General features: G+C 33.2%; 3 protein-coding genes across 5 annotated transcripts; 1 reads left to right on the top strand and 2 right to left on the bottom strand.

Moving 5' to 3' along the window:
• The first annotated feature begins 16,090 nt into the window (after positions 1 to 16,090).
• LOC120067957 (transglutaminase family protein) lies at positions 16,091 to 26,521 on the top strand. Its single transcript, XM_039019608.2, has 8 exons — positions 16,091 to 16,409; positions 17,152 to 17,436; positions 17,566 to 17,625; positions 17,738 to 17,947; positions 18,846 to 18,964; positions 19,167 to 19,264; positions 25,852 to 25,976; positions 26,111 to 26,521. The coding sequence occupies exons 1-8, from the start codon at positions 16,182 to 16,184 to the stop codon at positions 26,261 to 26,263; spliced, it is 1,278 nt and encodes a 425-aa protein (XP_038875536.1). The 5' UTR covers positions 16,091 to 16,181; the 3' UTR covers positions 26,264 to 26,521.
• A 202-nt stretch (positions 26,522 to 26,723) lies between these two features.
• On the bottom strand, positions 26,724 to 31,871 carry LOC120067956 (phosphatidylinositol 4-phosphate 5-kinase 4-like). 2 transcript variants are annotated; one of them, XM_039019607.2, is made up of 9 exons: positions 31,335 to 31,656; positions 30,635 to 31,242; positions 29,944 to 30,111; positions 29,412 to 29,577; positions 29,006 to 29,119; positions 28,741 to 28,934; positions 27,892 to 28,034; positions 27,737 to 27,794; positions 26,724 to 27,350 (listed from the first exon to the last, which is right to left on the bottom strand). In XM_039019607.2, the coding sequence occupies exons 1-9, from the start codon at positions 31,509 to 31,511 to the stop codon at positions 27,062 to 27,064; spliced, it is 1,917 nt and encodes a 638-aa protein (XP_038875535.1). In that variant the 5' UTR covers positions 31,512 to 31,656; the 3' UTR covers positions 26,724 to 27,061. The 2 variants fall into 2 exon arrangements, with proteins under 2 accessions (XP_038875535.1, XP_038875534.1); XM_039019606.2 differs by having other exon boundaries at positions 30,635 to 31,871.
• A 16,534-nt stretch (positions 31,872 to 48,405) lies between these two features.
• Positions 48,406 to 51,826, bottom strand: LOC120068393 (NAD(P)H:quinone oxidoreductase-like). Of its 2 annotated transcripts, none has more exons than XM_039020143.2 (3): positions 51,072 to 51,826; positions 50,780 to 50,971; positions 48,406 to 48,918 (listed from the first exon to the last, which is right to left on the bottom strand). In XM_039020143.2, exons 1-3 carry the CDS (start codon positions 51,178 to 51,180, stop codon positions 48,608 to 48,610), a joined length of 612 nt encoding a protein of 203 aa, XP_038876071.2. In that variant the 5' UTR covers positions 51,181 to 51,826; the 3' UTR covers positions 48,406 to 48,607. The 2 variants fall into 2 exon arrangements, with proteins under 2 accessions (XP_038876071.2, XP_090164188.1); XM_090308062.1 differs by having other exon boundaries at positions 50,780 to 50,974; positions 51,072 to 51,452.
• Positions 51,827 to 61,683: the final 9,857 nt, after the last annotated feature.

The following is a 61,683-nucleotide window of genomic DNA, read 5'->3' as shown; positions in this document are numbered from 1 at the left end:
ATTATTAGTTTAGGCTAATTTATTCTAAACTTCTGCAATAAATAGCTATTATCAATAAAAGTTGCTTACTTGGTTATGTTTTGTAGTGAAATAGTTCCATGCATAAAGTTTTGATCTTTATATAGAGATCATTTCATAACAAAGATTTGGAAGACCTTAATTAATCATTAATGAAGCAAATTAGTTGTTTGATTTGGATTGATCCTACTGTACTTTCAAGCTACTCCATTGTGGGAGAAGAGTTCAGTTGTACTGCTCACTTTTTCTCTTTTCAAACATTGGCAACTCGTTAAGCAACCATCCAGAAAGCATAAATAATTATATATAAATAAATCAAATGGCAAAAGAAAACTATTTTTCAGCTGAAAAAACCTGTCTTTCTTCTTCAATTTTCAGTGTTTTATTAACCTTCACCATGCAGACACTCACCAGCAACAACATTTTCCAGCAGCTGCTTCATGTTTATGGTGGGATTTGTGTGCATTTGGATGAGAAACACCTCATGCTTGAGAAAAGTGGGGAAACCCACTAAATCCCCAATTTTCAAAAAATTTAATTTCCATTTTTAATTAATTCTAAATTAATTAAAACAAAATTTAATTAATTCATAATTAATCAAATTATGAATTTCAAAATCCAATTTCTCATATTGAATTGAAATTGGAAATTAATTTGATTTTAATTATTTAATTAATTTAATATCAAATATTAAATTAATTATACACTTATTTTAGACATGAATCCTATTCATGTAATTGATATTTAAATATTATAACTCTCCAATTTTGTTTAATTTCAACAAATTAAATATTAATTATATCAAATATAATTATACAAATCCTAATTTGAATTTGAACTTATTAAATTCAAACCCTAATTTCAATTTGAACATTTTCAAATTGAAATTTAAATTGAATAATTCAAATTGATATCATTCCAAATTCACTCAATTAATTAATTCAAGGTTTTCATGTTTTACGAGCTAGTAGAGGGACCTTATGGACCTACAGATCACGAGCTCCAATGATCTAAATTAATTGGTTAAAGCTCTTTTGACCAAATTAATCAGTATTCGTTAACCATCAGGTCACACCATTACAGCCCAATGGTTGCACTCTTCTCATTGTAGATGTATTTGTATCCACATGATATAACCATAACTAGTAAGTCGACCCTTCACAGGTTGTTCGTAATAACGACTGGGTCAATATGTTGTTTTACCCCCGATATTACGTCTTGTTCCTTAAATTCCTACTGATCCTCTAATGAACAATTGGTTTATGATCCAATCACTAAACTGGATCCCTCTCGGGCCATGAGAGGGTGAGGCCCCTTGTCCAAGACCTGAATTCAGTACTTAAGAGAACAACCTTTCTCCTATCCCTAAATCTACTAGGCGTGAATTCCTTATTGCACCCTATGTCCCCAGATATCTACCCGGTCTTACCCCTGAAAGGGAGGCTTATTAAGCTGGCGCTGTTGAGCTAACCATCACCTATGCAAATCTAAGGATAATCCTGAATAAACAGGAGTTCATAGTTAACTCAGAATTAAGATCGAAGTGGAATAGTCAGTCTTAAACAGTAAACAACGTTATAAAGTAAGAGTGACTTACTTCTTGGTCCGATCTTATGCAAACTCATTGCATAGGACGCCCACACTCCTCATGTCAATACATGAACAAATCAAGATCACTTCGTTTGTAGCTCATTTACAACAACTTGTAACCGCTACAAAGTAGGCCTCATCTAATGGTGTTACTAGAATAAGGCACCCAATCTTATTTGTATACTATAGACCATTTTGGCTATTTACTCGAACTTGATCCATCTTTATGAAGTTCAAGTATTCATGTAATAGCCATAGATCTTAATTTATTAGATTTTGACTGTATGAATGCAATTTAAAGATTCAATAACAACTTTATTGAAGAAATGTTGAATAACATCTTTATTGATAATAGAACGTGTTTAACTTTATAAACTGCGAGTTTTAAGACACACAACCCAACAGAAATATATCTGTAGTGCGAAGAGTGCAATTGTCGGTCTTTAGTGGAGTGACCGACAGTTAATAGATGTTGAATAATTTAATTAAAGAAGTTTAATTAATTGTTTAAATACCATTGGAGCTTCAATCTAAAGGTCCATATGGCCCCTTTTGTAGCTCAACAGAGATTATTGAGAATTAATTTTGGATTAATTTGAATTGTTCAAATTAACTGACTGAATTAATTATATATGATATAATTAATTAAATTAATTATATGTGATATATTAATATAATGTATTCGATACATTATAATGTAAAGTTTATTTTGAGAGAAATTAAATATTTTAACATGATTCAAATACTAATTATATAGATGTGATTCATATAATTAAACTTAGTATAAATGTGATTTATACTAAATACCATGAATGACCGAGAGAAATAAAAATTATAGGTTATATTGTATTTGATATATAAAACTATAGGTTATGTGTTATATTTGATATAATATATAGTTGTATATATATACAATAAGTTAGTTATTATATATATGTATTTATATATTTATATTTAATTTAATTTTGAATTAAATTAATTGAGAGAGTTAATAACTCTCTCCCTATTTTTCTCCCTAACAATCATGTGGCAAAGTGAATGGGAGTGGTTTTGATTTTTTCATCTTCTTCACAACAGAGAGTATTTCTCTACGATTTTCTCTTAAATAACTCCCAAGTACACAGAGAAGAAAAAAAAGTTTTTCTTCTTCATCTCTCAAATTCCTCCTCCCTCTTCCAAAAGAAGCAAAGCTCACACCTCCTGCCAATTATCTACCTAAAAGAAAGGCTCTGCTTGGCGGTGGCCATTTGGGTTTTTAGAGATTGAAGTGTTCGTGACAGATCGGGGAGGGATTTCACGAAGAAGTTGTTCTTCAAAGGTAAGTGGTATTTCTTCCCTAATTTCCTCTTTTTCAAAAGCATATTGTAAAATTTATGGCTTTGCATAATTGTATGTTCTGTAAATATTTATTTTGTGAAAATCGAAATTGGGACAATCCCGCTTCTGCATTCGAACTTCACGGTTCCTTCAATTGGTATCAAAGCGGCATTCTTGGTCCCAATTTTTCTTTTATTTTTCCAGAATGAATTTACAATTTATGGTGGTGGGTTTCATTCTGTATTTTTTTTCATGTTGATGATGAATGGTTGAATGTGGTTTGTAATTCATGGATAATTTCAAGATTGGTCTGTTAGATCTACAACTTTAATTTTACAAATTTGATTTGTAAGAACCCTTTGTTTTTGGCATTAATTGCAATTGTATAAATGTTATTTTATTTCATTACTTTAGTATTTATGTATGTCAAGTAATGAAATGGAAATTGCATGAAATATGATAGTACTATAGATAATTTTATAAATGTTGTAATTTTATTAAGTATGTCATCTAATGCAAAGTATGGTTCTAATTTGTTTCATTTACTTTATAATTGTTATAATTAAACGAAATTAGAAATTAAAATCAATAATTCAGAATTGCATGCAAACTTAGGTTCAAATCATTTTTAAAATAGTTTTAAAATATGATTCACATACACTTAAGATCACAAAATTTCTAATGAGATTAGAAATTAGTTTAATATTTTTAATCAATTTAATAAGATTAAATTAGTTTTAATAAAAGATTAAAATTGTAGCAAACGTATCTATAAGAGACCTTTGTCTAAGACTACTTCTGTCTAGGCTGGGGTATTTAAGTTGATGGAAATGGAACACCCTTACCTGGGAATTGATCTGAAAGGTGAATTAGATAGATTTGCTACAAGCATGCAATTGTTTATTAAAGTTTGTTAAAATGTTTAATGAACATAAATCAAATTTGTTTAACTATCCAAAGTAACTGCTACTGTTAGGTAAACTTAAACATTCACTTAATAAAAATAATTAGCCATATTTTTTCTAAGTTAAATAAACCCTAGGTTTTTAAAATACTTAGTGGAGGAAAAAGATGTATACAATATGTCAATTTTTCACACATATTTCTCCCTTAATGTTCACATTGTGAGACTCATACTTGGTCTTGAGGCGTCCTGGGAGCGTCTCCTTTCAGATGACGTTTGCATGGGTCAATATCAAGGTGAATGGAGAGAGTATAGTAAGTGGTAGAGGGATGTGTATCAACATGTCCTACAGTCTCCTTCATTAGTTTGCAATGTTAGATCTTCTTGCACGACCTCGAGGCACCTTAGGAGCGTCCCCCTTTGGATGGTTTGTGCATTAGGTCAATATCAAGGTAAACTTTAGAAATGGATAACATCGCTTTAGTTTTCACCCCAATCGGTTTTTCCCTTCGGTTGACTCATTGGGGCGGAACTCTAGGGTTTAAAATGAAGGGTCACAATTACGAGAAATTGTTAAGCTAATTAATGATTTCTTAACCAAATCAGTGATGACTAATTGTTATAGGAATAAAAGTTATTCTGGTGTAATAATTGGTTGAGAGTGTCTCAGTTCAGTGAAGGATAACTTACTACCCTTTGGTGGATTTTGTCCTAAAACACTGAAACATCATTGCAAAAATTAGATGTTAAATGTGGTTCATTTAGTTTTTGCTAAAATTTGATTGGATGTTTTAGAGTTATGCTAAAATCTAATGTAGATCAATTTGTTTCTTTTCAGCAAAAACGTCAAATTGTATATATATTTTTTTTTTGTTATTTGCCTTTACTTGTTTAACCAGTTTTAATTATACAATTAGAAAGATTCGATTAAAACTTTTTTTTCATGGTTAATGACCTCAACATTGTCTTGACTAAGGATTGTCCTCAAGTCCTAACTCTTGATGCAACAAGAAATGTTCATGATGCATATGAAATGTGGACGAAGGCTACTGATAAAGTCCGAGTTTACATTTTGGCAAGCATACCTGATGCCTTAGCCAAATAATTTGAGAGCATGGTCACTGCACATCGGATCATGCAATCAATACAAGAATAGTATAAGCGAAAGTTCTCACAATTCAAACAAAGTGGGGTTGATGACGACGAAACTAGTTGTTAAGATTGGTGTCCTAAAGCTCTCATGTATTCTCGTAGTTTGTAAACATTGTATAAACAAATTGTTACTAATAAAATAATTGTTATTTTATGAGCATTTACTCAATCCAATAAACTAATATCCTAAGTTATTTTATGTAATTTAAACATGTATGTAGAGACATAGGAGTGGATCATATTTAAATGATAACCTAAACGGTCTGTAGTAGATGGATAAGGTTAGGTACCATATCCTAGTGACACTAACGATACGACCCGCTTTGTAGATTGTACAAATGTTGTAAAGTGCTACAAATGATCTGATCTTGATCATACATGTGGAGACATGTGAGCGGGGGTATCCTATACAAAGAGTTTGTATAAGCCCAGACCACGAAATGACTAGTCTCATTATATAACGTCGTTAATAGTAGAGATTTACATTTCACCAAGATGACCATAGGTGACTTGACCTGAATCTTGAGTGACTGTGAAAAGTCTATGAGGCGGTCCTTTGATTTGCATGGGTGAGAGTGACCAGATCGCCGACTCAATATGCCTACCATTTTGGGGATTCGTCTGATTGGGGAGTTGGGAACACAACTATACATGACGGAATTCACTCCTTCCTTGATGTCGGGGTAAGTAGATAAATTGCTCCTTTAAGGGTTGATTCTAGGTCTTGAACAATGTGGCCACACTCTCTCTTGACCCGAGAGGGATTTGGTCATAGTTGGACTATGACTTATTGTTCATTAGAGGGATCAGTGGTACTTAAGGAGTTAGATGTAACTATAGGGGTAAAACAGTAATTTTGGCCCAGTTGTACTTACGAGCAATTTGTGAAGGGTCATCGTACTATTGACTAGTTATATCCGGTAGACACAGAAATATATTTGTAGTTTATTTTATTAAACAATTTGTTATTATTAAAATAATTTTTATTTTATGAACATATACTTAATCCAATAAACAAAGATCCTAGGTTATTTTATGTAATTTAAATATGTATGTAGAGACAAATAGGTGAATCATGTTTAAATGATAACCTAAATGGCCTGTAGTAGATGGATAAAACTAGATATCTTATCCTAGTAACACTATGAATACGACCCGCTTTGTAGATGTTATAAGTGTTGTAAAGTGCTACAAATGACCTGATCTTGATCATTCATATGGAGACATGTGAAGAGTTTGTATAAGACTAGACCACAAAATAATTAGTTTTATTATATAACGCCATTAATAGTAGAGACTTACCTTTCACCAGGATGTCCATAGGTGACATGACCTGAATCATGAGTGAGTTATGAACTCCTACCTATGAAGGCGGTCCTTTGATTTACATGGGTGAAAGTGGCCAGATCGTCGACTCAATGTGCCTGCCATTTTGTAGATTCATCTGATTGGGGAGCTGAAAATAAAGCTACACAAGATGAAATTCACTCTTTCCCTCATGCGCAGGGTAAGTAGTAAATTGCTCCCTTAAAGGCTGATTTCGGGGCTTAAATAATGTGGGCAGACCCTCTCTTGGTCCGAGAGAGATTTGGTCATAGTTGGACTATGACTTATTGTTCATTAGAGGGATTATGACTTATTGTTCAATCATCTACATTTTTACAGCGAATTCATGGTGATATATATGGATTTATTAACCCACCAAGTGAACCATTTAGATCTTTTATAGTATTATTAGACATATCCAGTAGATGGTCACACATGTGCTTATCATAAAGTCGAAATATTTCATTTGCAAGATTACTTTCTCAAATAATTAAGTTAAAAGTACAATTTCCTGACTATACAATTAAGACCATTCATTTTGATAATGCTGGTGAATTTACATCCTAATTTTTTTATTATTGTATGTCAATTAGGATAAGTGTTGAATATCCTGTAGCTCATGTCATACACAAAATGGTTTAGTAGAATCATTCATAAAACGTTTGCGGTTAATTGCTAGACCATTGTTTGTGAGAGCTAAGCTTCTTACATCTATATGGGAACATGCTATTTTGCATGCAGTATCACTTGTATGCATTAGGCTAGAATCTTATCGTAAGAATTCGCCATTATAATTAGCTTATGGCCATCAGCCAAATATTTCCAATTTGAGAATTTCAAGATGTGCAGTATATGTTCCAATTGCTCCACCACAACATACTAAGATGGGTCCCCAAAGGAGATTAGGAATATATATTAGATATGATTCCCCCATCAATTATTAAATATCTTAAACCCCTGACAGGTGATGTATTTATAACACAATTTTCTTATTGTCATTTTAATGAGACAAATTTTCCAACATTAGGGGAAAAATTAGGAAGTTGAAAAAAGAAGTTACATGGAATGCATTGTTATTGTCTCATTTATATCCCGTACATATCAGTGTGAACTTGAAGTTCAAAAGATAATTCATTTGCAAAATATAGCAAATCAGTTATCAAATGCATTTATAGATGCAAAGAAAGTAACTAAATCACATATACCAACTACAAATGTTCCATCGAAAATTAATATCCCAACACAGCAAGTTGTCACTAATGAGTCTGGAACACACTAGAAGCGGATAGACCAGTGGGTTCCAAAGATAAAAATTCTCGAAAAAGAAAAATAGTTAATAGTAAAAAAAGACTTGGTTAAGGATGTAAATATCTATGAAGAAATCTTTAATATGACTAATGAGGAAGGTGAAATACCTAAAGATAATAATGAGATTTCAATAAACTATGTCATGATAGGAAAAAGATGGAATCAAACTCATGTAAACATTTTTGCGTATAATGTTGTTCTTGATATTATACCTGAAAATGAAGATTTGTAATCAAAATCTGTTGAAGAATGTCGACATAAAAAAGATTGGCTTTAATGAAAAAAATCAATCGAGGCAGAATTAAACTCACTTTCAAAACCAGTAGTCCGACGGTGTCAAATCTGTGAGATACAAATAGGTATTTGTGAGAAGAAGAAACAAAAATAATGTGGTCACAAGATATAAAGCAAAACTAGTTGTACAAGATTTCTCACAAATACTTGGTATTGATTATGAGGAGACGTATTCTCCGGTGGCAGATGCAATTACATTAAGATATTTATTGGTCTGATTGTGTATGAAAATCTGGATATGCATCTTATGGATGTAGTCACAACATATTTATTTGGATCTCTTGATAATGATATTTATATGAAAATCTCAGAAGGATTTAAGGTACCTAAAACATATATGTCAAATTCTCGGGAATTGTATTCAATAAAGTTATAGAGATTGGATTAAAACAATTAGGACGAATGTGATATAATCGCCTGAGGGGATATTTGTTGAAAGAATGATATCAAAATAATCGAATATATCCATGTGTTCTTATAAAGAAATCACAGTCAGGATTTACTATTATAACTATATATGTTGATGTTTTAAATATAATTGGAACTTCTGAAGAGCTTTCAAATGCAATAGAATATCTTAAGAAAGAATTTGAGATGAAAGATCTTGGAAAAACAAAATTTCATCTTTGCTTACAAATTGAACATTTAGCAGATGGAATATTTGTTCATCAATCAACTTATACAAGAAATTTTTTTGAAAATGTTCTATATGGACAAAGCACATCTATTGAACATTCCAATGGAAGTTCGTTCCCTAGATGTGAAGAAGGATATACTTCGACCTTGAGACGATAATGAAGAACTTTTTTGTCCTGAAGTACCATATCCTAGTACAATTGGTCCACTTATGTATCTTGCTAATAATATAAGATCAAATATTGTATTTTCAGTAAATTTATTAGCAAGATATAGTTCTTCTTCAACAAAAAGACATTGGAACGAAATTAAGAATATACTCAGTTATCTTCGATGAATGATTGTTATGAGTTTGTTTTACTTAAATAAATCAAATTTTTATCTAGTTGGTTATGCAGATTCTGGATGTGTATCTGATCCACACAAAGTAAGACCTCAAACAGATTATCTATTCATATGTGGAGGAACTGTTGTATCGTGGCTGTTAAGAAAGCATACCATAATGGCCACTTCCTCAAATCATGTTGAAATTCTTGCAATTTACGAGGCTAGTCGAGAATGTGTATGACTAAGATCAATGACTCAGTACATTTGTGAAACATGTGGTTTGTCTTCTAATAAAAATTTTCCAACAATATTACATGAAGACAACACAACATGCATATCTCAAATTAAAGGAGGACATATTAAATGAAATAAAACAAAGCATAATTTACCAAAGCTTTTCTTTACTCGTGATTAGAGTTAGCAAAAATCCCTACGAGGTCGGGTCCCCACCCCAATCGGGGCGGGGAATCCCCTGTTTGACCGGAATGGGGGTCAAATTGGGAATAAAAAATGGATCCCCGATTGGGGACAAGGTGAGGAGTATCCTCGCCCCGTTCTCGTCCCCGACCTTGCCCTGAATATTTTTAATAATAATAACAATCCTCGATCCCGACTCCAACTCCCTAAAATGGGGAATGAGGTGGGGATGGGGATGGAAGTGCATCCCCGGCCCCATCCCGCCCCGTTGCCAACCCTACTTTTGATCTTGAAGAAAATGACAATATCATTGTACAATAAATTTGTTCGAAAGATAATCTTGCATACTTATTTACAAAGACATTACCTAACACAATATTTGAAAAACTGGTGCACAATATTGGAATGCGACAATTCAGAGATCTCAAGTGATGTTTTCATGAGGGGGAGTAAATATACTTTTTAAGAGTATAAATTAATGACATATGCACTTTTTTCCCTTTACTAGAATTTTTTTCCTATTGGATTTTTTCCTAGTAAGATTTTAACAAGTCGTATTTCATATATATAATTGGCATCTAAGAGAGAGTATTATAAATATCATGATAATAGATGTCCAATAGATGCTCATGCTTAGTGTCCATTGTCCATGTGTCATAACCCCATTTTCCAAAGTGTTGTCCATGTGTCTCAACATTATACATTATTAATGTTCATGTAATCCACTTCCTACTTGCCAAATTACCTTTAAATAGTGGCATTTGGTAGATTTTGGAATAACACATTAGACAAATTCCATGAAAATTGGAGAAAGTGGAGAATTTAGAGAAATTTCTTATTTTATATTTTGCTAATTTATTTTATTTATATATTATGTTTAATTTATTTTAATAATATATTTTATTGGTATCTGTGTTTCCATTGTACTTCTTAAATTCACAACACATGATAAATTAATTAATAATATATTAAAACATTAAAATTTGATTAGAAATTAACTAGTTAATCGTTTATTTCTCTACCCCTGTTTATTTTCCAAGAAAAATAGTCTCCAAGAAGGATAATGAAATCTCATAGTCAATGGAATATTTTATCCTTAGATAATTAATAATTATTCAAGTTTGAAAAAGTAAACATGCATGAAACCAACATGATTTTTTTTTTCTTTACACACTTTATTTATATGATTCCCAAAATCCAAATCTAAATATGTGAATTATTCACCCCTAATTTTCTTACTAAATTTATTATCGATTAATTTTTAATGTTGTGTTAAAAAATATGTACATCAACTAACATTAAGGATAAATCAATCTCTCCATTATAGAATAGAAAAAACGACGAGATATAACTAAAATATCAACAAACAAATCATTAATATTAAACTATTTCAATAAAAATATATTTAAACTTTTTAAAAATATTGAAATACTCTCTTGTTAAATTTAAATTTATTTTTAAAAATGTTGGCCTTTATAATTTCTTTTTTAAAAAAATATCTTTTGGTCCTTATGTTATGAGGGAGTTTAGTTTTCATTTGGTTCTTAATTTTTAAAATGTCACACTTTTATCCTTAATTTTGAGTTCGATTTCCACTTAGTCCCTATGTTTCAAAAGGTTACATTTTTATCCTTGTGTTTTGAGTTTTGAGTTTTGTTCTTATTGATTCTTAGATTTCAATGTTTTACACTTTTATCCCTAAGTTTTTATTGATTTCACTTTTAGTCTTTGATATTATCTTTTATTTAATTAATTAAAAATAATAAAAAATAATTACAATATGAAAATTTTTAACTTTGATGGAACCATAGTAAAAATTAAAATAATTATAATTAATTTAATTCTCTTACATTAATTAATTAATAAACATTAAGACCATGAACCAAAAAGTGAGTTTTTAGTTAAACATAAAGGACAAAAATGTAAATCTCATAGAGTAAGTTTTTAGTGAAAAATAAAGGATAAAAATGTAAATCTCAAAGTCTATGGACAACGTAAAAACAAAACTTAAAAAATAAAGGATAAAAATATAACATTTTGAAACGAAATAAATATATGAAATGGTTGTTTTTAAATATAGAAAAATAAACCAAAATATTTACTAGATATAGCAAAATTTTTGAACTATCAAGATAGACGCTGATAGACACTGATAGACTTATATCAATGTCTATCAATTTCACTGATAGAAGTCTACCAGTGTCTATCAGTGTCTATCATTGATAGTTCTAAAACTTTACTATATTTTGTAAATATTTTCAACATTTTTACCATTTAAATTAATTTCCCTATAAGAAAATTAAACTCAAAACTTAAGAGTTAAAAGTATAACATTTTTAATCTTGAAATCAAATGATAACTAGACTCAAAATTTAAAGATTAAAAAAAAAAATACATCTTTTCCATTTTCTTTTCTTGGAATATTAGCACTTTTTGATATCTTCATGGACATTTTTTTGTTAAATAGAAAATTTAGTCCTTATGATTCGAAGAAAGTTAAAATTTAGTTCTTATGATTTGATAAAATCTTAAGAATTAATCCCTACCGTAGCGAGTATTTTACGAATCCAACAAAGCTATTTCCTTAGATTTTCAATTAGAACAAATTGAATATAGACACAATTTAATTTGGATTAAAACTAAAATACATCCCAAAATAAATATATGTATAGAAAATAGTATACAAATCAAATCCAATGAAAATATATTTCTTAATATGAGGATTTCATCTAAACATAAGACTTAAATTTTAATTATAATTAACTAAATTCTATCTTTCTTCAAATTATATTGATCAAATTTACAATTTGACCACATTTTTTTTGTTACAATAAAAGATAAAAATTTGAACCATAGATCTCATAGTAATTAACACATCGAGCTAGGTTCACTTTGACTATTTCTATTTAACATTATAGTCCACACGACCTTTACTTTACATTTAGATATAAATAACTTGGGGGTTTTTGTACAGAAGGCACCTTTTTAGGGGCCAAATGAAATTTGGTCCAAGATTCAAATTTGCTCAAAAAATGGTCTTCTCCAACCACGTATAAAAGTACCATCTTGTCTCCAAACCGCGTGCGAGGGCCTAGCGCTCAAACGAATTCTCGTTACTTCCTCTCGCTCCTCATTCATTCCTTTCGCTTCTTCCTCTCATTCGTTATCAAGCACAGTTGCACTTTTTGTTTCCTTGATTTTTTTTCTTTCGTTTGAATTCTACCTCTAGCTTCTTCCTTATCAATTTTGTATTTTTTTCAAGTTTTTTTTTCTTCATTCGAATTCTCACTCTCGCTTCTTTCTTTCATTTTGATTTACGCTCCAACTTCCATCTTTAATTCTAGAAGAAGAAGACGACAACATAAATAAAAGAAATCGTAAATAATGAGGATGACTATGGAAATTCCATTGAAGTGAGTAGGTAGTGGGAGTGAAGGAGAGGAATGGATCAAAATCCATAAGAAACACGAAAAGGAAAAGAAAATAAAAGTTAGAAGGTGAAATGTAGGGAAAAAAAAAAGAAATGGAAGAAGAAACACAAAAAAAAAAAGGAAAAGAAAAAGAAAAAGAAAATAAATGCAAAAAAAACAAGTTGCAAAAGGAAGAAGAAGAATGATGCATTTGGAGTTAAACTAATAATTTCTTAATGTTATGTTGTTATTATTATTATTATATTAATATTACATTTAAATTTCAAATTTGATTATTTATTAGAAAAGATAATCAATATGTTTAAATTGAATATTTAAATTTAGATTATATATGTGAATAATTTGATTTATATTTATTTCTTTCTAAAAAAAATTAATTAATTTTTTTAGGTCAAAATTTGAGTAATTTATCTTTGAATTCAATTTTCATGTAACACTAACCATAATAACCAATATAATTACAATTTGCTCCTATTAGTGATTTAACTTAATTGACTTTTTATATAAAAAAAAAATAACTGAAAAAAATTTCCTGCGAGAATCCGATCTCCGTGGAGAATTTCATGGGATGGGAAATGAAATGGGAAGCTAGGATGGAGATGAGGATGGGGAATGACATCTCAGGCCTCACCCCGTCCCTTGGACATCTCTAATTCCAATACATTTTTTCTATCTTTTCTTGCTTGTTTCTCACTTTTTTTCTACTACTTATTGGGCATTTTCTTTTATTTTCTTGTGTATCCTCTCCCCTTAATTTCTTTCTTAATCTACATCCTTAATGTGTATTCTCCTCACTTTTTATAAGCAATTGGTGAGCCTTAAATCAGTTTAGAGTGAATTGAGAAAATGGAGGAGAGAAGTGGGGGAGAAGGAGAGAAATGGGGAAGAAGGAAGAATGGAAAAAAGGAAGAAACTAGAAGGGTGTTTCCATCGCATATATTATTTCATGGATAGATATTAAATATATGAGATTTAAATGTCTAAAGTTAACTATTTGTGTTAAATTCAATAATCTTAATTAAATGTAAGAGATCAATTAAATTTAATATTGATTAATTTATTGTTATGTTGATTAATTATTTAATTAATAAAATAAAAAATAAATAAGCACTTTTTAATTAAACATATTTAAATTAATTACTAAAAATAATTTAATTATTTAGAATATTGATATTTAATAATAATAATTTATATTAAATAGTTAAAATAACACAAAATATTAATGGTAAAGATATTAGTTGAAATCTTTTAAGTCTAAATAATATTTTTATATTTAATAATTAATAAAAAATTTACTGTTCATCTCCTAGACATAAAAATCACATACTTTTATAGCGTATTAAAAAACTCATGTCAAATGGGTTTAAAGTTCACTGAATAATAATATCTTAGGTTTTAAAAAGTGAAATTTGAAACAAAAAAGGTATTAAATGTCTGTCTAAAAAGAAAACATGTGAAACAAATAGGGCCTAAAGAATTTTTTTTATTAGACCTTTTAAAATAAATTTTTGTTAAAAAACAAAAATAAACATAGCTTAAAAGTCGAGCCGCACCAAATATGGTGTCTATATCAATTCATTTGAGCTCCTGTATATGGGTCCTCTACAATTACTGTCGCATTTTGGCGTCAAAAGGATGTAAGTAAAGAGTCAAATTTGGAGAAAATGTGAATCTTGAGCCAAATTTCGAACATACCCATAAAAATGGACTATCCGTATAGTCTTTCTCTGGGTGGGTAATAAAAATAAGATATTTTTACATAAAAGACCTTAAGAATAGGCACATATTACGTTAATATCTTGAACTTTTCATTTTTTTTAAATAACCTAGTGACTTTCTTATTTTCACTAATATCAGTGGCTATTTACAATTTAGTCCCCACTTAAGTCATATATATATATATATATATATATATATATATATTTATGTGTTTTTCTCTCCCCATGCATATTCTCTCTCCCTCATGCATACTCTCTCCCATGCATATTTTGTCTCCCCATGCATATATTCTCTCTCCCTCAATAATATATTTTATATATTCTCTCCCCATAATTCACACCAATTTCTTTCTCTTCCCTCTCTTTTCTCCTTCCGATGATGTGAGTTGTAGGTAGTAGATGACGACGTCGGATGAATTGATGGCTCGACACGAGGTGATACGAACGACTTGGGACAAATCGATGGCCTAGATAGCGTGGGGCCAATTGACGGTGATAGGTTGAGCAAATTCGGTTGACAACACGACAGCACAAGAAAATCTGGATCTGAAGAAGAAGAGATGAAATGGAGGGTTATGTATTATAAACCCCCATATGAAGATGAACTTTATTTTTTTTCCTTTTTTTTAATATATACTGTGATATATATGTATTTTTTTTTTAGCTTTTGCAGTAAATTTGATATATACGTGGTATATGTATTTGATATAAACGAGTGTTTTTTTAGACTTCTTGTATTATAATATATATATATATGTGGTGTAAATGAAATTTATGAAGATTTGTATACTGTAGTATATTTCATACATTGGTTTATACTATGATATATGTCAATCTTTAATTTATAAATTGTAGTATATTTCATATATTGTTTAGAATATTTTCAAATACCTAACAAAATATTCCAAGGTATATTTAAAATAATCATGAATTCGTCAAAATGTTCCAAGGTATATTTAAAGTAACAATTAATCTGTAAAGAAAAACTCAATAAATTGATATGTACAAATAAACAACGAAATATATTACATGTATAAGTGAACAAACAATGAAATATTTCACATAATAACAAAATTCAATATGAAAAACAAAATGGAAAATAAAATCATACTAAATGTATTTTTATCTCTCCAAATGAAAATGGAAAAAATATATCAAATGCATTTTATCTCTACAATCAAAAAAGGAAAAAAATCATAACAAATGTATTTTCTCTTTATATAATATATGTATTATATGGTGATTTATGTCAAATATTGAATTTATGTACTATATATGGTTAGAATATTTTCAAATTCCTAACCAAATGTTTTGAGGTATATTTTAAATAATCATGAATCCGAAAAAAAAAAAAAAAAAACGTGAAACCAATGAAAATAGAAAAAATCATTATATGTATTTTCTCTCTCCAATTAAATTAAATAAAAGAAAAAAATCTCAACAAATAAATGCATTTATCTTTATTTAAAAATATGAAAAAGATCGAAATAAAAAAAAATAAAAAAAAAAAAGTAAATTTATCCAAAAATAATATTAAAAGTTTTTGTTGAAAATATTTTTGAAATATAGGATGATGGTTTTTTATGTAAAAATTAAAAAATCCTTTGGTGGGCCGGGGGATATTTTAATATATATTAGTTCCTCCACGTGCCATGTTCCTAAACATATTTTATATCTCTCCATCTTCGGAACTCTTTTCTTCCATTTCTTTCTCTCCATTCTTTTTGTGGATTCAAAGTGGCAATGAGTTCCTTCACTGCTTCTGCTTCCTTATGCATCCCAAGGCTGATTTCTTCTTCTTCTTTCAAGTTCTCCAAATTCAATTCATCTTCACCCCACTCCACTCCTCCGTGTTTTCGAGTGGTTTGTTCTGCTGGGTTTCTTCCACAGCAACCCAATTCTCTCAAGGATTTCCAGTTCCTTCTCCACGATGCCATGGATTCTTCTGGAATTGACTCCACCCATGCTAAGGTATATTCATTCTTCTGTTTTCTCTTCTCATTTGTTACCCCTACTGCTTTTCATTCACTTTCATCCCTTATTTACTTTGTCCTTGAGTTTAAAATTTTCAATGTCTTCTACATTCTTTCTGAATCAGTTGTCTTTTTTTCAATATGGGATATGTGTATTTTAAAGAGAAATTATTAGTGGGGTGATTGAAGATAAGAACTACTTCGGGGACCAAATTTGAAACATGAATTCTAAGGTCAAAATCCTTATTCTAACCTCTACTCCTGTTTATATATTTATTGTTTGGCGTAGATCTGGGTGATTTACCCTTATATAGAGTACACTCACTGAATGAAGAAAAATCTTATTGATCCACAAATTTAACATGATAAGCACTCTGATTTTAAAATGGAATATATTAACAATAAATTATTTGATCTACTGAGCACATTTGATAAGACATTCTAATGTTAAACTTCGACAGCTTGATATTTGCGCTCTTAGTTTATGATTTGACAATGCCCTGGCTAATATGGTTCTCAAAAATCAAGGAAAGGTTCTATTTCTTTAAGGAAAAAAATGGTTGTCATTTGTCAAATAAATCTCTCCCTTTTTCTTTTTCTTCTCTTCGTTGGGATGAACAACATGTGGGGGTGGAGATTCAAATGTCTAAATTTTTGTTCAGAGTTATAATATCTTAACTAGTTGAACTATGCTCAAATTAGCCACATAAATCTTGTTTTGATACTTGATGACTATGCAGGAGGCTAGGAAGGGTTTCTTGAGTCAGATTCACTATTTATCTAAGATGGAGAGGGACACAAGTATTAGTATTAATAGGCGTGTTGATTTGGCGAAAGCTGCTCTTTATATTGCAGCAGAGGATGATTCCTTGGTATCTCATTCATCTGTCCCTCTTCCCGTCGATGCATTTATTAATAGAATAAGTGATCTTTCCATGGGCTATTGTACTCACTACAAATCTTCATTCAATTCATCACCTGAAATCTTTTTGGAAAGTATAGAGTGGTATATGTACGTCATGAAGGTAAGATTTTTTTATATCGGACAAAAGTGTACCTTTGCTTTATAATTTTAATAAGTCCATTTACTGTTGAATCCAGGATGGGTCTCAATGCTTTTCCCATTTCTGACCATGACACATTTGACATTTTAGGGTTTCAGAAGAGCCAGTTCTAAAGCTCAATCAGAACCACGAGCTTTATATCTTCACACGGTAAAAGATTCTGCCCTCTATTTTCTATTTTGAGTTTTTTGTCTTTTTTTGTTCTTATTTTATTTAAATGGAATTGAATTATTGTTAGCGATATTTTATTTCATGTTGACAGGTCTTGACCCATCGTACAGGCTCAGCTGCACTACTTTCACTCATATACTCAGAGATCCTGAAAATGCTTCGTTTATGGAGTCTTCTAGATTTTGATGTAGAGGTATATCATCCTCATGATGATTATAGCCTTCCAACGGGCTATCATAAACTGAAAAGCAAGGAGTCTGATCAGCCACACATAATGACAACTCAAACTCTCTTGGTGGAGGTAATTACTATTGGTCCTATTAAAGATAGCTATTTAAAAAGTTCTCCAGTTAGCCATAAGATCAATGAGACTATAACAAGAGAAGGTGAGTAAAACTTACAATAAGAGAGATTTTTTTTTTTTTTTTTTTTTTTTTTTTTTTTCTTTTCTTTTCTTTTCTTTTCTATTATTTTATATAAGAAAAGCTATGACTTATCAAAAGTTGAGGAGTTATTGAAGATGCAATTATTTCTTTCTAACCAAGTCGAACTGGAAAACAACTCTAACTATTTGAAGTCACTGTTTAAAAGTTGGTTAAGTCACTGTTTAAAAGTTGGTTTTCTTTATGGCTAAAAATATATATATATATATTTAACATTTGCTTTTTTATACCCTTCCTAAGAGCTGAAGTTTGAGGAATCACAGTTGATACTTGCTACTAATAACCGAACTCTTATATTTGTTAATGACTAAATCTTCAAACCAGAAATGATTTGCAAGACCAACAGTAAATGGTAACATTAGAAAAGGAGTCTTCCTGCCGTAATAGCAGTTGATTTCTCTCACCAAATTTCAGAAAGGAGAGCTTTAACAGCATTGAACCATGAGATCTCAGGAGGATGTGTGGTCTTTTGTTAGGTTAATGCTTCCCTTTGGATGTCTATTACTAAGGCTTCTGGAAATTATCCTTCAGACTTTATTCTTTTGGATTGAATTATTCTGTTTTTGTATAACTACTTTAGGGTTTGGTGACCCTTTTTGTCGGACCTTTCTCCATTCTTTCTTGAAAGCAAGCTTTTTTATTTTTTATTTTTTAAAAAAGGAAAAAAACAATACAAACAACGTAGTCCTAATTATTATTTTCTTAATCTAGATAGTTTCTGATTTACTCCTTTTGTATATGTGTACATGAATGCAGATTTTAAGCAATTTAAAGGAATCTTTTTGGCCATTTCAACAAAATCAGTCCAGAAGTTTATTCTTAAGGGCCGCTGATGTCGCTAACTGTAGTGATAGCTTGAATGCATTTGAGGAAAGGTAATTCGAGTATTTAAATCTGCAGCATGGCTTACTTTGAGAGAACTGAGAAGTAATTTATACTTCCGTCCAATAGCCTTGTATCACCAAATTCACCATCAAATTACTCTTTACGTCCGTCACCCCTCCCCTTCCAGTTAGTGCTCGTAGTCGTAGATATGTGCATTAATATCTCTGTTTTTATTGCATTTTCTTTATCCAGTGGCTTTCAGCTTGCGTCTGCAAAGGCTGCTCAACACAGACTAGAACGTGGAGTTTGGACCAGTGTGCGTTATGGAGATATGAGGCGTGCATTATCTGGTAAACTACAGTTTTCTCTTTGAGTTTGTTAGGCTATAGTCTATTTATTAATAAAACCTCCACCCAACGGCCTTTTGAATACTTATAAACTCTTCTTAACAACTACTTGGCTATCCGAAAGACCAGGATTTATATTGGTTTTCAGATACTTAGCAAGCTGATGTAGTATTTAAGGCTAGCTGCGGAGAAGCTCAGGAAACACAGCCTACTTCCTAGTCTTTTAAGGTTGCTAGGTGTAACGGTCATGCTTGTCCAGGGCCTGTTGCCCATGGCCGCATGCCCAATCCAACCCCTTTCTAGCTTACTTTCACATCCTGTATTGTATTAGTGTAGTTAGCTTGCTTTCTTTACATTTTCATTGTAAGTGACCACTCGCCCTTTTGCATATGCAAGGGCGCCAGTTGGCTTTTTGTTCAGAATGCACTATATGGGGATAAGACTAACCATCATTTCCTCATACCCGGAGTAGTACTCTATAAAGCCGTTGTTGTTGCTTATTGCTTTCTAGTCTACTACAATCTTTCTTTCTTTATTCACACTCACAAATCTTCTTACGAAAACCTTTTCTCCAAACCCGTTTTCTAAAACCGTTTTCCCTAAAACGGGGGTGGAGGTTGCAAGAGGCACTCGGTGTGCCATCGGCAGTCCGTAATCGAGTTGGCTGGCTTGTTCGTGAGCGGGAACAAGTGCCGCACAATCGCTAAGAGAAGCTTCCGAAAGAGCGATTGTGACAGTTGGTATCAGAGCCAGGTTGGCTTATAGAGAGAGATCAGTGATCATGTCGGCGACGAAGAACCTGAACAAGTCCCATGTGGACAGATTGGTAGAGATGGAAGAACAAATGCTCTACCTGAGAGAGGTCCCAGATAATGTTCGTTTCCTTGAGACTCGGCTACAAGAAGTTGCCGAGAAAGCCGATGGAATTGATGCGGTGGTAGGCCGCCTGGACGGATTACCCGTCAGAGAATTGACGATGAGGGTAGAGACCCTCGAGACCAAGACAGTACGGTCCGGCAGTTTTGAACGAGGCGATAGCTCCTCGGGCTCTGTTGCCCACATAGAGGAGCGTGTCGAAGAGCTGGACAGCTCCCAAAAAGCAATACTTCAGATGGTAACTGACTTATCTGAAGACTTTCGATCGGCCCTGGATGTCGTCAGAGCCGAGATAGCGGATGTGAGTGCTAGAGTGAATCTCACCATCCGAGCGGTAGGGAACCAAGCCCCACCTGGGGGAGCAATGGCAGTGAGCCGAATAAAAATCCCAGAACCGAAACCCTTCTGTGGGGTGCGAGAAGCGAAAGCCCTGGAAAACTTTATCTTCGACCTTGAGCAATACTTCAAGGCAACGAACACAGTGACTGAAGAGTCGAAAGTCACAATAGCAACGATGCATCTAGTTGAAGATGCGAAATTGTGGTGGAGATCACGATTTACAGACATACAGGAAGGACGCTGCACTATTGATACTTGGGATAGATTGAAACAAGAACTTCGTTCGCAGTTCTTCCCTGAAAATGTCGAGATCTTGGCTCGACGAAAACTTCGAGAGCTAAAGCAAACAGGTAACATCAGGGACTATGTAAAACAGTTTGCAGGACTTATGTTAGACTACGAGATATGTCTGAAAAAGACAAGGTCTTTTGCTTTGTGGAAGGGCTGAAACCGTGGGCAAAATCAAAACTATATGAACAGAGAGTACAGGATCTCCCCTCTGCCTACGCGGCAGCTGAACGGCTGTACGACCTTAGCACTGACTCGCAAGATGTGAGGAAACAATCAACTTCCTCCAATGGGGGAAACAGAAACAGCCGTTCCAGTCCTCCCCGACCTGGGGGAGGAGACAAGAACACAGGGGGGGACCGTAAATCATCCCAACCGAGATCAGGAAACAACTGGCGGGGGCCGCCACAACAGCATAACAATTACAATCGCCCCCTATCTTGTTTCATATGTAGAGGGCCACACAGGGCGGGCGAATGTCCAAATCGAACTGCGTTCAATGCTTTTCAAGCCACATTGGCCTCTACCTCCGAAGACAAGGTTGAACTGGAGGAGACGGTAAACGAGCCAGTGGCAGAAATTGAGAATCCCAGGATGGGGGCATTGAAATTCCTATCTGCACTTCAGAAGAATATGGGAAAGGCGACGGAGCCACTAGAGAAAGGTCTCATGTATGTGGACGCTTGGGTCAACCAAAGATCGGCCAAGACCACGATGGTTGACTCTGGGGCTACCCATAACTTCATGGCTGAAAGGGAAGCTCGCCGCCTGAACTTGAATTGGGAAAGAGATGCAGGGAAGATGAAAGCTGTGAATTCCGCAGCCCTACCAATTACGGGGATAGCGAAGAGAACTCCAGTGAAGTTAGGAGATTGGAAGGGCTTCGTTGACTTCGTAATTGTCAAGATGGATGATTTCGACGTGGTACTGGGAATGGAATTTCTGCTTGAACATAAAGTCATACCAATGCCCCTTGCCAAATGCTTAGTCATTACCGAATCTACACCGACCGTAGTCCAAGCCAGTATCAAGCAGCCAAATGGGGTGAGAATGATCTCAGCCCTCCAATTGAAGAGGGGCCTGGCCCACGACGAACCCACGTTCATGGCCATCCCGATAGAATCAGTTGAGTCCACTGAAGGGGAGATCCCCCAAGACGTTCTATTTGTCTTGGAAGAGTATCGGGACGTCATGCCGAAAAGCCTGCCCAAGTCCTTACCCCCACGAAGGGGGATTGACCATGAGATTGAGTTGTTGCCAGGGGCAAAGCCGCCTGCCAAGAATGCATATCGGATGGCCCCGCCAGAATTGGCTGAGCTTCGGAAACAGTTAGACGAGTTGTTAGAGGCAGGATTTATTAGACCGGCAAAGGCTCCTTATGGAGCCCCAGTACTGTTCCAGAAGAAGAAGGATGGGAGCCTCCGGTTGTGCATCGACTATCGGGCCTTGAATAAGCTCACAGTCCGCAACAAATATCCCCTTCCTATCATCACTGACTTATTTGATCAGCTTCACGGTGCTAAGTATTTCTCGAAGCTGGACCTACGGTCTGGATATTATCAGGTTCGAATTGCTGAAGGAGACGAACCCAAGACGACCTGTGTCACGAGATATGGAGCCTTTGAATTCCTCGTGATGCCCTTTGGCCTCACCAATGCTCCAGCAACGTTCTGTACCCTAATGAACCAAGTGTTTCACGAATACCTCGACAAATTCGTCGTAGTATATCTTGATGACATTGTGGTCTATAGTGCCTCGTTGGAGGACCACTAGTCTTTGAAAAGCTGAGGAGAAATCAGTTGTATGTAAAGAGAGAGAAGTGCTCCTTTGCCCAAGAGCGCATAAATTTCCTCGGCCACGTGATTGAGTGTGGTCGGATTGGTATGGAAGAGGGCAAGGTGGCCGCAATTAGAGACTGGAGGGTACCATCATCCGTGACCGAACTACGATCCTTCCTCGGACTAGCCAACTACTATAGGCGGTTCGTAGAAGGATTCTCGAGAAGAACAGGGCCATTAACCGAACTGTTGAAGAAGGATAGCCAATGGAGCTGGACTCCTGAATGTCAAGCCGCCTTTGAGGGCTTGAAGAAAGTGATGATTGAGGGGCCGGTCCTCGGAATTGCCGACGTGACCAAGCCATTTGAAGTAGAGACTGATGCTTGTGACTTCGCGTTGGGCGGTGTTCTCCTCCAAGACGGACACCCCATCGCGTATGAGAGTAGAAAACTAAATGATGCAGAACGGAGGTATGCCGCCTCCGAGAAAGAGATGTTAGCGGTAGTTCACTGCTTGAGGGCCTGGAGACAGTATCTCTTGGGGGCCAAGTTCGTGGTCAAGACCGACAATAACTCCATTTGTCACTTCTTCAACCAACCGAAGTTGTCGTCCAAACAGGCACGGTGGCAGGAATGTCTAGCGGAGTTCGACTTCCAATTCGAACATAGACCGGGGAAGAGCAACCAAGCGGCTGACGCTCTTAGCCGAAAGAGCGAACATGCGGCCCTGTGCATGTTCGCCCGCCTACAAGCAAGTACGTTGAGTGCAACAGTACGAGAAACTGTCAAAACTCACTTGACAAATGATACAGCAGCGCAGGCCATCTTACAGTTGGCCAGGGAGGGGAAGACACGCCAGTTCTGGGTGGAAGATGATCTACTATACACCAAAGGCAATCGCCTCTACATCCCCAGATCCGGGGAGTTACGAAGGTCACTGATGAAGGAGTGTCACGACACACCGTGGGCAGGACATAATGGTTGGCAGAGGACTTATGCCCTTCTGAAGCAAGGCTACTATTGGCCAAGTCTTCGAGACGATGTCATGCAATTTACCAAGACTTGCCTTGTCTGCCAACAAGATAAGGTTGAAAGGGCGAAATTAGCGGGTCTGCTGGAACCCCTACCTGTGCCCTCTAGACCGTGGGAGAGTGTGTCTCTCGACTTCATCACCCATTTGCCCAAGGTGGGAGAGTTTGAATCGGTCCTTGTTATCATCGACCGGTTCTCGAAATATGCCACGTTCGTCCCAACGCCGAAAATGTGCACAGCCGTGATGACTGCTCAGTTGTTCTTCAAACACATCGTGAAATTATGGGGTGTCCCCATGAGCATTGTTAGCGATCGGGACGGAAGATTCACTGGGACATTCTGGACAGAATTGTTCAGAATATTGGGATCATCACTGAATATTCTCCTCTAGCTATCATCCCCAAACCGATGGACAGACGGAACGCTTCAACAGTATGCTCGAGGAATATCTGCGTCACTTTATCGACGCTAGGCAGAAGAACTGGGTCCAGTTGTTAGATGTGGCTCAGTTCAGCTTCAATAGCCAGCAGAGTTCCGCGACCGGAAAAACACCCTTCGAAGTCGTGTGCGGCAGACAGCCACTCATGCCACACTTGGTGGACCACCCTTATGCAGGCAAAAGTCCTCAGGCACATAACTTCACTAAAGAGTGGAGCGAAACCTCTGAGATCGCTCGCGCCTACCTAGAAAGAGCATCGAAGAGGATGAAGAAGTGGGCTGATAAGAAGCGGAGGGCCCTTGAGTTTCAAGCTGGGGACAAGGTCCTGATCAAGCTACGACCGGAACAGTTTCGTTTCCGAGGCCAGAGAGACCAACGGCTAGTAAGGAAATATGAAGGTCCAGTGGAGGTAATTGAGAAGGTCGGGAGAACCTCATACAGGGTTCAGTTACCCTCATGGATGAAGATTCATCCTGTCATCCATGTGAGTATCCTGAAGCCCTATCATTCCGATCCCGAGGACGAACAGCGAAACATGCTAAGGCGCCCACCGGTCACGATGAAGAGTTCTGCTGAGAAAGAAGTTGCACAAATCCTGGATAAACGTGCGCGCCGTATTGGAAGACCCAGACGTGAACTGACAGAGTTCTTAGTGAAATGGAAGGATCTCCCCGACGAAGAGATCAGTTGGGAGCGGGCCGAAGACTTGAAGAATGCAGCTCCAGCCATTGCAGGTTTTGAACAAGGTCGGTTGACGGGGACGTCAACCAATTAAGTGGGGGAGAATGTAACGGTCATGCTTGTCCAGGGCCTGTTGCCCATGGCCGCATGCCCAATCCAACCCCTTTCTAGCTTACTTTCACATCCTGTATTGTATTAGTGTAGTTAGCTTGCTTTCTTTACATTTTCATTGTAAGTGACCACTCGCCCTTTTGCATATGCAAGGGCGCCAGTTGGCTTTTTGTTCAGAATGCACTATATGGGGATAAGACTAACCATCATTTCCTCATACCCGGAGTAGTACTCTATAAAGCCGTTGTTGTTGCTTATTGCTTTCTAGTCTACTACAATCTTTCTTTCTTTATTCACACTCACAAATCTTCTTACGAAAACCTTTTCTCCAAACCCGTTTTCTAAAACCGTTTTCCCTAAAACGGGGGTGGAGGTTGCAAGAGGCACTCGGTGTGCCATCGGCAGTCCGTAATCGAGTTGGCTGGCTTGTTCGTGAGCGGGAACAAGTGCCGCACAATCGCTAAGAGAAGCTTCCGAAAGAGCGATTGTGACACTAGGCTCCCGTTGATTTCCCTGTTATGTGACTTCTAGCGTATAATGCAAACAAGAGGGGGAAAAAATGCAAATAGTGAAGAAACTGCCAAATTAAATAGAGTGTTAGCTTTGGGTGGTTTTTTTTTTCCTGCCAAAAAATGCAAAAGAATAGAACTATTGATTGGAGTTTCTAATAAACCTTACCAAGCTAAACGTTAGTTCATTCAAACTGGGAGAGTTTTATTGTTTCTGTTTAGTTGATTCCTATTATTTTGTACTTTTTGTGACTTGTTTTGCTTTTGTTGTATTCGGATAGTCTTTTTCATTAAGTCTAGTATCCTTAAAAAAAGAAAAATAAAAGTTAGTCCATTGGATCTTAGTACAGGCCCCATTCTGAACCCCAATAAGATCTCAAATTTTGCACGTGGATTTCTACAAGCTCGAACAGTTCTTTCTTTTCTTTTTAATTTTCTCTCATCCACATTAACGCCAAGTACTCCTGTTTTCTGCTCAAGGGAAAAAGTGTTACTTCTTACTTAATCTTAATCCGTAAGCTTATTATTCATCTTGCAGCATGTGAACGGCTTATCCTCCTTGATGTTGATTCGAAGGAATTGAGAGATTATAGCATCCTTCTCTACCATTGTGGCTTTTATGAGCAATCTCTGGAGTATTTGAAGTTGTATCAGGAAACAAAGGTACGTTCTATCTGCATAAAATGAAAAGAAAGATAAAATGAAAAGAAAGAAGGAAAAATGTGTACATTCTATCTCTTTAAACTTTTAAATTGGCCAACCTTCAATGAACTGAACACATTAGCCAACTGCTGCAGAGTTCCTCGAGCCCAACTAGCAAGTTAAGTTGCCAGGAGGAAGAAGCTGTGGATAACTTGATGATACGCCTTGCACTTATTATGATGGAAGATGGTTGGAGCAGACCCTCACTTCCTCGAAAGTTCATTGGTAAGAACTCCGAACCGTGGTAATCAACTCATCATATACATTATGTTATCCCTGGTCGACTAAACCTCGGTTACTGAGATAGGTGGTGCCAGTCAAAAGTGATCTATCATATGGAATACTTAACTGAATATAGCGTGTATGGTTTATAACAAATAGGAATGGGAGCCATAGGACCAGATGCTGAAAGCCTTAATTTGGCATTTGAGAGAATTTGGTCCTTACTTCACTGTTCCACTAAATATTCATGTAAATATATGTAATAAGTACAGTTTTTTTCTTCATTATTTCTCTTTAATATTTATCATTTTGTCTGGAGAGTCATTAAGGGTACAAAGTATATCAATCCGAACATAATGTTGAAAGTTCAATCCTTTGTTGAGCTAAACGATGTACATCAGCATGGTGGTTAGGATCTAAACCTACGAAATTGTGTTTATTTTGTGGATTTTATTGAACTGGAGCAACAAGAGAGCGGCAAACATATTTATGAAAGAATGGTTTGATCATATTATATGGATCTATATCTTGATTCTTATCCTTCGTATACAAATTTACAAATTGTAGGTAGGAATTTTCTGTCTTTAACTTTAATCTACAACTTAAACTAGAACCATTAATACTTATATGGCTATAGTTTCTTTAAAAAAAGAATGGATCAAACTTGGTTTGAAAAAAGTCTAATTGACAAGCATAAATCTGGCAGCGTTGAGCCCTACTTCTGCTGGAAATGCCATTGCCATAGGACTCAGAGAGAATACCGAACCCCTGGCTGTAGCCTACTTGAAGTCGAAGAATATGGCCAAAATCGACATGCTTTGCTCTCAAGTGTCTTCTACGAAAACTTTGAACACGAAATCACGAAACCGTTTTGAGTATTGCTTAGGATCAACGGCAGAGATTGACGTCGGATCATATTGCATTGATTTGTATGCATGTTCAAGCTTCTTGCTAATGTCATAGTCTTGTAGTATATCAATTATTCCAAAGAAAAGTACAACATCATATCGCTCTCCTGTGGGTTCTCCAATCAGCTGACCTTCCAAATCACTTTTTCTTATAGTCTTTTCAGCCTTTGCTTCCATGTTAATGCCCAAACTTGTGGAAGCCCACCTGTACAATAAATCATAGAGTATGAATACAACATCACGAGATACAAATTACACGAGCATTAAATAAATAAACTGCTTTTAAGAGTTTCTTTTATGTTCATAAGGTTATTCTTCCACTCAAAATCACATATATGTTAATACTGATTTCAATAGATAACAAAGTTTAAGCTTTAGAAGTTAGTTGGGTCTTAGGTTTTAAAGACAGTTTTGAAAAGAAAAATATTTTTTAACAGAGTTTCTGATCAACTACTATTGAAACTTTTATACAAATTGAGAACCATAAGAGTTGAACATTATCACTGAATTTTATGAAATGTTTTGTCAAGAATTAAGATCTATTTCTTAGACTAATTCCAGATATGTTATGATTTCGACAGTCTTACATACCTTAAAGAGGCCATTCTGGTTAAGCATGAATGTGCTTCACCATTATGGTTGCCATTTCCTACAAAAATGAGTCCAAAAGAGATTGTCGTAACCATTTGGTGATAATGAGTGGCTTGCGCTATGGAAAGACAAATAATTGTATGACAAAAACTAACCAATGGGAGTACAATTTCCAGAATGATGACCGTTAGGCATGCTCGATTCCCTCTGCGAAGTTTCTTGAAAGTGAAGACCGACCAACATACTATAATCCATAATTCTCTCCTGTTCAAGAAAGTCGCAATCCTTGTCGACCTGCCTGCATACATCCAATTCCAAACATATAATCAGGGGAGAAAAGAAAGGAAGTTTGCATAGAAGAAGCACCCTAAACCTTGCAAGTATATATGAAACAAGAACTCAGAACAATTTAAGAAAATGAGACATAAGACTCTTTTTAACTCATTGAGACATGGTAGCATGATCTATAGCCAGAAACAACAGTCTAACAGTCAATTGCATGGTCAATTTTAACAATTTCCAAACAAAGCAGTTCCTACACCACATCCCAATTGTCAACAGTGTCTGATAGAATCTCAAGCCAAATTCGAGAACATGGGATTGTGATTCGTTACTGATCAAATAGCCCCTAGTAAGATTAATCCGCATAGAACACAAGCAATCACATTTCGAGCAGACTCTCTCTCCCTTACAGTTCCTTGAACGAAAATATATATCTTCCTTAGTTTCCAACTTCACATGTCCCATGTATACTATCTCTCCTATAACAAAAATATGTACTTAAAATCTTGGTCCATTTCTCCAAGTAAGTTTGAAGGAAATTATTCGTTTAGTTTAAAACTTTTATTGTTCTTCCATGATGAAGGAAGTTATAAACTTCCACCAGTTTACACCCTATTAAAAAAGAGTATGTGATAGCCAACAGGATCAGAGTGAGAACAAATTTGCAATCAAATGTTTGATGACAAACTCACCGAGTGAAGAGATTGGACCAAGGGATTTACCTGCAAAATTCGTCAAACCAAATCTTTTGCAACCGAAATATATAATTTAAATCGAGATCTTTAAGGGTTGTTGTTGCATCAATTTCTGATTCAGGCTTATCAGTTGTACGACCAAGGGAGGAACCTTTCAAGTCAAATCGCCTGTGAATTGCATGCTCCGAACAAAACAGATTCCCCATAATGACAAACCGGACCTGCATTTCCAGGACTGTCAATTGATAGAAACATAAGCTTCAAATTGATGTTATAATATTTCTCACATTACCTTTTTCTGGGTACTGCTTAATTTCACACAATGAAGACCATAGAATTTGGTAACGAGAGTGTTTTTGAATTCTTGAACGTGCTTATAGTAGGCTGGTAGCATCCGTATGAGAACCTGCAATTGATTGCAAGTGTTATTGGTAAATTACAAAAGAGAAATTATAGTACAGCTTTTGATTCAAGAGACATGTAAGATGCATAACATAACAGGTCTTTTTACTTCAGTGGAAACAGCAAGCTGGGTCAAACAAACTTTGAAAAATAAAATATGGCAAAGGAAAAAGAATTCAGGGGAAACGATATGAGGAATAGACAAGAGAGATTATATTGTGTTACAGGATTCAACTTTAAATTTGAGGTGTAGAAGAAGCAAGGAATTTGAAGCAACAAGGACAAGGAAAACTCACTTTTACTTCAGCCTTTCTCATGGTCTTTATCATGTAGCGGTCATCATGGGTTAAGTAAAAGAAGCTTCCACTTTTTCCAGGGGAGGAAAGTTCCCGTAGGGCATCGTTCCCACATATCGATATCATGTAATCCGCTGGATCCACGTTGAACAACTTCCTTAGAGTCCTAAATATGGATATAATGATCCGTGAGGCTCTGCACTATTTCATTCCATTTGTAATAGTGAAGTGGAACATGTATGTATGTTTTCTACAAAGAAAAGTTATTTGATCAATATGGGAGTTTTCAGCATTGTTCTTCAATTACGTTATCAATGATGGTAACCTCAGACATCTTGGGTTATCAAAAGATTGTGTTGGCATATTATCTAGTTGAATAAGAAGATTATAATATTTTGGCATGAAGAATACATTTTAGGAAATTACATAAAACCATTTCCTAGATAACTTACCCACAATACAAATGATCACTGGAAAGAAATACAACAGTGATATTAAGCAAGAAAATCCATGTTACTATTTAATGGCTGACCTGAATACTACCGGACAGTAATCCTTCCATCTGAAGTCACAAGATTGATGAGGTGGAGTGTACTTAGATCCTTCTGGTGGAAATTTTGTCCATATCTTTTCCTTTGGATCAAATGCTGAAGCTTTCAAGTCAAATGAAGAGGCAGGAGCTGGCCTTCCAACAGAATGTCTGCCCAGATAAATAAGAAAATGTGGGACTGGGACACAAATAAAATATCATAACGTTGCATTCTTTGCTATACTTGTCACCAAACTTTGTCAATGGTTTCATTACTTAACTTTGGAGGAAAGCAAAGAGTTCCAAACTTGTTAGTTTGATAGTTGAAAAGTTCCATAGAAGCTTGGTAAGAGTATCAAAATTTATAAGTTCCTCTTCAATTCTCAAGTTTTTACCAACTTCAAAACTTGGAAACCATTTGGATTGAGTTTATGTTTCCTGAAAAATCATATTTCAAACTGGTTTGTTGGAGAAAACCATAGAAAACTGGTTTGTTGGAGAAAACCATAAAAAACTGGTTTGTTGGAGAAAACCATATAGCAATAATAAAAATCACCATAAATGATCATTCTCAAAGCTACTCTTAGAAGCATAATCACAAAACTGGAAACCAGATAAGGAAAAGGAAAGAAAAAAAAGGGAAATGAAATGAAATGAAACATAGAACCAAAATGGAGTTGATCCCATTTAATACCTGATTCCCAACTGCAGATTAAGCATAAGCTCATAGTTCTTATGGCCTTTAGATATTGTTACACCCTGTCCCTTCAATTGTACTCTCATCTGCTGTTGTCCATTTCCTTTGGCATCTGACTCTTGAACTTGAACATCCATGGATCCTTCCAGTCCATTTCTTACACTCTCATCCTTAGCTCCATCAACATCAGATTCTAAACTATGGCTATCAACTGAATCTCTCTGCAATAACTCCTCTTCAGATCCACCTTGGTTTACTACCTTATCAGAAGGATATATTGAAATCTTTTCACATGGATATATCTTGCAATCTTTCAAATCTACATCAAACACCTCCTGAGGATCCCAATCCAAATTATTATCTGTAGACCCAGATGGATAATAAGTCCCAGAATGTTCTTTAGGATTCTTACTCCAAATCCCAACATAAAAACTCCCATCAGACCATCTGAATGTCCCATTTCCTTTTGGAAACCCATCTTCCCAATACCCATCATACCGTTTCCCGTTGCTCCAAATCATTGTCCCATTGCCATTGATCTTCCCATTTCTCCATTTCCCAATGTAATGATTCCCATTTCGCCATTGATATCTCCCATGTCCATTCTGTAAACCACGACGCCATTCACCATCATAACAATCACCATTAACAAAGCTCTTAATCCCTTGACCATGTTTCAAATTCATAACCCAAATACCTCTATATGTATCTCCTGAAGAACCTGTGTAAGTTCCTTTGCCATCCATAAAACCTGCCTTGAAATCGCCTTCGTAAGTTGCGCCGGACGGCCAGCTGAACTTTCCGGTGCCGGTTGGCTTCCCTTCACTCCATTCTCCGACGTACATACAACCATCTGTCCACAAGTATTTTCCATGACCGTCGGGAAGATCCTTCACCCACCGGCCGGCGTAGAAATCGCCATTGGAGAGGATCTTCTCAGCGTGATAGATTTGAGAGGTTGGGCCTGGTTCATCATCCGTTGGCGTTACGGACATTGTTGTGAATATGCTTTTCTTCTTCTTCTTAGCTAGGGTTTGTGATTTTCGAAATGTAAATTCCCAAGCCCTCACAATGCAACCCAATTCTTTGCTCATTCTTCTCCTTCTTTCTCTATTTCATTCCCTCCCCCACATTCTTCCTGCATATTCATTCACAAATTTGATGTTAACAACAAAAACCCAATAATCAAAAACAATCTCAGAGACCTCCCCTGTTTTTCTTCTCTCTCTGTTTCTTCTACAATGTCCCTAAAATTACAGAAATCACTGATTCTGAAACCGACCCAGAAAGTGAAAAACGAAAATAACTCAGAGAAAAAGGTTCAACAGCAATAATAATATGAATTCATGTTCCCCTGTTTTGGATGTTTCAGATTCTGAAAATGAGAGGAGGTTCTGGATTGACATGGATAAACAGAATTGAAGTTGCTACCAATTTCCCTGACTCTTTCTTTTTTTTTTTTCCCTCCCTGTCTCTTCTTTCTCTCTCTGTGTGTATTGGTTGGGGTTGAACGTAGAGGTTCCACACTTTTTACTCTGATTCCGTACTTTGCTCCTAAAACTGCTAACAGACCAGACGATTAAGGGGAGAAAAGAAGAAAGATGATGATGTAATTCTATGCCATTTTTAGTCCTTTTTTTTTTCTTTTTTCTTTTTCCTCTCATTCAATTCAAAATGATATTAAATTAGTTTTGTTTTTCTTTATTTATTACTAAAAATTTGGTTTAAATTCTGTTTTCAACCCAAAGCTTTGATGCTTGATCATTTTATATTTGAAGTTTCAAAATTAAAAAAAAATATTATTATTATTATTTTATATTTATAATGTCTATTTTAAATTTTGAGCTTTGAAACGTAACTATTTTGATATTTGTTAGGTTATTATTATTATTTTTTAATGAAAAGTTCACTTACCTAATACTTAATTTTAAGTTTTGTGATTTGAATGCATGCTCATATTGACTCATCAACCATACTTGAAGTAATCTTACAGATTTATTAAAATTAAGATAAAGGTTAGAACTAAAATAGTTATTTTTTTAAAAAATAAGATAGGCATTTTGAAAGTTTATGTGTCACAATAAAATAAATCTAAATGAGGATGGAACAAAATTGATATTTTAAAAGGTTTGAAAAAAAATAATAATCTTAAAATTAATAAGGAACTAAAATGAGATTTTAACTTGAAACTTTTGTCCACATATATCGAATTATTTGAATTTTTATCTCAAGAAAAAATGCTTCTTAAGGTTCCAATGCTTAAAATTCTTGCTTCGGTAAATTTATAGCAAATTAATATGTAAATTTTGTAAGAAGCTACTGCAAAAATGTGCGTTTAAGATCATCATCAACATGGTTTACTAGTGAGATTTATGTGTTCGCATGATGAGTTGTATTCACATTAATCACAGCTTATGAAACCCGAGAAATGAAATTTGCTTCAAGAATGACATTCCTCATTTAGCTATCCTCAAGTGCATGATTGATGTCCATCTTCTTGGCTGGATTAGTTCTAGTGGAAGTTCAAGTTGTGAGATTCCTTCTCAATCCATACCTTTCATATCTTTCCCTTCCCGCCCTCGGCGTTGGTTCCGTCGAGTCCTGGTTGATGGAAGTTAAATGTTGATGCAGCTTGGTGGAAGGAGCATGACTTTGTTCTAGTGGAAGTTCAAGTTGTGAGATTCCTTCTCAATCCATGCCCTTCATATCTTTCCCTTCCTGCTCTCGACATTGATTTCCATCGAGCCCTGGTTGATGGAAGTTAAATGCTGATACAACTTGGTAGAAGGAGCATGACTCTAGTGGTCTTGGGAGGATTATCCGAGATCGTAATGGAAGACTGATTCTGAATGGTTCTAATTTTACTAGGAAGAGGTGGGACATTAGCTTTACTGGAAGCTGAAGCCATTCTGGAATATTTAAGCATGGTGCAACACGAATGGGTTGGTAATAACACGTCGATTATAGTGGGTTTGATAGGTTAGAGGTGATTAACTTGTTGTGTAGGAAAGATACGTCTTTTGCTGAGTTGAGCTTTCTCATTGAGGATATTTTATATCTTGGGAACTAGGAGTGTTCGTGGGTTGGGTTGAATTAGGTTGAAGGACTTTTCGGACCCACCCCAATTGTTCGGGTTGTTAATTTCTTCAATCAAAATAATCCTTATTAAAAGATGAACCCAACTTAACTCAACCTGAAACATTTGGATTGGGTTGGTTCGAGTTGGTCGGGTTATTTTTTTTTTCTAAAAGAAAATAAGTTTTTAATATGTAAAAATTTGTTTTTAATTATTTTCATATATTGAATTAAGATTAACAACTCAATTTCAATTTATATAATGAATATTTTTTTTCTAAAGTGCTAAAAAACTGTTTTTAGGAGTTGCTGGAGAATAAATTATCCAAAAAAACGATAAAACTTAAATAAACATATGTATATATGATTGTATCATAAGTAAAAAATATACATTATAAAGTTAATAATAAATTTAGATTGGTTTGGGTCATTTTAGGTGAAACCATGAACCAGTCAAACCCACAAAAAAATCATTTATTTGAACCAAACCTAACCCAAATAAGTTGATAACCCAACCCAAACTGCATGGATTGGGTTAGGTTGATCTATTTTTTTCGGGTCATCAGGTTTTTTGAACATTCCTATTGGGAACTTTGCTAATACTTTTCTGTTTTGTCACATCCTTAGGGAGGAAAAATAAAATTGTCCATGCCTCGGTAGTTTTGGCTTCCTCTCATGGGGATTCTTTGATCTCAAAAGATGTTTTTATCCCATCATTTGGGATGAGATGGTTAAAGAGTAGTTACCAAATATATGGTATAACATATACAAATGTTTTATTTTCTAAAACTACAATGTATTAAGTAAAAGGAAAACAAACTCATATATTAAATAATTTATGCTGAACTAAAAGCCATAAATTTCAAATGTAATTAGAATCGATGTGGAATATAAATAAAATTTGATATCATAAGAAAAATAAAATAGTACAAATAAAAATAATTTAAGTATATCGACTATTTTTTTAATTATCTCTATTAATTATATGTATTGTAAAAAAAATCTTTAATTATATGTATTTTTTCTCTCTCTCCCAAATCTTAATTCATTTTCTAATTTTGTTTCTCTTTCTAAACTTTTCTCTTTCAAACTTTTGTTCATCCCTCAATATTTGAAAATTTTAATAACTTTTTTTTTCTCCAAAACATTTATTTTTTCGATTGCATCGTTTCTAGAAAGGGTAAAATAGGTATTTAATTAAAAAAAGTAGGGAAAATGAAGAGATAAAAATTCTTCCCTCATAACACATTTTATACATAGTATAAATTATAGGAACAGTTACAAATATAACAGTCAAACAAAAAATATTAACAAATATAACAAAAAATATATAAAAAAGTCACAATAGGAAAAAATTTAGTAGTCTATCTAAATACTATGTCAGTTGAACTACCTTTTGTTGGCAAAAAAAAAAACTTTTTTTACTAGCCGAAAATCAATATATTAAATAACTTTTAAATACCTCAACAACTAATCACATAAATATTATACTAATAGTCAAAATGAATTCACTCAACTGTAGAGTTTCTTCTCTTGAAATTGGAAGCTTGATCCTTCATCCTTGAAATTATCAGTATTTTAAAAAATATTAAAGTAACACAATTAGTAAGAGTGATCTACAGTAAACAGAAAATTAAATCGAGTGTTTGAAAAAAAAAATGCACCAAAAGAAAAGGTAAAAAAAAGGAATATAATGTCATAATTTAAACATATATGAATGAAGGAAAACAAAGATATATATGATTTTCATATATATATATATATAGTTTGTTGAATATGATTGTGTAAATAAATGTGTTGGAAAAGAGTAATTTGGCATGTATAGTTGGAAAAATATGATGATGATGGGGTAGTGGTGTGTGTAGTGAGTTGTCTATGGGTGCACAAGAGATGGTGGTTATGGGCTCGACATTGCCTGCGTGCCTCTCACATGGGGATTTCTTTCCCCATGCATTTATGGATATCAACATTACACCCATTTTAAATTGTCTATGCTCAATTTCTAATCATATATATACATATATATATATTTCTATACTTCCATTTTTTATGTCATATTACTTTCGACTTAGTTTGAGGATATGAATAAGTTGGTCTCATAAATATTTGATTAAAAGATCAAATGTTTCAATCGTGATTGTATGATCCATTTCTTGTTGAACTAAGCAAATTATGATTTGAAGATAGAATAAAATTGGGATGACTTTCTTAGTTACAAATGTGAAAGATAATATTAACATTTAAGGAGCTAGCTGGAAGAGCGTTTGTTTTTTAGTACCACATATAAGGGTATGAAGATTTGATCTTACGAGTTCATAGTTAGATTTGATTCTATGTTGGTTTTGATCGTTAATAATGGAGTTTACTTAAATGGGTATAATTAGATATGAGTTTTTAAAGTAGTTTTTTTAGTGAAATTTTAGTACTTTTGAAAAAGAAAAGTATTATTTAAGGCTTTACGTTAAAGAGCTTTGTGCCCCGTGCTAGAAGACCAAAAGCATCGATGGTTTGGTGGGAAAACCATTCATCATGGGTGGAATCTTTGTTGTTTTCTGATATTTGCTCCCAAATTTAGTTCTTCTCTTGTTTGTTTCCATGTATTGCTAAAAAAAAAAAAATATGACAATTTTGAAAAGAAAATTTTAATTAGCTAAAGTTTCTTTTTACAATTTCATAACTCTATATGAAAATCCCGCTAGAACTTCATTGGTAACATAAATAAAGTTCTTATAATAAGTTTACATCAAAAAATGTGTATAACTGAATGATAATTGACATGTCTCTGTTCCTCAAAGTCAAAGGTTCAAATTTTCGAACTCTCATTTGGTGTACTTAAAAGTAAAATAAAATATGCTTAAAATCCTTTTAGAGATTTGTTATGTGGTTAATTTAACATTTGAGTTAGATAATCATATGTTTTATTTATTTAATTTTTAGTTCAATAAACATGTGTTTGTAGATTCAAATATGTTAGTAAAAATATTTGACCGACTTAGTGGACTAAAAAATGGTCTATGACTGAGTAGGCCATGGTGTTTCATTAAAGAAAACTACTTTACTTCCGATGGAATTGAATGAGGATTTTGGAAAAATGATTGGGGAAATTAAAAAAAGAAAAAAGGGGTTTGCAAATTATAGTCTTTGATGTTTGATGTGTAGGATCAACATGTTAATTTTTTTTGTCTTTTTTTACGATATGTGAGATAGAGGATCGAATATTTGACCTTGAGATTGATTGTAATCAATTTGTTAAATTAGAAGGTTAAGCTGAGAGAGTTAAGTATTTTTTGATGATTAAGGTAAGAAGTATGATTTTAGAAGGTTTGTGAGTTTCAAGTGTATCTCTAAAAAAGTTCGAACAGGGTTAAAAATATTTTGTTTATAAAATATTTAATTCTATTAAATTAATGGTTAGATTTTATATACGTTTAGAATTGTCATTTGAATTATCTACTTCTAAAAAGAAAATTAATATAGTTATTTTTAAAATAAATCAATAAATTTATAATTTTTTTTTAATATAAGTTCAGATTTCAATTTTTTTTTCTTATACTTTATCATTTTAAATTGACTAATTTAATTATGTCAAATTATTGATAAACTAAAAAACAAAATACATTAAGTAAGGTTTTTTTTTTTAATTTATAAAATGATTAAGTTGAAAATATAGATCATGAGAACTTATTTAATTTAATTTTAATTTTTATATTTTCAAATGTTCAAATTTAGCTCTTATATAATTTTAATAAATTTTAAAGTTAGTTCTTACTATTAATTTCTTTTTTTACATAAATTTTGGAAGAATAAATCAATCTTGTGTCTTTTCTTCAATGAACTAAAATTATTGTCATTATTTTCTCAAGTGTGGCAAAAAATTAACTTTAAGCTAAACAATAAGAATTAATTTAAGATTTATTAAAGGTATAAGTAAGAACTAAATCGAAATCAGATCTAAATACCAAAAATGATATTTTAATCTTTATACCATCTTAATATGACTATGTTTGAATTAAAAAGGACTTATTTGTAAATGAAATACTATTTTTACTATGGCTGATTTAAAAATTAAATATTATTCACTTTACTTATTTTATTTTGGCAAGCTCATAATAAATATGGACTAATTTGAAAACGGGTTTTAACTTAAAATTAAATATTATTAATAAATCCAAAATAAACTATATATTTTTTTTATCTCAAGAACAATTATTGAAAAACATATATTTATTCTTAAATACATCTTTGTGATTTTTTGTATGTCATCCAACTTTCTAAAATAACATTGTAGTCTCTAAAATTTAAAACATGATTCCAAAAAGTTTATAAGTTAAATCGACTAAAAAAAAATTGCATAACACAATTGAAATGACAAATTTTAAATGGTACGCAAATTTTTATTATATTTGTAGGATATTGGGAGAATTTGAGTTTAAAAAAAAGAGAATAATAGTTTAAAAAAATTAGAATATATAACATTTTTTAATTGAAAAAAAATTAAAAAACCCATGAGTTCTCTTAACCCGTACTCCAATAAAAGGAGGTGCTTAGCAAAGACTATCTTTTAATATGTATATGATTGGGGAATTTTTGGGTAAATTTATTTGGATATCCCATAATATCGTATTTCAAAAGTTTCAATGTATGTATGGAATTTTTTCCTTCTCTCTTTTAAGTTTACAACAATTATAGAGTAAGAGATTGAACTGTAAACTATTAAAATGATAATTAATGCATTATCTACTAAGTTATATTCGGATTGTCAACTATAAAAAATAAACGATTTACAATTTCATCATTTTAAATTTGCTCATTCAAAGATTTTCTATACACGAGATATTTGGACTCATAATTAGCTATTATTTTTAAAATATATTTATACATGGTTTTTTTTTTAATATGGAACAAAGAACAAAAAACTATTGACACGTTGTAATTTAAAAATATTATCTTTCTAATATTAGGGTTGCTTGCTAAAGATTTAGAGTAGATCTAACAAGAAGACCTTAAACATCCGAACAACGTTCCACAAAATGCATAGTTGTTCTTATTGGAATGAGTCATTTCCCATCCTAAAAAAATAAGCACTTTTTAACTGTAAAAACTTCCATGGCATGCAATATTGTTTTGTAAAGTATATTAATAGCTTGACTAAAAAAAGTTCAGCGAGTACATTAAATAAAAGTTGCTCGAATCCTTTAAGATATAGATGAGAATATCATGATAATGAAAAGTAAAAGATACATGTAGTATATAAGTCAAAATAAAATATATGCAATTCTAAAGTGAACATGAGAGAGGATAGTGGTCAACCTTAATTTGACATACACTCATTTTCTTGAAGTAAAAAGGTCAAAAGATTCTCGAACCTGCAACAATTGTACTAAAAAGTATATGTAATTCGAGAAATAGATCATTAGAATTTTATTCTAATAATATAACAATATCATCACATTCGTTTAGTTATCCACTTTTTAAAGTGGTCTACAATTGAATATGAATATAATTTAGTTGGTTAATATTTCTCACAAAAAAAGTAAAAGTATGATTAACATCAATATAGAATATAACTAAGTAGTAAGTTAATTTCAAATCTCTAATCTTTTTGGCGAATAATACATGTAATGTTTTTATGCATAAAGTCATTGTTTCAACCATAGATTAACAACATTGCTCTATAGATTCATGTCAAATAATAATAATAATAATAATAATAATATAGCTTTTTAGGTTTCTCTTTTTGTTTGTTTTTAGAGCTTAAAGTTGTTTATATGTTGTTTTCAAAATGACATTACTTGGATGGCCTTTATATGTGGCATTTTCCCCACACAAAATAACACATGAATAAACCAATATGACGTATACCAACTAACGTGACACCCAAACAAAAATTCCACCCACCTAAGGACCTCCCTCATAATTTTCTAATATATTATTTTAAAACAAACCATATAGAAAAATGATCATTTAAAAATTTCCCACCCAATATTGTTCTCTAAACTTTTCTAATTGATAGATTATATAGATATAATTTAAAGAAAAAGTTAGAAGGTAAAATTTAATTTACCCTTTGAAAATATTTTTCTCTAGACCGGCCTAGGTAATAGTTGGTAAGACTAGTCTCTTTCATGCATTTCTTCCTTCTTAAATCTTATTCTCGGTCTCATTTTTAGTTATTATATGGTAAAATAATTTAGGATTGATCTTTTAGGTTCATGTTCAACAACAATACATACAAGTTAAAATTGAATTACATTATTGAGATATACTACAAACAGGAAAAACCATATCTTATAGCATGATTTATCTGGAAAAGACTATGTTAGGACATTCACGAGTTTGGTTAGAAAAAGTCTAGACTTTACTCATGCAATCCTAATATTCGCAACTAAATCAATCAATATATGCATAGGTTATGACGATTTTGCAAACAAGAATTTCAATAAATCGATTTGTCAGATCCATTCATAAGATATGGTTATTCTTTGTGTCAATTTTGGTTTCTTTTGTGTTTAGATTTGAATGAGAGTGATATTAGGAGAGTCTAAAATATGAGAAATAATTAGAGAAAAACAGACTAAATAATGAAAAGTCTCGTTTGATTATTATTTGGTTTTTTGTTTTTTAAAGTTGCATTTTTTTTTTCAAAATTACTAAAAAAACATTATTATCATGATTTTCATCTTTTCATATAAACTTTTAAGTTCTTAGCCAAGTTCTAAAATAAATAATAAGTTAGAAAATTAATTTGTAAGGTTAAATAATAAAAATAAAATGCTTATATATTTATGGATAAAAATAAAATAAATACAATAATTTAGACATCAAAATAATATATATACATATATATGTGTATACAATAATGCTTAAGCTAGCAATGTTTGAATTGCATAGGTTTGTATATATTATTGAATAAAATAGTGTGACAAGTTTAAGCTAGCTTATAAATCACATATTAAGATGCTTTTGGATGTATGGGATGTTTGTGAGTAATTCAAACAATAGGAGAAAGAAAAGAAGATGTATCTTTTTTTATTTTTTTTATAATATGTGGGATGAATAATTGAACTCCAGACTTTGTAGTCGATAGTACAAATACATGTCAGCTGAATTAAGCTCATGTTAAAAAAAAAAGATATATCTTAAAAAAGAAAAACAATAATTTATAAAAAAAATACAATCGAAGAATATATATGAAGTAGTAATGTTAAAGTTAAAATTTGATAAATTTTAGTGTATGTATTTTTAATCATCCAAATTTAGTGCATATACTTTCGATAAATCAACTTAATCATTAAAAGTTATTTTTTCTTAAAATTTTTTAAGTAATAATAATAATTTTTATATTAGAAAGATACTGTGAATATATTTCAAAATCTATAGAGAGAATGCTAATACATGCTAAATTTAATTTTAGCTAAGACTCAATTTGAGATTGATTGGAAAAATGTCCTAAATTTGGACAATTGAAAGTACAAGATAAATGGTATTTTAATAAAAAAAAAATATATATATATTCAATTGATGAATAAATCTTTAATATTTATAGGTCTAAATATAATTTTAATTCTATGTACTTTGAGACGGGGCTAATTTTAGTCCATGTAATTTCAAATATTCTATTTTAGTTATTGTACTTTCAACATTTTAGTTTTTGTCAGTTTTCTTAGAAAAGATATTTTATTATCTATTAGTGTTTTCCCCATAAATTTGAAAAATATATTTACATATTTTCTTTCATAAAACTTATTATTATTATTTAACCAATTTCAATAAAGATGAACTTTTTAGGAACTAAATTTAGGATTTATTGAAAATGACATAAAAATTCAAGGACTAAAATCAATAAACTCCAAAATATATGGATAAAAAATGGTATTTTAACCATATTTATATTATGACAGTTTGTTGGCAAATTTTTGTATTCCATATTGACACTTCTATGGTAAAATGAGAATATCCTATTAACCTTTTTTTCATAAATATAAAACAAAACTATCAATAAAGATATCAATAATTGTAATAGGTAACATTTTTAGAGTTAATAAGTAAGTGTACAACAACATTTTTAAAGAATTGCAAATATAGGAAAATCTATCATTGAAAAATTTTATTACTAAAAACTCCTACTCGCCATATAATGTATTACTGATAGACTTCGATAACTGTATCTAGATTTTGCTATATCTATAAATTATTTTATATCGTATCATATCTATTAATATTTTAAATTTAATTGCTATATTTACAATCTGTGTCACTTTTTCGTGGCTCAACACTTAAAAAAAGGTGTTGGTGGGATCTGTTTTCACATTTGCATTTTTAGAAGTCAACTATTTTTGGTTGGCAATGGGAGGTGTGCTGTGTTCCAATATATGGATTTTAAAGGGAACAAAGGCATACACATACCCAACTATTTTGAACTCATTTGAATAAAAGAGAAAGCCCACCCCACCAATTAATATTATAATATGACATTATGAAAATTTGGTTGATTCAATTAAAGTTTCCCTCATGTACTCTCTATGTTTTGTGGTTGTCTCCTTTCTGGGTGTTTGCTCCCACTTAATTCACTGCCCCTTTTGTCTCTCATTTGGTAGCAAAAAACTGTGAAGAATATGTTAGCCTTTTTCAATCTAGGGCTTCCACAACAATATATATTTGGGTTTTTCTTCTTGAAGAGGGTGAAAATAATTTGTTATTGCATGGATTTTTGTGGTGAAGTTGACTGTGATTGTGATGTGATTTGACACAATGCTAATAATAATATGTGTGCTCGAGAACTACTTGTAAGAAATGCCTTGCCGTTACTTTACTTCATGTATTTATCTCATGAAAATTTGTTTGTTTACATAATCAAAAGTAATTTTATAATACCTATAATTGGCATGACATTTTTTTCCCTTCAAAATTGAAGATTTGATCCTTCATCTTCGTAATTGTACTTAAGAAAAAGTAGTTTGCTTTTTTTTTTTTTTTTTCTTTTTTTTGTTGAGAATCCCACAATAAAAAAGTCCAAGACCCTCGTGATCTAATAAAATAAAGGAACTACTCTTCTCATATCCAATTAGTTTTAAGATAAAACTTCATATTATTTAATATGGTTTTAGAGCCCGTAAAACTCAATAATAGAAAAAATTAGAATCTGATCAAAGAATAATTTTGACAAAATCTAATTTAGTAGAACTTTAGGAGTTATCTACAAGATAAAATCTCACACCAATGTAGTACTATGTCCCACACATTCTTATGTTTAAGTCAATGTTTAAATGGAAGTGGTCTCTCGAGTTAAGCTAATTAAGGTAGGATTAGTGACCTTTTTCGAAGCTGACATGATGGATGGGCCCATGGACCTAGAAATTCTCACCTCATAACATATATCATATGAATTTATAGGGTAATTACAATGGGTTTCACTTTTAGGGTTAATAATTAAGTATCTAGCAACATTTTTAAAGAATTGCAAATATAACAAAATCTATTAGCGATAGGATCTATCGCTGATAGACTTCTATTAGCTATATAGTCTATTATCATTGATAGATTTCTATTAATGATATGGTCAATCACTGATTAGGCTTTAGGAGTTAGATCAAAATTTGTTATATTTGCAAATTCTTTTGCGTTGTTCTATATTCACTGATATGTTGTATTAACTAATTAAGTTTATGTTAACTTAAACCCTTGAAAACTTCATCAAAGAGATGAAATATGGCAATACAAAATGGTTTTTTTTTCTTATTAGAGTGCAACCAAAGTCTCATATTGGCTAAATAAGAAAAATATTCATGATATATAAGTGAAAATAATTATCTTCAATGGTGTGAGACATTTTAGTTTTAGAGTTATGCCCAGAATAGACAATATTATATCATTTTGAAGATCTTTGGAGGTTCTTTATTCCTAATATTTTCTCATACATAAACACACCTCCACATGGTTTAACGTCAAATAGAAACAAACATAGACTTAAAACCAAATCCAATGATATTTTGATGATATTCCTATGCATTTGTTACCATAGATTATATACTAAACTAAGCTATGTTGGCAACAGTTTATAACTTTTAAATTTCATGGGCTAAATAAATACAACCATCAAAGTTGTGGCACTAGACTTCAAATGTGACTTAAATATTAATAAGTTTCAATAACAAGTGTTTATATCCTATTTAGTCCGTAAACATTCAAAACTACTTAAATAAGTCTATAAACTTCCAATTTTTTGTCTAACAAATCTAAAACAAATTCAAATTTCTAAACCTTAAATGATTAATTGATCAATATATAAATTTCAACTTCATGTCTAATGAAACTCTAAGTTTTCAATTTTCAATAAAGTACACGTGATTTTCCCTTTTTAAAAAAATGATGAAATTTCAAGAACTAAATTGGTAATTTTAAAAGTTCATGGACCAAACAAACACAAACCTCAAAGGCCATGACTACATTTATAATTAACCTATTAATAATAATAGTTTTAGCATAGAGAAATTTTCACAGATATAAAAATGTCAAACTATTTACAAAAATAGTAAAAAAAAATATTGATAGACACTAATAAACTTCTATCAGTTTCTATCCGCCTCTATCAATAATAGACTTCTATCACTTTCTATAACTAATAGACACAAATAGACTTCTATCAGTGTTTATCAATGATAGACTTGTATCAGTTCTATCATTGATAGACACTAGTAAATTTCTATTAATATCTATCTGTAATGTCTATCACAACTATAATTAAATTTTGTTATTTGTGTAAATATTTTTTTCTATTTTTTATTTTTAAAAATCTTCAATTAATCTATTTCAATAAGAGAGATAATTATTTATTTATTGAAACATTTCTATGATTTTCTTAATTCTGTTTGAGAATATTCATTCATGTTAGTGGATAATATCATCACGAGATCTCGATATTTGTATGTTATTTAATTTTGGATTAAAAAGTTAAATAAGTAATATAGTTGGATTAGAAAAAGAAAAGTTTTAGGCAAGTGGGAATTTTTATTGTACACAAGTTGGGTGGATATTTTACAAATTTTGTCAAACCTGACCTTATTGGCAGCCAAAAAATATTTTGTCAAATACAATTTTTATATACCAAAATCTGACCTCATTGCATTTGATGGATTTGGTAAACCCTTTTTATTCCTTCTTTTCCCTTTTTGGTATCTTCATGTAATGTGATTGGTTTTTATTAAGTGCATGTAAAGAATTCTATTCCCAATTAAATATTAATCAATCAATCAAATAAAAAATCCAATTCATATTATTGAAGTTAATATAAATATTCAAACACCTATCTATCTATATAGACCTTATATAGATAAATATATTTATATTATAGTTTAAACATGGGGGAAGATTATCACCTACAACTTTAAAATGTGGTTATTAATGTTTAAGAACATGTTCGACTCTTTAATATAAGTTAGATTGAGTTGGTAAAAAATTTCACTCTTACTATTTAAATCACCACCATATTCTTAAAATGGTCATTTTAATGACCCATACGTTTCCACTTCCTAAAACTTTCTTTCCTTTGTTGTCCGTAGAATTTTATCTCCATCTATTCTTCTTTTCCAAATACGGAACCTATTTTCAAACCCTAAATTTTAGATGTGTATTCTTTTTAGAAGTGAAGTTTTTAAATTGACATCTCAGATGAATAGATTTCAATAATTCAAATTTGGCAAATGAATTAGACAATATCTTCTATTCATATATTTTTTGTTATTGGGTAAAATATGAATCACCTGCCTCTTCATGTATAATTGATCTTTTCTAAATTTCGAAAGTTAGAAAAAATATATGTGTTATTGAATGATTAAACAAATAGTAAGGCAAATTTAATAAAAATAGCCAATAGAAAAATAGAAAATTATTTTAAATGACAAAACTGTTGAAAATATCTCTAAATATAATAAAATATCACAAACCACAATAGACTACTATCTATATCTATCATGATACAAATAGACACATATAGTAATCTATCGCGGTCTATCACAAATAGATAGTGAAATTTTGTTATATCATGTAAATATTTTTTGTTCATTTTGTATTATTTGAAAACAACCCTAGAAAAATCATACTTTTTAAATCACTAAAAAGATATACCAAATATTCAACTCATATTCAGCATCAACCACCATAAGCTTAACTATTTTTCAAAAATAGATAAGAGAGCAGAGAATTTATAATGTCCAATTTAAAGAACAATAGAAATAGATAGGCTAATAGAAAAGAGAAATTGTATAATAGCAACCATTTTATATAAAAGCTAAAGTATATTTTGTAATATATTATAATATTATTGATGTAATTATTAAAGTTATATTTTAATATGTTATAGTGTTGACGTATATATTTAAAAATACATTCAAAGCTTGATTGTCTATTAATTGGAGGGCTCTCACTTTTCTACACACAATTATTTATCCATTAATCTGCTTATATTATATTTAATAAATAAATTATTCTTATTAATTCTTTTTGCCCTAAAAGAAACAAAAAGCGAAAGTGGCTACTCTTTATATCCTTAAATTATGATGTATTTTTTTTATAATTGTATTTACCATTGATGATAAGAATTTCAAAAAGGCATTAATTATTTCAATTAGAGGCTGAAAGTAAGGCTTTTTTCCCCTTTTTCATTTTTAATGGAAGTAGGGCAATTTATGTTTTGATGGAGATATTGCTTATTTATTATTTTGATTCTAGAGACACTTGGAAAAGGCAATAGTTCAATTGAGATAAAAAAAGTGGGTTCATTTAATTATTTTTTGGTGCTGTGTACTTGTGTTCTATATTTGTATTGATACATGGGTCTCACATCCAAATCTGTAATGAAATAATGCAATCTGATTGATGCATAAAGAGTACTCAATCCGATTTCACTTTAAAATTACATCTTATTGTTACTGTTGTCGATATAGTTACCGTTACGACTACCATTATTATTAATATTACAACTGAAAAATTATCAATTTTGATATCTTTACTGTTACCGTCACTGCTTGTTCCCCAGAGGTAGGGGTAGCGATAACAGTAAATTTGATCAAATTCATAATTTTAAGTAAATGTGATCAAAATCAATCCAATTATTTTTGCGATTTAAACTTATTACAATTGATCCATTAATGAAATTTTATTACGATTATACCAATTTTCTTTATAATTTGATAAACATGGCGGAAGTAGAGATGTGTATTTTAGTATTGTTGGAAAATATGGCCTTTGTGTCTTTTTAGTTTTGGGCCAAACTTGGGACTTCAATATTATTTAAATTCTTTTAGTTTATTTGTAGTTCCTATAGCTGGTCAAAATTTAGTCAATTAGGTCTATCTTTTTTAGAGACTATCTAAAGCTTTGTGTTTTAAATTGTTTATCTTCAAATATTTAATATTTGATAATTGACATATATATATATATATATATATATATATATTTTGAAGTTAGGGGTTTAATTTTTCATCACGAAAATTGTTATACTTAAAAAATAAAGGGTTTATCTTCAAATATCTAATAACTAATAAATCGATTGTCTTGATATGATTTTTCTTTTAAGTCTAGTGAAGAGAAAAATAAAATTACTTTTGCAATTTCTCTAGTTAAAATAATTATTTTACTATTCCAATATATATGATCTTACTACAATCTATAGTTAGTGTAAATCTTAGAATTGATTCTCAAACAAAGAGTGTGTCAATTTGTGATAGGGATCTACATAGTTAAATAAATTTCCATTAGGAAGTTCTCTGTCTTCTATTCTTTAGATATTCTAATGCACATAGGCACATATTTTATGCAGAAGTTGTGTATTACCTTTGTCAATTTGCATATAGCTAATGTGGATTTCACAATCTTAAAAATATTGTTTTTACTAGAATGTGGAACCATTCATCAAACTAATTTTAAAACACCCTCTCCATCATCTAAAAAAGTATAAAATAAAAACATGTTTAAAATGACTTTCTAGTATTTAAAAAGATATTTTTTTAAGAAAGCATTTTCAAACATTTCAAAAGTCATTCTAAATCGAACTATAATTTTAATTAACTAAACCTTAGAGTACATAAGTGCAAATAGCTAAAATAACAAGCTAAACAAAGCCATACAAGTCCTCCCATTGCCCATACATAGCTAGGAACATTCCCATCATTTCTACATACAGTTGGACAAAGAAGATACTTAGAGGCTGTTTGGTAGACCGTAATGGAGTGTGTTTATAATGTAATGTAATCTAAAATCCGTGTTTGGATTGAGCGCTCTGGACCCGATTTGTAATACCAAACTTATTCATCCCACAGTTTTCAACCCAGCTCTCTTTCCAACATTTTGACCCTTCACGATTTCATTTCCATTCTACTCTTGATTCCTCACACATCCCAACACCCCCAGATTTCCTGTAATCTTAATTACATTCCAACACCCCAAACAACCCCTTAATAGTATCCTTAATATCCACAAAAGTAGTTATGTATCCTGCAGCACAATAACACTCATAACCAATCATAAACAAATCTTCAATAAAAACGTATCAAAACCTAAACAATAATCAAACATTCACTTGCATAGCGTAAGAAATACGAATACAAATATAATGCATATTTATGACACAACATAGACATAGTGACACGTCATATTTAAAAATTCTAGTACATAAATACGGACACAATAATAACAAATTTATTAAAATATATATCATTTTTATGGAAGAGGAAATTCAAAATCAACAAGTTTACACATTTATATGTTTAGAAAATGAGTTTGTATATACTTGGTTCTCAAAATTTATTCAAAGCCAAGTACTCCAATATGCTCTAACAAAAGGACCTATCCATTCTCTGACACATGTCAATCAATAATATCTCACTAATGTTCATCAATTTACAGGGGTTTAGTTCCTTTCAGTCTCAAGGAAAATGCACGCAAGGCCAGAAGAAGAGCCTTCAACTTCTCTCGAACTTCGGCATCGATCAAGTCGCCGTTGCCGTCGAACTTAGGCGGTGGCTGATGTGCATTCAAGAAAAACTCAGGCTTGTTTATAAAATGAAGGTCAAGAAATACTCCAATTTGGCGAAGATGGTACTGTGATCTTACACCACTAGAGCCACCACTTGCACTAACAATGGCGGCTGCTTTGTCTCCCCATACATTTGGTGGCCTTGATCCCCAGTCTATTGCATTCTTCAATGGTGCTAATAACAACAATGATCACAACCCACAACTAAATCGAACTCAAATAACATGTAGAAGTAGTTCTTTCCAAAGTGCTTGAGTAATATAAATGGGGAAGTAGAGGTTTGAACTTTATAATGGAAATGAACTGATCAGTCAAGGATACTATTAATCACTTATATTTGTTGGGTTTTGTTGTTACTCATTGATGTGGAAGGGAAATTTATTGTATTGATCTTTTAATATATATAGTATAAATTGAACTAGTACAAATTTTTAAAATTTTATGTCTAATAGATATGTTAATATAAAAAAAAATATTAAATAGGTCAAAGATCTATTAACCAGAAAATAAAATAAGAAATCAATGATACAAAGTTGAAAGTTGAAGGACATACTGGATAATTACTTTTAATCTTAAAAAACATATACAAATATAAAATTTAGAATTTGAGAATGTATTAGCTTAAGAAACCAAATAAATATAAGGAAAAATATCAATTTGTACTTCTAAACTTTGGGGTTATATCATTTTAAACATTGAATTTTTGTATGTGTATCATTTTACACCTTCCATTAGCATCCTATTTAGATAATCATTGTGTGTGTGACACTATAATTTTATTGATTAAACCTTAGACTTTCATAAGTGGATCAATTTATACTCTCAATTAAATTTTTCTTCGGGAATTATCCATGCATCAATTCTAATTATCGATTTTTCAACCGAGAAGAAGTGTACAGTTGTATAAGAATTAAATGCATAATGAATCTAAATTAATTCACTTATATCAATATATATGTTTGATTTGAAACAATTATATGTTTCACACTACATTTCTCAAACGAATATGAAAAATATGTTAATATACTTGCGAAAGTTTAGAGTCAAATTGATTGAATTATTCGTTTTAGTTTAAATATTGTTTTGGTCCATATACTTTCGACTTTGGTTCATTTTGGTCTATATACTTTTAAAATGTTTATTTGGATCCCTTTATTTTCAATTTTAGTTCATTTTAGTACTTGTATTTTCAAAATGCTCATTTTCGTTCTTATGCTTTTAACTTTGGTTCATTTTAGTTTTTGAACTTTCGAAAAATTTTCATAAAAATGAGAATAAAGAGACCAAAATAATCATTTTTTAAAAAGAGTAAGAATCCAAAGGAACAAAAGTTAAAAATACAAAATGAATATTTTGAAATTATAAGAACCAAAATGAACCAAAATGAACGAAAATGAACCAAAATTAAAAGTATGAGGACCAAAATGAGTATTCTAAAAATATAGGAACTAAAATTAACAAAAACCAAAAAGTACAATGAGAAAGTATATTTAAATCAAAATTATAATTTCGTGGGAAAATTTCCTATATTAGACAATTTTTCATACTGCCTCCAACTTATTGTGTGTTATGTCAATACACTTTTATAAATAAGATAGGATCTACTGACATTAATGTGAGGTCTACAAAAATTTATGAAGTAAATTTATAGTGTGACAAGATAGTATATATTAGGAAAAAAAATTCTTGTACAATAGTTAAGGCTCATTTGGATTAATTTGAGAGAAAATTGTTTTTCAAAATATTTTTATTTAAACACTTTAAATAAAAATTGATTAAAATATATTATTTGAAGTGATTATCAAATGCTCTAATTTTTTTTCAAAATGACTCATTTTTTAAATTAAACAAGAAAATGTATTTGAAACATACCTTCATTACTAGAAATTTTATGGGACAATATTAGAAAAATTCCAATAATTTAGTGTTGTGGTCCAATTATTGCTGCAAGACACGTGTTCCAATAAAAATTGGCTGACAGGTCATATTTAATGAAAACGAAAAAAAAAAGAAAAGAAAAATGAAAAGGAATATACCGGTAACGGAGTAGTTATATTCCGGCGAAGCAAAGAGAAAGCTATCGGCTTCTAGAATCTTCCGGCGAAACGCCTCAACGACAGGCGGATATGTTCCATCAACCTCCAAATCAGTGTTGAGCATCGGCAATGGGGAGATATCTACATATTCGATTTGCAATCCATCGATCGACTCCTTCGCTATCTCCATCGCTGCTATGCAACCACGGCAAGGGAAGATTGGAAAAAACAGAGCAAAACGGAGAAGAAGAAAAAGAAGAAGAAGAAGAATGAGGAGAGAAAGTTGGATCACCAGCACGAATGAGGCCTCTGTTGTAAGAATTTTGGCGAAGAGAACCGCAGAGAGCGATGACTTTGATCGCCGGCTGAGATCCGATCACCGTGGATAATGCCGCCGCCATTATTTCTGAAGAAGCGATGAGTGGGAAATGGATTCTGAAAAAAACAGAGCAAAGCAGAGAAGAAGAGTGGCGTGACTGTGATGAAGATTGAAGGGTGAGTTTGCGATTCTTATTTACTATCGGATAATGTCGTCACTGATCACTTAACTCTCTTTTTTTCACGATTTTCATATTTATTTTATTAAAGAGAATTGAAAAACTAGATAATGATTTTTTCAAAAAAAGAAAAGCTAGGTATTGGAGGCCTACTAATCACTTTTAATCATTTCTTTATTTGAGTATAGTTTTCATTTGATCTAATTTTAAAAGTAATTTTTTAGGTTTTGAAAAATAGTTTAAAATCATTTGTAAGTTAAGTTCATCTAGTTGGCTTAATAGGAAGATAATTTGGAACCAAGCTATGGCTTTTGGAGGACGATGATAGAGTAGAAAGATGTAGACAGTAAAGAAATTAACAATCAAAGAGGAACAAACAACATAAAAGAAAAAAAAAAAAAGAATCAACACATATATTTATGTGGTTCACACATCCAAGGGAGGGAGAGAATAATTTTATTAAAGAGAAAATTTTAAATTACAGAATGAGAGGCGCCCAGTAGATCAGAGTTAGAGAGTTTATATAATACATCATTTTAACTCTAGGGCCAAAATCATAAATAATGTTAATAATATAAATACGAATACAATTAAGTTTAGGGTTTAGGAATGAAAACCCTGACTCGCTGACCTGGCAACGACCCCATACTTGGTCGTTCAAAGAGCTAGATATCATATTCAAAGTATTCCAATATAGATAGTGATGGAAACAACTAAAGATGATAATGACAAGATATGTGGGAAGTGATGAACGATAAGAAAGAAATTATAGAAGAAAAAGAAGGGATAGAGATGTCATATTGGCAAAGTAGTCATCCATTACATCATCTTTTGATAGGTTAGTATACAAACAATTGATAGAACGAATACATATGCAGCGGAAGAAATAAAGAATCTAAAGTACTCCAATTAAGTTAATTTCAAAAGAATAAGTATGCAATTAAATTAAGAACAAAGGGATAGAAGACATATAACCTTTGTAGTCTCAAAACTTCTTCAAATCAGCTCCAATCTCCTCACGAACGATTCGTAGACCACAATGAGAGTTTTCCCAACTATTCTCCGACCTTAAAATGGGATGGTGAAATTCGGTGAGTGACTAATTTGGATAGGAAAATGTTAAGGATTTGAGAGAAAAATAAGTTAAGATTTTCAAAAAATATCATGAAAAACCACTTGGCCAAATTTCATATAACTATTCTTTTTGTAGGTCATATCATGCAAAACAAGCAACTTTTAGTATGATGAGAATTTGACACTAAAAAATCCACTAACTCAAAGTGGGATTAATGGAACAAGTATCTTCAATTGAAAACAACACCTAGTAATGCAAATGTTGGAATTTCTCACTCAAAATTGTTGGATCTTTCCACTAACTTGGTCAAAGATCAAAGTTTGATTCTCAAAGTCTAAAGTCAACAATTTTGACTTTTTGACTTTTATTACATTTTTGGCGTAGTCAACAAATTTGACTTTTGATGCAATTTTGACCTAATCAACTATTTTGACTTTTATTGCAATTTTGACCAATTCCATTTAATTTCAAAATAAATTTTAATAATTAATTTTAAAATCAAATTAATATTAAATAATTAATTAAAAAATTTATTTAATTTAATTTGATATTAATCACAATCAATATGTATCCCTATTCATAATCTTGATATTTAAGTCTTATTTAAATATATCATATTTTCTCTCTCTTTATGTTTAATTCACAATTAAACATTGAGTTAAATATATTGTATATATTTAACGCTTTGCTCCAAAAATTAAATTCGAACACTTCAAATTCGTTCGTCCCACTTTTCTAGGGTTTAGTACGATATGAGTTAGTAGAGAGACCCTCATGGACCTATAGATCATGGGCTCCAATCATCTGAGATTAACTGGCTATACTCTTTAACTCAATTACTGACATTCGTTAACTACGGGCCACTCCACTAAAGCCTATTTTTGTCCACTTGATATAACAATAATCAGTAAGTCAACCATTCATATGTTGTTCGTAATAACGACTGGGTCAAAAGTTGTTTTACTCCCAGGATTACATCTTGCTTCTTAAGTCCCACTGATCCTCTATTGAACAATTGGTTTGTGATCCAATCACTAAACCGAGTCCCTCTCGGGCCAACAAGAGGGTATGGCCCCTTGTTCAAGACTCAGAGTCAGCACTTAAGGAAACAATCTCTCTATTATCCCTAAAAATGAGTAGGAGTGAATTCTGTCTTACACCCTATGTCCCCAGTTATCTACCCATCTTACCTTTGAAATAGGAGGCTTATTAAGCCGACGCTATTGAGACTGAAGGATCTCATACCGAGAGTTCCATGAGTGGGCTTAGATCGCTTCGATTTCACATTGATCGAAACATAAACGATATACATTCCATACTAACAGTTATGCATATTAAACTCATAATCGGCACGCTTAGAATACAATAAAACATAAGGACAGGGTTCATACCAGTTGAAGACACTCTTCGAACGACTGAACCCAAAGTAGGGGAAAACCTCCCACCGATCTACCACCACCCGGCGAGTCTGTCGACTGTAACAGCATGATCCGAACGTACACGAACAATGTCGCAGGGACGACACCACCACAAGACAAACCCGGGTATCCTCGGCGTCAGAAACCTAAAGAGTGGGCTCTGGTGAGTTTGGTAGAGGACGGAGGAGAAGACGTCGTGTAGACGATAAGCAAGTGGGAGATGAACTTTGCTATCGTATAATGGAAATGCTTATCGTATAGTAGAGCTACATGATCGTTTAGGAAAAACTAAACAATCGTTTAGGAAAGATGTATACGATCGTTTAGAGAATGCGTGAACTAGACGAATGTTTAGATGAACGAGCTTCTATCATATAGGCTCTCGTGATCGCTCTTTCATGGATTCTTTTTGGCTGCGGGTGATACGAATGCACGACGGAAAACATTAATCAAATGAAAACGATTTTCAAAGCTTTAACCCCCCGGTTACCATAACCTTCACAGCCTCAACTTCCCACGTCCGAACGTGGATTAATCGATTAATTACCAAATAATTAATCAATTAATTTAATTAATAAATATAATCATATTATATTTATATCCTATAGTTTAATATCATATATCTACTATAGTATTTTTACCCCTACTTGATATAAATCATATTTATATCTAATTTCCTCCAAAATAATGTATCTCATATATTTAGCCAATTATATCATATATAATTAACCAGTCCAATTATATCATATATAATTGAACTTCCTCTTGTCAATTTGAACATTTGAAATTAACCCAAACACTGGTTCTCGACTTTATCCAAGCTAACCAGGTGCCCTAATGGACCTGTGGCTCGAAGTTTCAACGGTATGTGAATAGCTGACTAAACTCTTTAGCCACGAGATTCACCATCCGTTAACTGTCAGTGATTCCACTAAAGACCAACAGCTGAACTCTTCCTACCACAGATATATTTCTGTGTCCATCGAATATAACCAATCATGAGTACGATGACCCTTCACAGATGTTTGTAAGTACAGTTGGACCAATTTACCATTTTTCTCCTGTAATTACATCTCACTCCTTAAGTACCACTGATTCCTTTAACACAATACAACATAGTCCAACTATGTGTGAACACTTCTCAGGCCAAGAGAAGATGTGTGGCGCCACATCGTTCAAGCCCTGAAATCAGTCCTTAAGGGAGCCATCTATCTACTTACCCTTGCCTCGGGGAAGGAGTGAATTTGATCTTGTGTAGCTGAGTTCCCAGCTCCCAAATCAGACAAATCCTTAAAATGGTAGGTTTGAATCGACGACATGGCCACTTGCACTTATACAAATCAAAGGACCGCCCTCAGTGGCAAGAGTTCCCAACTCACTCAAGATTGAGATCATGTTACCTATGGTCATCCTAGTGAAGTGAAGTCTCTATCATGAACGGTGTTATATAACGAGACATTAACACTTCGTGGTTAGGTCTTATACAAACTCTTTGTATAGAACGCCCCCGCTCGCTGTTGTAACGCTAAGATATGTGATGTTTTATGCTTGAAATGATGCGATACTACTTCTAGATATGCGTTAATTATGGATGTTCACGTAGTATGCCGTGCGTTGTCACAAGTTTCCTTACGATGAAACCAAGTGTAATTCCACCGCAAGTTTCTCGGTGTGATCCGAGGTCGAACACAGGGACTGTTTTAGGTTATTGTGGTATGTTCATGATATATGCGACCAGGTTTTTCAATCTTTAAAAATGTATTTGTAAAAGTATTAAAATTGCGGTAAAATAAAGTAAAGCAGTAAAAATGCGATAATAAAATAAAAATACAATAAACCTAAGCTAGATGATACAAGATACAGGCTTCATGATATAAGATGCTGGGGTCAAGGTTGGCTGTGAAGGTTATGCAAAGAACATGGAATGCGGCGACAAGTCTTATGAACAACATAGAAAGAGAAAGATAAATAATATAAACAATGCAAGTTCTCAATTGCATTGAAGCTATAAATATTGTTCCACTCTTCTTTTGGCGTACACCTTTCAGTGATCGGCCGCGCTCCCACATGTCTGTGGTGAAACAGAGACTAACATAATAAACGCAAGGTTGCTTCCATGTCTGGAAGTACTACTCGCTTTAGTTAACGCATTCTTCTAACATTCTCTTGATAGATCAGAATGACATTTTTACTTCTGCTCTCACAGGTGAAGATGTCGTCTAGCATGCCTTAGCTAAATGCATTTTATATCTTTAACACAGATTAATTACTTATTTAATTCATATTAACTATCAGGGAATTAAGAAAACATCATGAAGAAAGTGATTAACGGGTGAACGAAAATAGATAGAAAATGGAATATGAAAGCTATCGAAACATTTAATATGTTTATTAGCGTTTGATACATGGTATGTGAATGAAGAGATAAAGAGAAAGTGAAATACAACGATGAAAAGAGATAGAACAGATACAAACAAGTTCCAACGTCTTGGCACCGATTCGATGGAGATCTGCTTGCCGGATTAGATAGATCTGATGGTAGGAAGAGCTTCCCTTTAAGACTTGCTCCACCGGTAGCAGAGATCTATGCACAGAGCTTCCGATCGGGTTTTTGACAGATTAGATCTGAGACTCACCTCTCGCCTTGTCTCGTCTTCTTACCGGATTTCTTCACTTAAGCACTCAGCTCAGCCTTTTCTCTCAACACTTTTACAACAATTAGCCCCGTATCAAGTAGCATGAATTTTCTCTGAAATCTATGGAGTATTTATAGGTGCAGATCTTTGACTCCGGCCTTGTGGACACCACTTGCTGTTATGGTAATTCCGAAGATGGAGGAATAATTATTTCTTCTGTTATGCAATCAAATCGTCAATTCTGCATAACTGTTGGTTGTACACGTGTCTCCATCCTCCACTTTTTCGCTGCTCAACTGCATCTTCCGATCGTGAATTTGCATGCGGTGTTGTTTTTATTATCACATGAGATTGAAATACAGCTTTGGACCGACTGTCGCATTGCGCCGTCATTGCAGTAATCGTCTTTTCATTGTTGGTTGACGGGCGCAATGTAACAGAGATGTGTTGATCAGTTTCTCGTGAGCTTTGCGCGTAAGCGGTGACTTGGTTTCCTACAAAACAGAGTAAAATTCGGCTTGTCTTCCATCTTTATGGTGTTAGTGGGTGTAATTGCAATCATTTATAATATTGTGATTCTAAGCTAATTTTCATACAATCAACGCATATTCACTAACTTTTAGCTGCAATATTTAGATAAGGTGGCATAAATAACTTGTATTTCTACAAGTTATCACACCCTCAAATTTAGATATATATTTGTCCTCAAGCATATCTTGTACTCAGGCAATCATGCTCAATTCCTATCCTATATTTTTGCGACGATTGGTTGCTCCGAATGTTATACTTAGGCACATTACTTGACATCGCAGTTTCCTTCTATCCTTGCTAATTCTTAGCAAGCCCTACTTTATTCTTCTATGTAACAAAACTCTGCTCAAAGATGCTTTTCTAGTTTTCAAAATAGAATGTTTATCTCTTCTTTGTCAAAAAAACTTGATGTATCTATATGCGGTGAGTAAAACTTTGCGTCATTTATTTACTTAGAAACTGTTGATCATGGTTACACTCTTCATTTTGGCTTGTCCCCACGGGTGTCATGCGAACATCCAACTACAGTTGTGTGCCAATTTCAACTTTAACTCATGATATTCAGAGGAGTTGTCTCTTGCATTCTTATATTTTTTTTTCTCTTTCTGTTTCTTTTCATACTACGTTGTTCTTGGAAACTCACCTTCATTTTGGCTTGCTCCTATGGGTGTCATATGAACATCCAACTACGAGTAGGCTCCTTTCACAACTAAACTCTTATCAGGTTGGGAACAGTTTTGAGGTTTTCCCTTGCGCTGACATTGGAGTTTTGCATAATTTTTTTATTTTTATTTTTTTGTTTTGTTTTTTTTAAAATGGACGCATTTTCTTAAATACTGTATATCCTTGATCTCATCTGCTCAGACCTTCCCCACCCCCAAATTTAAAGATGAGCAAGGTTCTCATTGCATTGTTTGGATAGATTAGACAAACACTTAGAAGAAAATTTCAAAAAGAAGGTTTGACCAGAACTTGAAAGATAAAAGGTAAAGTATTGCTAAACTAAGAATTAACTAAGTATTAGTCGAATTTACTAAGTATGGGAAATGTTTCTAAGTATAAACATATAATACATCATAGCAACGCAATGAAGATCGTAAAAATAAAAGTTTAAGAATGTCACAAAAATTAACAAAGGAAGATAAAAAAAAGGCACAGGCAAAAAGTAGAGTGAATATGTACTCTGATTGTATCAAATATTAACAAAGTATACACATAAATCACAAATGAACGCAATACAAAATTTTTCTGTTGCCTGTACAAGAGTCAAAGATTTTGATTAACTTACAAAGAATAAATGAATTGAATACAAAATAAAGAATGCCCACATAAAAAAAATATTATTAAAAGAAAGTGTAAATATTAAGGTTGAGAAGCAGGGGGATCTGGTGAAGGATGTTGAGGTGGTGCAAAAGAAGCGTCATCAAACAATAAGTGCTACCTTAGATGCGGAGGCACCATCGGACCATGCAGATATGCGGTGAGGAAATTAAAATACTTTTGGTTACGCTCCACTATCTGTCTTTGGTGCAGAAAGATCCTATGCATACTGCACTGCATATTGATGAACGCCTCCCTTGAAGTTGCAGCACTACGCTGAATCTCCTAAATGCGCTCCATTACTACCTCAAATTGCTGATTGAAGAAGTGATGCTGTTGAGAGACAAGCTCTTGCTGTTGAGAAAAAAGGGTTCTCATTTCAGCTAACTATGCAGCCATGGAGGTGAAGGATGGTTGTGCCTGCGATGTCTCGCCAACATCGTTTTGGGGTTGGGTAGAGGTTCCTTCATCCAAATCGTATGGGTCATCAACATGTGACAGTGGAATGGTGGGTTGCAGTGATGAAGCTGATGGTGAAGTGGGGGCTGCTGGGTAAATAACATGAGAGTTAGGGACAAGAAGAATGTTTGTAAAATGTTTGTGTAAAGAGGAAGAGGGTTGCGCTGGCGGGCTTAGAGGGTTTAGAGGCCGGATAACTAAGGGAAGAGGGTCCATAGGTTCCTGATCTTTTCCCTTATCTTCTCTTCGTTGTCTCTTGGGCCTTGGTTCTTGAGGTGCATTCAAATCGATCGCAGGTCTTTTTGTTGGCAGCTCGAGGCATTGTGGAGAATCTTTGAGGAACATCCTCAAGATTTTTATGTTGATAAGGCCGTGGACTTTTGGCATGGGCTTCTTATCAATGCCTACACCCATAGATAGGCATAGACTTGAAACAATCCACGGAAAGAAGTACTATCCCCGAACATGCCCCACTAAAGCTCTGATCTGCCTTACTATCAACTGCCCTACGTCGATAGGAATGTTGCAGGCTATGTAGTATGCGGCCATGACTTGATCCCTTGATATAGTTGTGTCATGCGTCATTGGGATCAGCCGCTTCTTGACCAAAGAGACCTAGAGCCTTCCCTCCACTAGTAAGGACTTAGACTCCAAGGTGCGGATACCTTTGAGAGAGACCGACCACTTCGTGCCCGGTTGCATTAGTATCCTCAACGCATCCTCCATTTGCTCTTCTGTGGGATCATCAATAATCTTGTTCCCTGGCGCATTAGGGTTATCTGTCATTTGATAAATTTCTTTGATGTCTCTTGCGTTGAAGGATACTGTTTCTCCCTTAAAGGTCATCGCATCTCTATCTCCATGTAGCTGCCCGCGGTAAAAGCTTTGCACTACCTGAGGCACTATGATGGATGGGCACTGGCAAAATGTATCCCACCCATGTTCCACAATTACGCTCGTGATGAGGTCAGGTAGTGGATTTGGTGCAGGAAAGAAGCGCATCTCGATCAAGATATCATCGTTCTTCTTTTTCTTTGATGAGCACTTCTTGGTTGCCGAGAGTTTGCTGCTTTCTACTATAGCCTTGCCTTTTACCAACGCAAGGCGGGCTGCTTGTCTTTCTCTCTTTTCCCGCTCTCCGTGTTTCTCTTCTTTCTCGCGCTCAGCGAGTTCTTTGCTCTTGCTCTTATATAAGTGCATCTTATTGACTTTACGTTTCCTCCTTTTCTCCTCCAACAACAATCTGTCATCTTCTTCCTTCTTCCTTTTCTCTTCTTCTTCTTCTTCTCTTTTTTCTCTCGCAAGTTCTTCTTCGAATTGCTCAGAGGCTAACAACAACCGCTGTTCCTCCTCGTGCTTCCGAATCGCTTTAAGTCGGGTAAGCTCATTGTTGCTTCGCATCTCTTTGAACTCCAATCTTCTTCTTTTATTTCCCTCTGCGATGATGAGTTTTTCGCTCTCCATCTTTTCTTGCTTTTCATCCTCTTTTTTCTTTTTCTCTCTTTCTCTTCCAATGCCAAAATTAATCTTTGAGGGTCGATATTGGACTCTTGTGGTGAATTCTTCCTGCAACGCAACAATAAGGGGTTCCTTTGCTTCATCTTTTTCCTCAGTCGCATCCAATTGTTGGTATAGATTGTACCGGTTCCATCAATTGTGCCATTTCCCCCCTTACCTCCCTCTTGGAGGTTGATCTCCATCATTCTCAGGGCTCGCAGCTTTCTGCCTTGCTTCCTCTTCTTTTCTTAGGTGCCTCTCTTCACACTGGCGCAATCTCTTTTCTTCTTTCTCCTTCTTCTTTCTTTCTTTCTTGGCCTCCCTACCTTCACCATTATCATTTTTCTCTCTATTCTTCTTTTCTTTGTGATGATGAGAAGATTCAACCTCCCTTGTCTTCTTTCCCTTGGTCTTCTTCTTCTTTTCTTCAACCACTTATGGTTGCGCCTCCCCCGCAACCTCCTCCAACGCAATGTCAGTGGTCTTCAACGCAACCTCATCTTTCTTGACCTCCTCCATCACAATCTCTTCTTATTCTCTTCCCTTTCTCGCAATCTTTTCTTCTTCTCTTCTTGGAGGTCCGTCATAGGCTTCTGCGTTGGCAGTCACCTCAGGAATCTCAGGGGCCAGAACGCCTCTTCCAGTCTCTTCTTCTTTAACCACCACTTCCTCCGCCACCACTACTCCATCCTTTACCTCCACCGTCTCCTCCTCCGTAGGTAGTGGTTTATTTACAACCCCTTCTTCGAGCAGTCCACCTCCTTGCTCTAAGGTACTCAGAATGTTGCCAAACACCTCCGTATCATCGCATCTTTTCCTTTCACTTTCAGTTGAGACGGCAGGTGTTGGCGTAGGCATGCTCTCAGTGCTTCCTCGTCTCTTGAACAAAGGAGGCCTAACGGCCAGAGGGTTTCTTCGGGCTCTCCCGGCGAGTCTGAGGACAGTGTGGCCTTGGGCAGCAAGTCTGCGACTAGCATCGTGGAATGCTGCCTCTCGTATGGCTACTTGGTCAGGGGTGGAAGGTGAAACAGATTGGTTGGGAGTTTGGTCAGCCATGGATACGAGCTTGGAAAGGTCTGGTAAAACGCTTGAGCTGCTGGGGAGAAAGAAAGGTCTAGGTGCAAAGCGCTTAGGGGTTCAGATTTGCCAAAGTGAGGTAAAGATCTTCAAATGAAGGAGGAGGTCTTATTTATAGGTTGGGCCGTGGTGGGCCCAACGCGATTTTTTGAGGCGACAGGCCTCGAGCAGCTCAACAGGCGCATAGTTCCACCTCCATCATTTATGGAATTTCAGATAAAGCTGTCCTTTCGTTTGCCAAGTTATAATTGCTTGGGGATACGAAACGATTGGACTTCCCCCCAAATTGCCAAAAGGATTTTTCTGTAATATTTTATTTGAATGGACGCAAGATAAAGATTAACACATTGTGCTCACCAACGCAACTGCATTTTCAGAGAGGACAGGCAACAAC

This window comes from Benincasa hispida, chromosome 12 (assembly GCF_027475165.1).
Source record: "Benincasa hispida cultivar pf3 chromosome 12, pf3_genome.v1.1, whole genome shotgun sequence".
Taxonomy (NCBI): domain Eukaryota; kingdom Viridiplantae; phylum Streptophyta; class Magnoliopsida; order Cucurbitales; family Cucurbitaceae; genus Benincasa; species Benincasa hispida.
This window is presented reverse-complemented; position numbering and strand designations above follow the sequence as displayed.

What these genes read in the sequence shown, in the direction of transcription:
- LOC120067956 (XM_039019606.2), bottom strand. Translation starts at nt 31,731, where the DNA reads ATGAGCAAAGAATTGGGTTGCATTGTGAGGGCTTGGGAATTTACATTT. An exon ending in AATCTGCAGTTGGGAATCAG is followed by an intron (nt 30,112 to 30,634) that starts GTATTAAATGGG and finishes TTATCTGGGCAG; the next exon opens with ACATTCTGTTGGAAGGCCAG. An exon ending in TAAGCAGTACCCAGAAAAAG is followed by an intron (nt 28,935 to 29,005) that starts GTAATGTGAGAA and finishes CTGGAAATGCAG; the next exon opens with GTCCGGTTTGTCATTATGGG.
- LOC120067957 (XM_039019608.2), top strand. Translation starts at nt 16,182, where the DNA reads ATGAGTTCCTTCACTGCTTCTGCTTCCTTATGCATCCCAAGGCTGATT. An exon ending in GGTATATGTACGTCATGAAG is followed by an intron (nt 17,437 to 17,565) that starts GTAAGATTTTTT and finishes TTGACATTTTAG; the next exon opens with GGTTTCAGAAGAGCCAGTTC. An exon ending in GAGCTTTATATCTTCACACG is followed by an intron (nt 17,626 to 17,737) that starts GTAAAAGATTCT and finishes TCATGTTGACAG; the next exon opens with GTCTTGACCCATCGTACAGG.
- LOC120068393 (XM_090308062.1), bottom strand. Translation starts at nt 51,180, where the DNA reads ATGGCGGCGGCATTATCCACGGTGATCGGATCTCAGCCGGCGATCAAA. An exon ending in CAGAGGCCTCATTCGTGCTG is followed by an intron (nt 50,975 to 51,071) that starts GTGATCCAACTT and finishes GTGGTTGCATAG; the next exon opens with CAGCGATGGAGATAGCGAAG. An exon ending in ATATAACTACTCCGTTACCG is followed by an intron (nt 48,919 to 50,779) that starts GTATATTCCTTT and finishes TGTTGTTATTAG; the next exon opens with CACCATTGAAGAATGCAATA.